The sequence below is a fragment of the Dermacentor andersoni genome, chromosome 7, assembly GCF_023375885.2.
Source record: "Dermacentor andersoni chromosome 7, qqDerAnde1_hic_scaffold, whole genome shotgun sequence".
NCBI classification, from domain to species: Eukaryota; Metazoa; Arthropoda; class Arachnida; order Ixodida; family Ixodidae; genus Dermacentor; species Dermacentor andersoni.
The window spans coordinates 144,584,229-144,656,317 of record NC_092820.1 but is presented as its reverse complement, the minus strand read 5'-3'; the positions used below and the strand labels follow the sequence as shown (position 1 = coordinate 144,656,317).

The window sequence follows — 72,089 nt, the reverse complement described above, 5'->3', positions numbered from 1 at the left end:
GTTACTCTGTTTTTATGATGGCTCACCATAAAATGCACTAAGAGTCATTATACCACCTTAACTCACTTTCGGTGGAGTCTCAAACACCCTGGCGTAAAATTATGCATGTTTTGCACATGTATCGGCAGTCGATCATAATTCCTGAACGAATGGGTTAGAGCGCAAGTTCGCTTCACTTTTGTAAGTGATGCTGAATAAGCAATTATGGAGGAACAAAAGAAGACTAGTAGAGTGCACGACCTCGTGCAGTTGGCCTCGGCAAGGCAACCTCCTCCTTCGCCGCCTCCTCTCCCATCCCTTCCTTTAGAGCTCAGCTGCGCGTAGGCCTCCATGATTGCCGCACCTCTCAAGGCACTGTTTGGTTCGTGGTAGCATTTAGTGCGGCCCGCACCACGATCGGCTCGCGCCGAGCGCCCTACTCTCTCCCATACACTCGGCCCACTCGGCGGCTGTAGAAATGACCGCTTGCCTATCACGTGGGGAGCGTGTCCATTTTCCTTACGTGTTTACCTCTATGACTATGGGCTTCATAACTGCCATTCGGCGCTTCTTCCTACAGTCTTCGTTCCCGTTTTCCTGCGTTACTGGCGTATATAAAGGACGTCCCTACTATCGTGCACTAAGATTTTTAAAAAATATGCAAATGCCACGTAGCTGGACATAATTAAGATAATGTTGTTCGCCGTCGCTTTGAGATACATAGAATATATATTTTTTTGCATTCCGCCTAATTATATATTTATTCTTAATTGTTTATCAACTTCTCAGATATCGTAATTAGAAGATTAAAAGTGTCAATGAGAAAATTGTAGAGCAAGATGAAAAACTCGCGATACAGCTTTCTGTTGCTCAATACGGGCTACAAAAAAACTGTCTTTTTTTTCCCGAGCGTGAATGAAGTCCGCGAATACACACAAAGTGGCTCGAGCGACCAGTTGCGCGGCAATTAAAGTGACCCATGCCGGCGCGAAGTATGTTTGTTGAAGTGTGGTGCATATGTACACGCATATGGGACCTCCTTCTGCATACTAAATACTTGCAACGTGACCCAACTTCTAATAATAAATTCTGATTCTCATTCTGATTTCCCGTACTCGGTCACCGAAGTCGGCCCGATTGTCGGTTTTTCAAACCCTATTCCCACAGGACAGCAGCCCGATGCTTCAATCATCTGACCATGGCCTGCACTGGGACCCAGGTTGCCGGAAAAGTGGTTTATCTTACACATACATACATATACAGATAGATATATCACCCGGAAAGTGCGTGAAGTACACTGAGAATACGAACGCATAAAAAAAATAAAGGCTTACGACAGCTGAGCAAGAGGTTAACAATCTTGAGTTTTCATACTCCCTACTGTCCGGTATGTCCAAAATACCAGTGTACCCGGCAACATTAGAAGCGCGCAGGCACAGACGCCACATACGTTGCCAGCCAGCCTCGACTGTAGCCGATCATCGCCCGCGCAATACTCGGCGACCACCACACCGTTAGTGGAAACAAGCGTGCGGCAGCTCTATATAGTAAGTAACCTCGACTCCCAGAGTGAAGACTTCGATGTCGACGCAATACTTACTCCTCGCCTCTTCCTGCAAGAAAAGATAGGACAAGTCAGTCGTCCGAAACGCACAACGCGACAGGCGGCGCTTCCTGAAGATGGGCGCTATAGGCGGGCCGGAATACGGCGCTAATTAGTAGCTCTAAATGAAGACACGCTTCGCTCGCCCTCGCACAGATCACGTGACCTCCAACACTCGGCCGAGCGGGTTGGGCAGCTGTTGCCGCGCATGCGCAGCTGCGCCCACGACAGCGTGCACGACGATGGCGGCGCGAGTGCGCCTGGAGTGTCCGTATAATGACGTTGTCGTGATTAACAGCTCATGGACCAGCGCTTATCTAATCATCTCCGCCGGGCTTTATGTATTTTCGGCCACGTTTATATACTGTGAGGCACAACAGGTTAAATCCGCTTTGCCAACCTTATGAAATATGAACAGACAGCTTTCGGCAAACTGCACAGGAACACCATAAAAACATTATAAACGTCTCCATCATCATAAAAAAAAATTAACCTGTTTGATTTCGAGTGAAAGTAGCTTACCGCAGAAGCTGCGGCAGCTGCTTGTCGTATGAACGGTGAAATAGCAGTAGAACACGTTGCGGTGCTACTTTGTTCATAGCTTTCAAAAGATGAAGCGCCAACGGAGATAGCACACTAAGCGCCTTGTCCAGTCATTGTTCTTTCTTAGTGCGATGTCTCTGTTGGCGCTTCATCTTTTGAAAGTGAAATAGAAGCTACAAACAAGTTTAAAAACGCATGACATTAAAATTTGTATTAGGTCCTAGTCACCGATCTGGATGTAGTTCGAGCCGCCTGCCCGGTACCAGCTTAGCGTTCCGGACTCGTTGGGAAAGCCCTACTGGACTGGTGCAACCTAAAACTCTTCGTTGAATCCTTTGATGTCAATGCAGCGTTCGATACCGACGGAGCCATGTACGGTTCCCGGACACCTTACCGAAGCATACAGTTTAGCCACGTACAAAACACATACAGGGCGCAAAAAAGAACAATGAAATAGTTATAAAGATCACTGCCCAAGCACTTCGTAGAGATGTACGAAGTGCCAGCGAAGCTGAAACGTGCGGCTCCAGTGTTTATCACTGGGTTAACCCCGACGGTTCATTAAACTACGGCTTGGTAGGCTGCCAGATCCTCGGTACGGAATTGCTACCTGAAGTCGGCTGCAGTTCTTGTACTCGGGCTGCAGCATCGGCACGGCGTAGACGAGCTCGTTCGCGTTCCTGCTCGAGGCGTCGCTGATCGAAAGTTGCCTGCTCCTCAGGAGTACGTACGACGCGTGGCCTACCCATTTCGGAGCCGGAGAGGAACTGCTGCGCGCGTGCTCGGCTGCGACGGAGAGCAACGACGTCACTGCTGGGGCGGCCAATCGCGCGCCTATCTTTTTTCTGTTTGTTTTTTGTGCGCATACACATGGGATTGCGCCGGAGGAGATTTCGGCGTACAGGCGACCGACGGACGGTCGAATCGGCTAGCCATATTGACACGTGTACTTATCTTTATCGGGCAACCACGTTTCGCCGCCTAACAAATGTAATCGCACAGCATGGGACGCGCCTGCATGTATCCGAAGTTTCTGGAAAGTTATCGATGCTTCTATCCGCTGTCTGTTGTCGCCGAGACTTATGTTATCTGATTTCATCACCTGACGCGAATGGTGTAGAACTTTGTGGAAGGCACGCGGGTCCGAACGATTAGTCTGGAACATTCGACGACTGCTCTATAAAAGCCGACCCGCTTGACCCGCAGATCAGATTTTCGACGATCGCCGACCGTGTTCGCGGCTATCGTTGTGCTATAAGTGTAGCCTCTTTTGTGGGCACAGGTTCGCCCAATAAAAGTTAGTTTTGTGTTCCACAGTATTGCTACTGTGTTCTTTGACGTCACGACCACGTGACAATATACAGCTTAATTCGCTGTAAAACTCTTTGACGCGCGTCCGACCATAGGTGCACGAGCGAGAGCAGCAATATGCAGGTGTGTTTTGCCGGAAGCAGCGCTAATCCAGTTCATCGGCAAGTACGTGTCAGCTCAAAAGATAATGATTGGGACGCGACGAAACGGTGGCGCAATCTGTCACCACGCGGCGTCTTTGTCTCAGAGTATTTTCTTTTTTTTGTGCCGTAGCACACATTAGACAAGTACCACCGCCCTAACTGACGTTAGACGACGTTACACAAGGCGCATCCCCGTAAGCGAATTACGTCACACGCGCAGGCAGGCGTGCGGAACTGCAGCATACATCCTCATTCTTCTAGGCCGTCCGCCGAGTGCAAATGTCTTAGTGAACTACAATAATCTGTAAAAGCAAATTGCGTGCACTTTCCGCGGCAATCGGCTCATAAACGGCTGCCCATTCCACCCGAAGTGGGCCAACTGCCGCCATGTCAGCCACTGACGTAACTTCCTCTGCATTGCGGAAGTCTGCGGCGAAGCACCAAACAACCGCATTTGCGGCAAACTTGAATTAAGTTGAATTGAACTTTAGAAGTGGCGGCTTAGCACTTGTTTCATAACTACCTTCTTTCGCGTGAAGTGCTCGCTTGTCAAACCCGCATGCGCACGCTCGTATATTTTTTTTTTTCCCGAACGAAGTAGCGATAGAAAGCGTTACAGTGATTTATGCAGGCAAAAAGAGTAACCCCGTAGTTAAGTTTTAGCGCGAACACGGCAACAGTAACAATATAAAACTTTTTTCACCTTTCAAAAAAAAGAAGAAGGAAGCATAAGTCACTGCTATATTCTTAAAGTGATGGTACATTCTTCGCATGGCCGTCCTCATAAATTGAAGCCACTACACGGGCGCTTGAATACTGACAAGGCGCAGGCAACGAGAGCGGTCAGCTCTTACGTCCTGATTCGCAAAGTGTTGCCGCCCTGTCGTGTGCTTACCAGTTTCGCTGGTTCCTAGCACTGAAATAACGCACAGAAAGGCACATTAGACACAACGGGCTACACTTACATGGCGCAGCCAGTGTATTTGCGATCGTAGAATGGCGGTAGTCAAAAGAACAAGAAGTGTTCATTACGATGCCAAATTGCTATAACGTATGCTGAATATCTTATTCTTGCAAATGACTTCTGCGGAAACGCGCAAGGTGGAGAAAGAATAACGAAAGGAAAAATTGGTCACCCACCCGACAGTAACTGAAGGTACTGAGGAAACCAACAAGGGCTTTTCCGAAAATGCAGAATCGGAGTCGAAGGAATATTCATCCTTCTCGGTTATCGGACCCCTAACCATGGCCTTACCGCGGCGGTAACTTTCCCTCACGAATTAGCCCGCAGGTTAGCTGATCACAGAGCTGGCTAAGAAAAGCGTTGGAACCGCGCTCGATCCCAGAGAAGGACTACTCCTTCTTGGACTGCGAAAGTTAATTTTCTGAGAAGCCCGTGTGTCCTTCCATCCTAAGTTCGGTTATAGTCTGCTGGATGCCTGAGAAGCTTGACATTTAATAAATAATCCTTACAGTAGGTGCTACGCTGTCCATGCGATGTCCAGTGGCAGCCGTGAACGCACGCTGTATTTCGCACTAGGAGTTGCCGAAACGGGCTGTGGCACATTCTGCAGGCCCCACCAACTCCATGCACGGCAGCTTTCATATATCTTTTAATCGACCAGCATACGGTCATTGTACTCTGCCAGTAAAGCACACTTCAGAATTTCCCATATAATTATACAGCGTCAAATTCGCAATCAATATTACCCGTCTGAAACAGAAAAGTTTGGTTATGCCTCGTAGGAAATACCGTCTGTCTCTCCCTATCGCTATTATCCTCGCCTTCGCATGGCTATGACAAAATTCTTGGACTTACCTAGAACGGCAAATGGATCAATACTTACTGCTCACTTCGGTGCTGACGGTGGACTCAACCATCGACTCTTCTGAAAACCGAAAGCAACCGCAGTCAACAAACGTAACATAAAATCGCCCTATTTTACATTTCTTGCTAATTAGGGGATCCACGTTGAAAAGCACAAGCTTATTTCGACGCTTCAACCGAGGACTGGCCTTTATTAAGAATGGTTCTACAGACGCAATGACAGCTGTTTTATTGCGATAGCCATTACAGGGACACTTCGGGCGCGCTTTCGCCGTCGCCGTTATGTTTCGTATAATGTCGAAGTGTGTTAACATCGAAGCCGCGTGCCGTATAGGCTGTTGGTGCCAGTCATAGCGTCCGAGTGTCAGCCAGGACGTTGGCTCGATCTCACGCGCGCAAGGGAGGAAGGCGGGGTGGAAGCGCGCCGTCTACCGTCGCGTGCAAGGCACCGGATGTGCGTTCTTCTGTGGCGGCGTATAGTGAGGCTGAGGGAAACCGCGCGGGACTAATCTTGAAAACGATCTGCGACGTGTACAGAGTCTAGGGGAGACCGAGGGCTGATAGCTTCGTGTGCGCTGTGTCCTCGCAGCTTCGTTCCTGTCGAAGCGAGAGGCAGCACGAAGGTCAATTCGTTCGCTACTGCTGCCGCTCTTCCCGCCAGTGTTTTGACAGCGAGTGTCCGCGGTCATCGAGTGAGATGTGTTCATGTTTGCCTGTGCGCGCGCGACGCGAGCCCTGTTAGTTTATTTAGGAAGCGAATGTTTACAAATTCATACGGCCGCTAAAACAGTTACACTTACTTCTTATAGCTGTATAAATATTTGCGATCGCAATCGATGCTTCGCGTTTCGGGTGAAACTGGAAATTTTTCAGAGACTTCAGGTAAAGTTTTGTTGCAACATTTTGCAATTAGTTTGCAAGGAATAAGTTGAAAACATAATTTAAAAAATAGAAAACAATGAGGATGCACGGCACAATACAGATTTAATAAAGTGAATTGTGAAGATAGACAGTTCTAGTCTGCTTTCCTCGTGAACGAAGGCATCATCGTAAGGCGTGTGCTAATAGGCAGAGAAATAACGTTGCACAATTACGTTCGGAAATCTCCATAGTCGGGAGACATCGAGGAAATGCAATGGACCTTTCTCAATTCAGGTATGCGCATGCGTTTACCCTAGCTTTCGCCTAAAGTCGCGCTGCGCCGTCATCACGGCAGAGCAGAAGTGCAAAGCGAGTGCATGATCCCTCGTATAATCCACGGCAATGTTCTGAGTTCGAGTGAAAGAAGAAAACCTTTGCACCATTTCTGGGCGATAATACTGCTTATGGAAACACTTCAGTTTGTGAGAGTTTCGTCGACGAAAACGACCTTCCGTGAATTAACGCCCCAGTGATATATGTTCAGCGTTTACGACGTGCCTCATGCTGGACCCTTGCTGTACTGTCGAATGCACAAACCGGCGCGAAATGTTCCACGTGATGTGCTGGTATGGCGGGCAAGGTCAAATGACGAAAAAATGAAGAGTACGATACGTTACCAGTGAGCCATCACGCGATTCCTGCCGATCGAGGCAAGTCTGCGTTTTGATAACACTATACACCAGCACGGTACGCATTGGAATAGCACTTTCAGTCCTATTACTGATCGGGCAGTTTTGACGCTGCTGTAATCTACCGGTGTGTACATGGCAGGATTATTGCCATTGGCTGACGAACGCGTTACCGCATGCATTGCGAAAAGAGCTGTACGATTACGTGCATAAGGGCAAACTAAAACGGGAATGTTGCCAAATGGCCCTTTGGAACGACGCACGAGACCAAAACGATACACTCGCGGTATCGGTTATTACCGAACTCGGGAGTCTTTTTTTTTTTTTCAGGCAAATGAATATTCAGGCGCCTGACAGAACAACATACTGCGTCCACCCCCCTTCTGTACCCTTGTGCCATGCTACACGCTACATATTTTGGGAGAAAAACAACGCTTATCCTGCACTGGTCTCGGAAAACGCTTGCAGAACTTTTGCAGGTTGTTCATCATAATCATCTACTTATAGTGCCCGCTCTTCATTGACGGAAAGCACGCACATGCGTATGTTGACGGCCTCATTTGCGTCCAACCGCTCCAAACGACGGGCGAGTTTAACCCAAAGAAAGTTCCTGTCGCGACGCCTTTGACACACATGTCTTCACCACTTGGATCAAAGGCCAAGCTGTTCAAAAATAAATGCTGTAGCATACAAAAAGAATTCACGCAGAAACACCTCTGGGAGTTGTTTCAGTATACGTAAGCATTGTGTCACCTCATCTCCATGCAGCTCGGTGTCATCATCAATGTTATGAAACTTGATCCAACCAATATAAAGCTTATCACCCCTTAACAGTCGTTATCAAGTTTATCGGTCTAGATCAGACCGTTATCAACCTTATCGGTTGTTATCGGCAACATCGGACTCGATCCGACCCTTCTCAACCATTATCGGTCGATATCGAACTTAACACAATTGATCCAATCCTTATCAACCCTTACCTGTGCTTATCGAGCTTATTGGACATGATCTGACCCTTATCAGTTCTTATCGGTCCTTATCAACCTTAGCGGACTTGATGCGACCCATATCTACCATTACCAGTGCTCATTAACATTATCAAAATTGAGCGGACCATTAAAAGCCCTTATCGCTCTTAAGTACCCTATGCATCCGCGGCGAACCACTGTCAACCGTGATGCGACCCATAATCACCCCTTATCATCTTTATCAAGGCATTGACTTTTTATGTGCCTGTGTTGCCCGACATGAAGCGCATGTGTCTTCACAGATCGGTATCATCGCGTTAGTTCGCGGGTTTCTTTTGCCTGGAGCGTGTAGATGTTTGAGCTTATCATTCTTAAGTTGACCCTGCGTTAATTGAAAGACTGACGCCACATCGGAGTGGCGTCAGTCTTTTGCTTGCATCCCCGCTCCGGCGGCGGACACGACAGCTTTCTCGTGCAAGGAAAACATGCACGTCGCATTCGACACATTGCATTCGCGACGGTAAACTGGATCGGCCTTGTTGCTACAGCTGAGAAAATACGCGCGTGCTTGAGGAAGGCGATGAGAAGCCATTTCAGCAACACAAGTGACAAGAAAAACAGAAACACAGGGTCTGCTTGGTGAAACGCTACCACTTCGCGTAGGCGAGGAGGGGGCGAAAGCGTGCGCATCGTTCCCGTGAAAATTGGTCGAAGTCGTGGCCACTAAAAGGGTCGCTTACTTGGAAAATGTCCATTGTAAATAGATGTGCTACCGCTTGCTGCTGCAGGAATGGAATTCGTGGCCCCAAGTTGTGCCTCACGCAACTGATTTTTTTTTTCGTTTTAATTGGGGTGTGGGGGATTAGCGCTTAATTGATTCTTTTTTTTTTTACTTAAGGTGTCGGGGGGACTTAGCGTTGTACAAGCAATAGCTAGGTGTCTCGTAACGTGCAAATGAGAAAATTGTACTATAATGAACCAATGCATAGGAGGCACATGAAAAAAAAAATCAAGTTGATGTAGAGATGAGTTTCCGGTGTGTTATCTTGTTACAACTGGCCCCCGTGCTCCGAGGTTGACCTCTGCACACTCAGGTTGAAGGTGGGGGCACCTCCGAGAGCTCTACGAGCTGGAGCATGGCACTCTGAACGAACTGAGGTAAAAGCTCGATTTCCACCAGCCGTATGTAAAGGGCACGAAGAACGCGAGCGCTCCAAATCGACGATTAGAATGTACCATTACAGTATATTTTAGGCTCATTAAACTTGCTTTTGATTACAACGCTCACACAGTAATTATCCAATAGAATTCGGTTATGTGGTCGTTTCCTCCGGGAACGTCGGACGCGCGACAATGCGGCGTAGGTAACCAAACACTTTCGACAAAGCGGATCATCGAAATAAGGCAAAGGTGCTTACCACCCATGGTTGAACCGCAGTAGTGCTCTAGCTGCGGAGACGGGTGAGAGACAGCGTAAATCAGCAGGCACAGCGCGACGGGGATCTCCCTCACGGCTGGCCAGCGAGAAAGCTGAAAAGTGATCGAAGGCTGGTTTTTGGTTGAGCGAACTGGTATTCTGTTGCTTAGTGCGCACGTCATATACATATATATACATGCAGCAATGGTCTTCCTACGTAGTAAGGGTAGAGACCGTGATTGTTCGATGAATCAACAGCTAATTAAAAAAATGTTACAGTGACGTATGGGTTACGCGCAAGCGTACAGAGGCCGCGAACATGCTGAGTGAGCACCGAGGCTTCGCAGTGTTGTATCGTAGGTGTAGAGTAGCTGGGTCAGGTGGTCAGGCGCACCGAGCCACACTCGGGGGGCCCTCCGTCCCAAAAAGAACAACCACGACTTCAGACGTCTGCGATCACATCCCTCGCTTCTCTGTGTGTGTCCCTTGACAGCACCAGCCTTTTTATTGCCATTATGACGTCACGTATGACGTAACAACAAAACCGAAACTAGAAACGAAACCAACTGCACAACAACACAACATACACCTTCCCTTAAAAGAAAGAAAGAAACAAGGAAACAAAACTTGAACACTTCACAAAGACAGTCTAAGAGGTCACAAAGTCACGCAGCCACGCTGGAGGTCGGCGAATTCTAATTCTGCGTTCCGACTGTGCTGTAGCACTTCTGGGTGTTGATGGGGATTCTAGTTGATGCTCCTCTCCTGTTAGCTCGTTCTCTGCTTGAGCTGTTCGTTCAGTGGTATCGAGAAGGCCAGGGTGCTCAGCTGGCATAGTTTGGGGCTCGGGAACAACAGGAAAACTGGCATACCAATCACCAGCCACAGGAGCAGCTGTTGTCAACTGTGAGCCTCCTTGACGAACCGTGTACGGCACCTTAGACAGCCTCTCGGCATTCCACGTTTTGTTGTCTTCCAAGGTGAAAGCACTATTGCCCTTTTTACTCACTATCTTCAGGGGTTCACTGTAGGACAAATCGCCTTTCCTCGAAACATGAGGGTCTTTCACCCTCACGAAGTCACCCGTACGGAACATTGGCACTTTCGCCCCTCTTTTTCTATCTGTATACTCCTTGCTGCTCATTTGTTTATCTCTCACCCTCTTCCGTAATTGGGCAATTTCTGGTGCCGGCTTGTAACAGAAACCTGGGCCTGGGAATATACCCACTATGTCCAACATGGTACGTGGAGCGCGTCCATGCAGGAGTACAGCTGGTGGAACGCCCGTTGTGGCATGTGGTGTACTGCGATAAACAGCCAGGTACTCCAATACTGCTGTCTCAATAGGCCGATGTTCCAAAACTGCAAGCTGCACGTAATCTTTCAAGACCCTGTTGAAACGTTCCACCTGTCCGTTACTTTGAGGGTGATAAATCGATGAGCAGGAGTGCTTAATTCCGCGCTTTCTGAGAAAATCCTCGAACTGGCCCAGGCGGCACGTCAGGTCGGGCCAACGTTGGAAACATATTGGCACTTCCTGGCCCAATGACGGCCCAAGATTAACAGCGTGGTTCCAATATTGGCAGTGCCATTCTGAATCCTGGCCCAATGATGGCCTAAGGTTAACAGCGTAGCGCGAATATTGGCTGTGCCATTCTGATAGAGATCCAACGTTGGCCCACAAAACACAGTCAGTAAACAATATTGGCTGTGCCATTCTGATAGAGATCCAATGTTGGCCCACATTACACAGTCAGTAAACAATATTGGCACTGCCGTTCAACAAGGCGGGAATTATTGGACCGACTTTGCCAATATGGGTTAATAGTTGGCTTTCTTTGGAGGACATTGGCCCGTAATAAGCCAATTTTCCCATTGTCGGTTTTTAGTGCTCTACGACTTGCTGATATTGAACAACGTGTTTTGAAAACTAATGCACTGATCACAGGCACACTGCGCAGGAACCAGAAATATGCTCTCCCGTGTCAACTCCATGCATGGTACACCGCCATTTTTGTACTTCGCGTTCAGCGAAATGCGCCCCCTAAAGAGAAAAGCCAGTGCACCACGTAGCAAGCAGGGGAAGTCGCATAAGATTAGCCGCTGCTTTATTGATCGTGCATGGGAACATGAGCTTTCCATAAGAAGCAACGGTATTGCGAATTTGTCTGCGCATTGTATATTTTGCATGTACGCTCCGCGGCTTTGGATGATCAGGATTCCGAGGGGAATCGATAATTACAGTGCCACAGAGTTGATGGAACCATTTTATATTGCATCGAGATGGAGCGCATATGTATTAGCGAAACTTTTGCTTGATTGTTTAGCATGCATGGCATGTTGCGGTGACATAATCATCATGCTCCTATTCCAATATATTTGTTTTTTCGTGCATGTTTAGTAAGCTCCTTGTATGAATGCCCGTGACAGAAAAAAAAAAAAAATTATTGCACGTTTTGGCTTTTCCTCTTGTCTTTGCCTGTAGTTGGCACGGCGCATTCCGGATTTTTTTTTTCCGCCTAACTTTTCGTCCTTCAGCCCCCACTCGCCTCTCCTCCACACACCCACGTGAGCCTGTTCAAAGCTATCAGCCAAGCACTCAGGCAGCTATAAACAGCTGTGTCGAATTGGCTGCTCTCGGAATACGGGGAAAAGCAGTGGGGTCACTATTGTCCTCCTTGTCTCCCTCCGTCGCTGCCGCCGAAGGAACGCGGTCGGGCTAGGTCCAGCGGGGGAAAGTGGCGTTTACACCGTTTTCTTCATTCACCCTTTCCTTTCACTCTTTCCTTCTATGCATCGCTAGCACGCCGACTGGGTGCAACACCGCCTGAGTGCTTGCCGTCTTGTCCGTGTTTGTCAGCGCACTCCTATCGTGAAAAATGCTTGCTTGCGGTCGTCATTCCTACTGAGAAGCCTGGATCTTGAAATACACAGCAAAGTGGCCACGAATTTTCGTGAGTGTTAGAATTAATATAGGCGAAACAACAACCAGAAAAAAAGTCGGCGCTCGTGGCCACCGTCTTCGATGTGGGATGAACTCGGATACACATCGCATGGAGCATGGATCTTACAATGGTGAGTGCATTTGTTTTGCGCATGTTATAAGTTTTATAAGGAGCAATATCACCCAAGCAATATCACGTGGTATATATACTACTGAAACAGGCCTGGCTAATGTAGAGTGCCTGTAATTACATAGCTCTTTTTATTTGCAGCCTTTGAATAGTGCCCGGAGTAGAACCACGTGTAAATCTCTGTGAATTTCACCCAAATTCCAGGACTATGATTTTATCAAGCCACGCGCGCGGCCTGATCCTGCTAGTGATACCGAGGAACCACGCTTCTTCTCACTGTTCTAGGTCAAGCATCATTTCCAGACGACAGTATTTCTTTCTTTTCGTATAATAAATGCCTCTTTTACTAGTGTTTCCTGGCGGAACTTCTCGGTTTCCACATTAAAAATTTCGCACGAAGATCGCATTGTGTCTACACAGTCTGAAACTAAGCTTTTTGTGCTGTAGCAGGTCTTGCTGCAATTTTTCAATTATAAAGTGCTACGCTGACTAGGTGTGCGCTGTAAACAAGGCGGACGGATCCTGTGCATTTTATGTCTGTTCTAAATATTACGTTGCACCTTGTACAAGATATGCCATATATGTCGAAATATTAAGAAGTGTTACCTGACAAATCTCTTGCAAGAAAGTTTCTTGATTCACCCCTTCGAACTCTCTGATCAGACTTATAATATTGTTGCAGTATGGCGATTTTTCAAATGAAAACGCTGCCACATACATTTGTCATACCAACATCTCTGATAATGTTTCTTTTTATTTTACAGTGCAAGCATTTCCTCCAAGTAATGGTGAAGTCACTATGGGATATGGTAGCAATATCAACGAAACCACTGCGTTATCGTGGTCCTCGTGGGGCCTGATCAGCCCGCCGAAATCCAAGCACTGACCAACCTGCCTACCGACGTAAGCTCCCTGCCCTGAAACCCCTGGCCAGCCCACCGTCCTCGGCACCTTGCCCAATTCCTATCCTGAGGGCAGTGCCTGTAAATAAACTGTTTGAAGATAACCGAGCGTCACCCATCTAGGTCCACGGAAAATGCCTGTTTGTGAAAATTTATTCGCAAATAAATTCTCATAAACGTCAATTTCAGTATTCTTTTATTATTATTTGCAAGCATATATGACTTCTGCTTCTTGACATCTTTTTGTCGAGCTTTCCTAGCTTCTATTCAGGAAGACGGGGGCAGTGGCTCAAAGCTGGCATTAATAATGGCAACGATATGGCTCAACACTGGTCCTACGCTGGCAGCACGATGGCTGCTGCATTGGCATAACATTGGTCTAATCTTGGTTTTAACGCTGGTCCTACGATGGCTGCTGCATTGGCATAACATTGGTCCAATCTTGGCTTTAACGCTGGTCCTACGCTGGCAGCACAGTGGCTGCTGCATTGGCATAACATTGGTCCAATCTTGGCTTTAACGCTGGGCCAGCATTGGATTGGGTTGCACTTTGCCAATATGCCAACATTGGTCCAACATTGGTACCAATTTCTGCCAGCATTGGGGCATGGTTGGACCAATGCTGGTATGCTGCCTGGGGGGTAGACTTCAGTTGCGGTCCATGATCTGTTAATATCTCATCTGGGTACCCCTCTCTGCTGAACACTGCTGTCAAGAATCCGATTACAGTATTACTTGTCACACTTGAGACAAAGGATACCTCGGGCCACTTGGAATAAAGGTCAATCAACGTTATTGCAAACTTGCAGCTCTCCCTAGCTCTTGTAAAAGGACCGACAATGTCCAGCGCTAGTTTCTGCCAAGCACGCTCAGGTAGCGGAATGGGTTCCAGTGGTGCTACTGCGGGCTTCGCTGACTTATCTGCCGCTTGACAGACACTGCAAGACGAGATTGCCTGCTCTACTTGTTTGTCGAGTCCTGGCCACCAATACTGCTCGCGAAGCCTCTGCTTTGTGCGCACAATTCCTTGGTGACCTTCATGCGCCGACTCCAGGAGCGTTGATGTCAAAGCAGCTGGTATGACCAGGCGCTCATCCCGCAATAGAAGGCTGTCCATAACTGCCAACTCATCCCGTACGTAGAAATAGGGCCGCAACTCAGGCTGAAGACTGCATTTCGCCGGCCACCTAGTTGTTACGTAAGTCATCACCTGCTGTAGCAGCAAGTCGGATTGAACAGCTTCCTGAAGTTGTGCCTTTGTGATGCAGGTGGAAACAAGAGACACAACTTCTTCCTCTTGTTCTTGTACGTTTGACAGAGGCAATCGTGATAGAGCATCCGCCACCTTGTTATCACTTCCACGGTGGTATAGTACATCAAAATTGTAGTACAGTAAACGTGCCGACCATCTTGCAATTCGGGTAGACCGGCGGCCTGTGCCCCGGGATGAGAGGAGAGTAACCAGAGCTTGGTGATCAGTTCGTAGCTCGAACTTCCTTCCCCAGAGAAAAACGTGCCAGTGTTCACATGCCCATACGCATGCGAGTGCCTCCTTTTCTCCCACCGAGTACTTGCGCTCTGCTTGCGACAGCGTTCGAGATGCGAAGGCAACGGTGCGGAGTTCATTTCCGTACCTCTGTTGTAGCACTGCTCCCAGACCGTGGTCGGAAGCATCTGTAGTCACTACCGGAAGTAGCGAGGGGTTAAACATGTGCACGGCCTTGCTTGTTGCGAGTAGTTGCTTCACTGCACGGAAGCTTTGGGCAGCCTTGTCGCCCCAGGAAAAAGAAGCTCCTTGACGAAGTAACTCGCGAATAGGCTCCACGACGTCAGCAAAGTGAGGAACAAACTTGGCATAATAGCTGACAAGTCCAAGGAACGAACGTAGCTCTGTGGTGTTCGTGGGCGCTGGGGCATGAACAATAGCTTCAACTTTCGATTTCAAGGGTGACAAGCCGTTGTGGCTGACGACATGTCCCAAGAATGTCAGTTCTTGCACATTGAACAAGCACTTTTCGTTAAGCCGCAGGCCAGCCGCTGAGATGCACTGAAGAACATCATGAAGATTTGCAGAGTGCTCAGCCGCAGATTTACCGTAGACGATAATATCGTCTATGTAGCAAAGTACACCCTTGCAGCCTCTCAGGATTGAAGTCATCATCTTCTGGAAAGCGGCTGGTGCAGAGGCGAGGCCGAAACACACTCGACGGAACCGAAAAAGACCGTCATGCGTAATGAATGTCGTCAGATCGCGGCTTTCAGGCGTTAATTCCACTTGATGGTAGGCTGATGCCAAGTCGATTTTTGAAAAGTGTGTTGCCCCTGCTAGCTGATGTAGTAGGTCGTCACTATGTGGAAGAGGAAATCCGTCAACGATGATAGCTTTGTTGGCTTCCCGAAGGTCCACACAAAGCCGAATGCTGCTGTTCTTCTTTCGGACCACTACCACCGGAGAAATCCATTCAGAAGCATCCACTTTCTCAATTATGCCTGCTTGCTCAAGCCGCTGTACTTCAGCAGAAACTTGTTCCCGAAGGGCCAGAGGAAGTCGACGTAGCTTAGCGGCCACTGGGGTCACATTCACCTTGCGGTTGATGTGATGAGCAAAGCCTTTTACTAGTCCTGTCTCATCTGAGAACAAGTGGCTGAATTTCTCGCGAAATTCCAGAGGTAGAAGGTCGGAAGCAACACTTTTCATTTGCAGGCATTTCAACTCAGCCCCATGTATATGCAAGTCCAGGCTGCTGATGGCGTCCATTCCAAGAACTGCGGTTCCCTGCTGTACAACATACAGGAGAATAGGGACAGTGCGTTGCTTGTAAGCAACGGTAGCGGAGAAACATCCCTTCACTGTGATCTTCCCGTTAGAGTAATCCAATAAAGCAACAGCAGGTGGTAGCAACGCTTTCCTACTTTGAAAATGCTTCATGTAAATGTCCTCCGTTATTATGGATACCGACGACCCTGTATCTACTAAAAAGTTCACAGGAACGCGTTCAACTTGCAGTTCGATGAAAATGCTGAGGCGCGAAACGCCGGTCGAGACATGTAGCAGCGTCACACGATGCTCGGCGTCCGCTTGCACTTGCGTTACGCGTTGCTCGGCGTCCTCTTGCACTTCCCTCACGCTCTCCTTAAATTCCGAACTGCGGCACATAACCTGAAAGTGACCTGCTTTTCCGCACCCAGAGCATTTCTTATGTTTAGCCTTGCAATTCGGCGAATTTGCCAAATGTCGAGTAGACCCGCAGCGGTAGCAACGACGCTGATTCGTATCCCTTGCAGACGCCGGCTGCGTCTGTTGGAGTTTCCGCGGCGAGGGCATGAACTCTTTACGGCGACCGTCACGCGACTTCGACGCCGAAGCGCCTGAATGTCGTACATACTTCACCTCCTCCGCTGCGCCGAACTCTCGAAGGCTCTTCAATGTTGCTTCGTAATGTTCTGCTATTGTAACTGCCCTGTCCAAGGTCAGCGTTGCGCCTTCGAAAAGGAAACGCTCACGAAGCCTGTCCGATGCGATACCAGAAATGAGTTGGTCGCGGACAGCTATGTCGGAGGATCCCTCGAACTCACAGTTCTTTGCTAGTTCGCGTAAATTAGCAATGTAGACATCAGTAGGCTCACCCGGATTTTGTATCCTCTGTTTGAAGCGGTGCCGTTCGACAAGCACATTCGTCGTGGTTGAGAACAGGCGGTCACAAATGCACAGCGCGTCTTGAAATGCGTCTTCCGCCGCTGTAACTTGACTTGTAGGAGTAGTATGCTGATCTGGGACTGGCACCGTGGGAGTAGTAGCAGACAGAGTAGTAGCAGCGTTCATCGACGCGTTGCGGAAGTTACGTTGCCCCTCGACGCCAAGCGTATGCAGAAGTATGGCTCTCCGCCGAGAAGCAGCAAACTCGGTGGCACCCGACGCTTCCAAGTAGGTAGAAAATAGTTCCTTCCACTGCTTCCATGGTATGGGTGGCTGACCGGGGGTTTCCAGAAATGCAGGCGGAGGCGTAAGTCCCGCGAAAGTCATCGTAAGGCCTAGCTCGTCGCCAATATGTTGTATCGTAGGTGTAGAGTAGCTGGGTCAGGTGGTCAGGCGCACCGAGCCACACTCGGGGGGCCCTCCGTCCCAAAAAGAACAACCACGACTTCAGACGTCTGCGATCACATCCCTCGCTTCTCTGTGTGTGTCCCTTGACAGCACCAGCCTTTTTATTGCCATTATGACGTCACGTATGACGTAACAACAAAACCGAAACTAGAAACGAAACCAACTGCACAACAACACAACACGCAGCACAAACAGAAGTGGCGCGAACCCGGTGTTTCTACTCTTCAACTCCAGACGCCTTCCTCCAGTGGCGCACAGTTCCCTCGCTGCGACAAATTTCGTCTATCTCACAGACCCCCCCCCACTGCGCTTGCGCGTAAAACACACTGCGCGCTTCTCCCACATGCCGATGTATGCTCAACATGGTAGTGCCATGTTAATTGATGCGGAAGTGCTCTGCCATTAGTCGCGTTCGACATTCCCGAGATTGGTGCTCTTTGAGCCGTTCGGGCTGGCAGGGTGAAGTGAACGGCGAGAAAACAGAAAAAAAAAAAACAAGAAATTACAGAATGGCGTTGCGTCGCGCGGTGCCGGCGAGCTCGTTTCAAGGTATGTAAAACAATTGCCGTTCATCGAAAACATGCTCCCTTCTTTCAGCGCTGGAGTGCTGGTACCTTTCCCAGAAGGGTGAGGGTGGAGCGCCACAAGGCCTAGTCTAGATCTGTGGGTGACCACAGCGTACACATCTTTCTCTGCGAGCTCTCCTAAACACAAGTGCGTCCCACGCAGATCGATAGGACGCTTGTTCTCACCTTATGCAGTTGGGACCTGGGCGCTGAAGAGGGCTGGAGACGGTCAGGGCTATGAGCTCAGGAGATGAGAGGACAAAGAAGCGATGATCGTCCGAGTCGAATGACAGCCAGAACTGAGAGATGGTTAAGCTGGTTGACTGCTTCTTGTTGGTCAGCTGGCTTCGTTCTAGATGATTGGTTGATTCGTTCCAATGGTTTGCCTGGTCCGCTGCAATTGGTTGGTGCGCTGCGTGGTTGCCAACGGCTGCGCTGGTTGGCTAGTCCGTAGGAAACGGCACAACCCACTACCGGGACTCGACCGAAGATCGAGCGCTGATAGAGAACAGTCTCAACAAACTTAGTTTACTTCAATGTGCAACAGTTGCCCGGTATCTTGCCTAATTTCAATAGTATACGTTATTGACGAACTTCAGGCCTTTTAAATCAATCAAGCAATCAACCAACCAACCAACCAATCTTCTTCTTCATCATCATCATCATCATATTATTATTATTATTATTATTATTATTATTATTATTGTTCTTGTTGTTTCTTCAACTATAGGTATATATCAAGATAGATATGGTGTGGCATGAAATGCATGCATACAGTCATTTAATTTGAGCCCAATTCGACGATTTTAGTGCCAACGGATTCGTCAAGTTGTGGCGATCCCGTAGACACCCGACTCTTGAAGGTGGGTGGCCTTGTTGCGATTTTATCGGCCTTTTTCGTGCAGGCCACGCCGCTGCGACGCTAACCCTAGCCGCGCGGAGAAGTGCTGCTGCAGCGCCAGCTTTTCTCGCGTGTGTCTCCAGTGATGGAATGTGAAGTGGAAAGGGAGTTTCTGACTCCCGAGGAATTTTCCAAGGATCTCGGATGGCAAGCAGTTGCTGCCAGGCGCTCCGGGGCCAAATCGGCGCCCGTCGAGCGAGTTGTGCCATTTCTACCGGCGCTAAGCCAAATAACGACGTGACCGCCAAGGGTCGCCGAGACCGCGGCAGCGCTAAACCTAAGATTATTCGGGGTGGAAGGATGCCTCCGCTGCCCATAGAAGACGCGAAGATCATCTTAAGGCCGAGCGGACGTTTGGACATCAGCTAGGTGGGGCCGACAGTTGTGGCCGAGGCCATATGGAACGCGGTCGGTTTCGATCCGGCGAAGCGGGACTCGGACACCATGTGCCCGAAATTCCAACAAAATATCATGGTCATCATCACCACCAGCAGAGAGAATGCCACCCACTATACGTCAGGGTCGAGTGCATCGGTGTTGGCGGTCAGCAGCACGAGGTGAACGCGTACGAAGCGACGCCCAACTCTACGCGCAAAGGCGTCATCCAGGGCATCGCACCGAGTGACGGCCCGGAGGAGCTCGACCGCAATATTGTCAACTCGAAGAACCCACTGGCCTTGGGAGCCAAACCAATCAAGAGCACGGGCACCGTGGTTGTGGTCTTCGACGGCTACAAGGTGCAAAACTACGTGTCGTACGGCGGCACACTTGTCAAGTGTACATTATATAGGAAGCAAGTGGAGCTGTGCTGCGCCTGTTGCCGCCTCGGGCATCGAGCGGACGTCTGCCCCTCGCCGGACGAAGCCATGTGCAGGGGATGCGGCGTCGCCAACCCAGACGAACGACGCAAGTGCGACCTCAAATACGTGAGTGAGTGAGTGAGTGAGTGAGTGAGTGAGTGAGTGAGTGAGTGAGTGAGTGAGTGAGTGAGTGAGAGAGTGAGTGAGTGAGTGAGTGAGTGAATAAACTTGGGTTTGGGTCCAGCAAAACACGATTAAACGCGCACCCGGCTAATCCCATGACGGGAGTGACAGATAACCTGCCCGCCCGATCGCGGGCGAGCTGGCCGGCCAGGATTTGGTCCTCAAAGGCGGGACTTCGCAGGAGCGCGTCCTACTCTCCCTTGATCTCTGTACACATATGCTCATACATATCCAGTTTAAAAAATGACCACGACGCCACCATCTCATTCAATTTACGCCATTCATTAAAGTCACGTCATGACACACATGTCAAGTCATTTCATTTACCTCGTGGATATGTTGAGGTATAACATGTTACGAAATGGAACTGTCACGAATGACAATCATGTCATGACATGAATGTGATAAATGAGATGGCACTAATGCATTAAATGGCATGACATGCATTTCTTTAAGTGGATATGTTCTGAATAGGCGTACCATGACACGCATGTTTGACAATAATACGAACAGGAGAAAGAGCCTTGCTCTCTTGCTTGTTCGCTTCTTGTACATCATGGCGCTTATTTGCTACGCGAGATTTACGAAAGAGCCTGTGGTTAGGTTAGCATTAAAGAAAAATATTCATGGGAAAAGTAAGCCACGGTAACGAAGAACCTCTACATATTGAAATAAACTAAATTTCTTGAGACGGTTCTCTACCAGCGCCCACTTTCTGTGTCGAGTCTCTGTAGTGGGTCGAGCCTTTGCCACAGCTAAACCAACCGGCACAGCCAGTGGGATCCAGCCGACAAACCAACCAATCGGAGTGGACCAGGCAAACGATTGCAACGAGCCAACCAATCATCTAGAACGAACCAGCCGATTGGAACGAAGCCAGCTGACCAACACGAACCGATCAAGCAGCTGGCCGTCCCTCAGTTGTGCCTGTTATTCGACTCGGACGGTCATCGCTGCTCTGTCCTCTCAACTCCTGAGCTCATAGCCCTGACCCCTCCAGCCCTCTTCAGGGCCCGCGGCCCAGTCTCATAAGGTGAGAACATGCGTCCCATCAAGCTGTGCGGGACGCGTTTGAGTTGAGGAGAGCTCGCAGAGGAAGATGCATACGCTGTGGTCGCCCACGGATCTAGACCGTAGGCCTCGTAGCCCTCCACCCTCTGGGTGGCGGGCTTCTGGGAAAGATGGCGGCAGTCCAGCGCAGACAGAACCGAGCTTGCAGTTCGATAAGCGGCAAGTGTATCACACACACTTCGATATGAATTCGCCGATTCTGCGCGACGTTCAGTCATAAATGCGTTGAAAAAAAAAAATACTTTCCTTTGTGATTAGTGAACCCCTGCGCGTGCCTTTGTCCGGCGTATATCATCCTCACAAGCGACGCCATGTTTTGCTTTATTTCTTTGTTTTCTCCCCGATGTTCGCGTCACGCTGCCAGCCACCACGGCTCGGAGAGCAGCAGTCCGAGGTTTGCTGAGCGCGACTAATGGCGGAACACTTTCGCATTCGGCGGGCACGACCATACTGAGTGACGTCGGCATAGCGGGGAAGCGCGCAGCGCGTTTTTTTCCAGCTAGCTGTGGATTCTTTCAGCGCGTTAGAATGGCTGAGTATATGTCCACCAGTTGGACGCAGCAAGTCCCATGCTGCCTCGTCCCATGAGGCAAGCAGTGCGGAATAAATTTTTAGGAAGGAAGGGAAGACGGACACATCAGCCTTTCTTCCCATTCGTATTTCCGCGCGCGGCCTCAAGAATTGTATACGGGCTGGACCAACAAAACATCCTCCCATTTCTTTCCAGCTTTCTCGCCGACCAGCTGCGAAGGAGAGGACGCGCTGTCCCTGCTGATTTAAAGCCGCTTCACTCGCTTCTCATCGACAGCACCGGACTGTTGCGGCTCAACCATGGGCGGTAAGTTCGTATAACTTACTAAAACGAGTTTTTTACGCCGCGCAGAATCTAAAGCACGTCTCTTGCACGCGCATCACGTGATCATCGCGCAAATTCGCGACAGGACGACACTTTGCCTACCTAATGGTTAGTATAGGCGCAGAAATGTTAGAAATAGTTTGGGTTATTAAATGGGCCCCGTACCATCTTATATCCAGGTCGAGCAATTTGAAATTGAAATAGGCTATTTCAGAAATACCTCACCACAAAAAGTACTTCATTGCTTTCAGAAGAAGCGGCGTTGTTGGCGATCAAAGATTGCCCATGATCCCCCATCGCGGTGCAACCCGCTCCTTCTCCAGTACCCTGCACTGCGAAAGCTACGGGCGGGGCGGGTCTTGCCCACAACGCTAAACGCCTACTGACCGTCACCGTGGCGCGCAGTTCAAATGTGATTTTTTTATGTTCACGGAGACGCCACTACTTCTGAATGTCGCCTAAAGACGCACCGTACTAGGAGGCTATCGCTCAATTTCCGCTGCAGTTCACGGTGTCTCACCCCCTTTGCAGTGCTTCAGTGTACTAGATAGCCGCGAATCGCACGTCGTAGCAAGTAGCACATATCCTCTCGCACTTATCTCTGCGGCAATCACTATTTCCGAGGGTCGGACGTAACGTCGTCTTTGCGTTCGCTCGTAACACGCTTCGATAGTGATGGCGACAGAATTCGAAGGTGTGCAAATCAGGAAGCAGACGACCTGTTTCTACCGGACGTTCGTGCTCGGGCAGGCTCGCCACCTCGCCAACAGCGACTCGCGTGAAGTTTCTCAATATATATATATATATATATATATATATATATATATATATATATATATATATATATATATATATATATATATATATGTTAGTGCGGATACATACGTTAGTACGAAAGCACTTACGATGCTTTCGTGCGAACGTTTGGACAGGGTTAGCGCGAAATCTTCATACATACCGCCCTGCTTTTGTGTTATATACTTTTACCGGATCCAAAGAACTTGTTCTTTGTTATAAGCACATTGCACATGTTAAGGAACATTCATGTTGAGGAGTATAAAATTAACAGAACAAAATATAAAAGTGGCGTCGTATACGCTTCACATACTGAATGATGCCTAAAGAGTACGGTAGGTGTTATTACTATTGGATCTGGAGGACAATCCCACCGCTGTCCACGAGTTACTGGATCTTGCCGTTGAGTGCGGGAGTCGGCCGACGTCGAGGAGGATTTTGAGAGGAAAACTGAAGGTTTATTTACATTAGTTAGAGTAAGAACACAAATAAATTAACAGTAATAAAGTCACTGATGGCCGGCAGCAAATGGACACTGCGGCCCGTGGCAAGAAGCCCGAAGGAGATGAATGAATGAGGGAATGTTTTTCTCTGCTCAATGTCTCTGGCTTTTAACCCCTTCGGTGTATCGGGGTCAAGTCATTTTCGGCCAATCGTCGAGCCAGCTCAGGTGTCGTCATTTTTGCCTAATGGTAGGCGCCCGTGCAAGAGCAGTCACATTCGGCTCAGGGGGTCGCTCCAAGGGCTCCACTGTTCGAGGGATGACTTGCCACCAGTATTGCCTCCAGGTCTATAACTGCCGTCACCATCGGCAGATGATGTGGCTCCGAGGGCTTCACGGTGACTAACAGCCGGCGTTGCCTTGGTGTTGCATCCTTGTCTGAAAGCGCTCAGCTGGAGGAGACGGGTTGTTTTCGAACGAGCTTTCAGAGCTACAAAGCAGCTTTGCTTGGGACCACGATCAACTACCTGGAACCGTTCCAGGCTCCCGTTGCACTTTCGGGAAGAGTCAAGCAGTGGGACAATAGCTCCATGTGGGGCGCAAGAGGTGGTGGTCGTCAACTTGTCTGACAGGTCCGGGAACGAATTAGACGCGCTATTGCGCCCCTTAATTGGGTGCGACGGCGATTCGATCTGGTCTGGTGAACTTGAAGGCGAAAGTCCGCTGCACATTTTGCTAATACGTGAAATTACACAACCGAGGCTAGACTTTTTGCAAGACACAGCGAGCCGCATTGAGAAGTACATATGTGCCACTTACCCACCGTGGTTGGTCAGTGGCTATGGTGTTAGGCTGCTGAGCACGAGGTCGCGGGATCAAATCCCGGCCACGGCGACCGCATTTCGATGGGGGCGAAATGCGAAAACACCCGTGTACTTAAATTTAGGTGCACGTTGAAGAACCCCAGGTGGTCGAAATTTCCGGAGTCCTCCACTACGGCGTGCCTCATAATCAGAAAGTGGTTTTGGCACGTAAAACCCAATAATTTAATTTAATATGTTCCACTAATGCGCGCAGCGTATCACGCGCTTCTTCCGCGGTGGCGTACTTGCGCGGCCGTCCTCCTCCTCGCGAGGGGCAAGAGCGTGCACGTTCCTCCGTCGCTCGCCGCCGCCGCCGCCGCCGCTCCGACTGTGACGTCAATGCGCAGAGCGCGCGCGCGCTTTTCTGCGCATCGACACCTGGCGGCGACGACAGCACTTACTAAAGCATAAAATTCGGCCGACACAGAAGACTACTTACATGTGGGAGTGCGAAGGCATTATACCGTTTGTAGACCACGGAACGCCATCAATGCGTTCATTTTACACACTGATGACGTGCCGACACCACATATACGCACGAACTAGTCGGCGAGATGGCTGCGACGTGATGGCGTGCAATCAGGCACGCACTATAGGCACACCTTTAGTCAGCCAGAACCGCAGAGTAGCCGTGGCTTCCACGGCGGCCGCATTTCGATGAGGGCGAAATGCGAAAACACCCGTGTACTTAGATTTAGGTGCTCGTTAAGGAACCCCAGGTGGTCGAAATTTCCGGTGTCCTCCACTACGGCGTGCCTCATAATCAGAAAGTGGTTTTGGCACTTTTTTTTTAAATTTAATTTAGTAGCCGTGGCTTCTGGGAAGCGCGCTCTATTCGCACCCCGGAGACCCTGGCTCCATTCCCACCCAGTACGAACTGTACCAATATTTCTTTTCAAAAGCCACTCATTTTCATTGTCTGCTGCGGCACCCGCCTGAGCAATTTGACGTTAATCCGAGCATTTTTTTCTGTTTGATTTTTACTCTTCGCGGCGTCGGCCGTTTTTCGTCACGGCGCAGTTTCGCCAAGGTCAACGTCAGCATAGACGCCTGAGGCTTTCGCCTTTATAAATGTAGCTGTGCAAACCGCATACAAGAAAGCACTTCTTCAACTGTACGACGTTTCGGGCTAGTCTTTCGTCGCAGGGGCAAGTATTAAAAGTCTGCAGCCTTTCAAAGCATTCTTAAAATGGTACTACTGCACGTGTACAAACACATTTCGACGGTAATTCGATACGGCCGTAGATGTCGAAGATTCGCAAACTGCAAACTCATGCAACCTGCGAAGTATAGGCAAGCATAATCTACAACAGTAATCGCATTTAAGCCAGTTTTCCTATCAATCAGATGTGAAATGGAATAAGTACGCATGTGCAATCTTGGAGCATGGCAAAAATTAAATGAGGCGGAGAGGGCATTAAAATAAGCGCATTCGGCAAGGGAGACAGACATGGGTGAACAAATCTACTGAACGGGGAACAAGTACAGAGGCAGGTTCATAGCGTCGAGGCAAACGAAAAAATAAATAAAGGTAGAAGTGAGAAAAAATGCCCTGAATGTAAAACCTAACGGTGTGCAATTTTCACGGGAACGCGAACGTCAAATTATTTCATAACAGCTTCTCACAAATGTAACTAGCTTCCACGTCATGCCAGAAAAAACACTAAGATACGCAAGAAAATCAGGTGAAGTACTGAGCAGGTTTGTAAGTGCACCTGTGTTTTCGCTTACGCCCGTCACTATACAGTGCTGAGTGTATAGATGCGGAAATATTCACGAAGGTACCTCTCGTGATGTGAGCGAAAACCGGATTCGAGTATGGTTGCTCTGATTTTTATCAAATGACTGACCTGGCATCTTGTCACCTTTTGTTATGGGTAGCTGGTAAAGTGTTGTGACATGAGACGTGGTTATTGAATCGCGTTCTAAGCAATGCGTCTGTATGTGCAATACATTGCATGCTACGCAGTGCTCTCTTGAAGAATTTATTCGCGCAATATTTTAGAATTTCCATAGACTATCGCTCACTTATTGAAAAAATGGGTGAAAATGTGATTTTTGTGAAGTATACTTACTGTGGTTGCTTTCGATTTTCAGAACAATCGATGATGGAGTCCACCGCCTCCAGCGCAATGGGCGGTAAGTCATTACCTTTATGCTGTTGCGCACAAAGTCCAGAAAGTTGTCCTAGCCAGCCGAGACAAACGATATCATTCCGTAATAGGGATACTCAAATATTTGAGAAAAGAACGAATAATTTCCTTTGGAAATTTGACATTGCATATGCGAATACAATGGGCGTAGGCTGTTCCATTAGTTGGCACTGGCTGCAGAATGCGTTGCAAACCGGGCTGGCAATCGCATTACTCTCTATGCGTGGGATGTAGCGCCCTTCCACGGCTGCCAACGTTCTGTACACGGACAATGAAGCACCTAATGTGATAATTACGCGTTAAAGAGGAACTTTTTCATCCACTCGACAGTACGTAGCCGAACCTAGACAGGAATTATATACAGGTGTCTACGAATACAAAACTCCGTGGTCGAAGAAAAATTCGAACTTCTCGCGGATCTAACCGAGGACAAACGCCTTTCTGTGCGGCGACTCACCCAACCGAGCTAACTAGGATGCTAGGCGATCACAGAGTTAGCCAGGAAAGGCCGAGTCCTGTGCTCGATCCCCGACAAAGACGAATTTCTCATTTTTTCTTTTTTTTTTTTTTTTGACTGCAAGCCGTTGCTTTTTTTTTTTTTGTGAAACCATTCCGCTTTCGTGAAAAAATTGGAGGACGCTGAAGCTTCGCCTTTAAGCGTGGAAAGCGATAGCATTCAAAGATCCGGGAGTGCTTCTCGCGCTTCCCAGCAACTGCAGCTTATGTAACCGTAATATTCACCGGGAAACGCTAGCGGCGAACGCTATGCACAAACGCGAGCTTCGTGGTTCTTTTTTTTTTGGGGGGGGGGGGGGGGATGCAAGGAACCGAGGGGGCCCCGCCGCTCCTACTAAAACAGGCCTCGAACGGCAGCTGGGAAACTCCATCGCGTTAAAAGGGCTTCGTGTTTAGTTTCCGCGTAACTGAATTGTTTTCTCGTGTATTCAAAATACAGTCCGACGCCATCATGTCTGTAGGCTGTGTGTAAATCGTATTTTACCATTTTTCTGCTTATTTTACCTTCATGAGTTCAATTAGTTCGGCAATTTTCTTGCGCCACATGGAGCGCCTGTGGTTGGGGGCGCGTGGTTCGATATCTTTTTTGCCGAAGCGTCGTCCGACGTTAGACGCCGGGCGCGGGACGTCGACGCTGGATTTTCGGCAGCGCGCTCCTTAATGCTATCTCGTTAAAATGTTGGTGTTTCTTTGCAGATTTGGCTGCTGTCGGGAGGATGAGAAATTTTTCCGTTTTCTTGATTCTTACTCCACGTACTCTGTAGGCTTCAGCAGAAGTGATTTGCAAGATTTAAATATTTAGCGTACATGCTTTAAAGGGTAAAACATCTTAGTGACAAACGCTCGTTGTTTTCTGACCGTTTCTATTTCCCTGACTGCCGCCATACTACGATCACTAGTGAACTGTCACTTCGCCATGTAACCGCAACCCATATGTGCATAATGTGCGTTTTCATGCCTTTCGTTTTTCTTTGTTAGAATCCAGCCAAGTTGGTAAGTACGCCATCGGAAACGGCATCACTTGCGAATCCCTGCGTAGAGAGCTGTCCGATCTGAGAATGGCAACGCCTCGTCAGCATTCGAGCGCATGTACCAGAGCAGCTTCAATTTGTAACAAGGGCATAGCGAACTATAGTCTGAGAACATTACGGTGGCTTACACGTATTCTTCTGTATATCACAACTAGAGCAAACGTTTTCACGCTCACTACTCGTGCTCAAGTTTAGGTACGTGGCCACTTTCTTTTTGTCTACATTCTTCAATATAACATTTTCTTTAGTTGCTTGCCTATACTACGTCTCGCAAGTCTTTTGAAACGAAGAGACTGTGTGTGTGTGTGTGTGTGGGGGGGGGGGGGGGGGGGTTGGCTAGTTGGTAAGACATTTTTTTTGTGAACTTAAACAGCGCTAAGGACGAGACACCGAGGTAAATAAAGACAGGACGAACGCAGGCTAACAACTGGTTTATTGAAATCACACGACGCTGCCTCTTCGAACTATGCGCACGCCCAAGCCAGATCATAACCGCGTGACCATGGGACACTCCCTTTGGAGCGCCGCCAAATGTACGAGGTGTACACAGGCGACATCCTTGCGCAGCGGAATAGAGTTCTAGGTGTAACTGTCTGATTAATGTCGGGTTTAGACATCTTAAAAGTTTTTGTGCGCTAACAAACAGGGACGAAGAAGAGCAGCAACACAAGGACGAGCGCTTTCTAACAAATGGTTTTATTTTTGAAGAACAACCGGCTTAAATACCCACAGATCTGCGCGACCTAGTCAAACATAGCACGCCTGTGGCACATATAATACCCACGGATCTGCGCGATCTAGTCAACAGAGCAGGTCTATAGCGCATATAACAACACATATGATAAAAAGACGTGGATCAAGGTTACCCGGCCAACACAAAAAGAGTAAGGCGCATAAAACCACTTACAATAAAATGCATTAAAGATGTGATGACAGAAGCGAATTTTCTTTATCCAACGATGAAACAGAAGGATGGCTGATTGATTTTTCCTTTTGTTTTCAATCCAGTGTGCTTCCACAATTTCTCTCGCGGTTTGATTCCTATGCCCATGCAATATGTCGCTGCTACTAAGACAAGGTGAGCAATCATGTTCTTGGCAAGGCATTGTCAAGTGCGTACTAGGGCGTCCTTTCAGATTAGACAAGTGTTCCCTTAACCTCGTGTTAATGCATCTCGCAGTCTGCCCTACGTACACATGACCACACTTCATAGGAATGTGATAAACGTTTTTCGCGCAATCAACAAATTCGTTATTGCGCGAATTCATTATTCATTATTACATTAATACAATTCATTATTCATTATTTACATCATCCTGACTTTCGATCTTATTTTTAAACTTAGAACACACACTACCTGTTTTGTTTTTTGCCGAAAATACCACTTTTACTTCGTAACTATCAGCCACCTTTTTAAGTCTGTGTGAAAGTCCGTGCACATACGGAATCACTGAAACCTTGAAAGCTATATCCTTGTGCCTTTGATTCTTTGTGCATTGTTCTTTATCCTGTTTAAGTTTTTTCATTAGTCTAGCGCATGATGCCAGCATCACAGCGAGCGGGTACCCAGCCTTTCTGAACCTATAAACTTGCTCAAAAAAAATGCAATATTTACAGTTTGGTGACATGACTTAACAAAGCTGACCGGGAACACGAAATGACTATCCCATTTTTCAAAGCCTGGAATGCTTTGAGGCATAGTTCATTAGAGGTTTTCCAGCTCGGGGCGAAAGTGACCAACACAAATGTTCCGGTAGGAATTCTAACTTGAGATCAAGAAACTGTAGTTTATTATCTACCGGTACTTCCGAAGCAAATGTTAAGCCCATGCCAAGGAATAGGGTTGCAGGAGCCTTCAATTCTATGGACAAAGGCTTTGCAGACGGCATTAACAAGAACTTCGTGAAGTCATTGCTTTAGGCTTTTTTCCCTTCGCCTCATCACCAAAACACGTGACCTCTGGGACTTGGCCTGGTTTGGTTAAGCTAGGTTAGGTTAGGTTGTGTGTCTGGTTTCCTGTTGCTTTTAGTCGATGCGTTCTTGTTCGGCTGCAGAGCAGGGACACTAAAACATCAGGCGCGTGTTGGGCCGATGCGTTCGGCTTTAATCGTGGTAAGCAATGCTGTCTCGTACTTGCTCCATGTCTAAGGGAGGCCGCGGGGCGGCGTCAGAGTAGGTTGGCTTGCCTAGCCTATCTGCCTGTAGCAAACACCTCGTTTCTTAACAGGAGATTAAGGAGAAAAAAAGGCACGAGAGCTACGAACAGACGTTGAAACACAAGGGCCATTACAGTTGTACTGAGTGCCGCAACGGTGTGACTTCGGCTCGTATTCACAAGCCAATCTTGTATTGAAGACAAATAGAAGAGCTCAGCCACCAAAGTAAAAAATTAGGTTACACGCCCTGTAGTTGAGCAACAGGAATGAGCTGCAGACAGTGTGGTAACAAAATTACTGCGATGGCGCTGCCATCGCTCGCACCGTTTACGGTAAGAGGTGGGTAAGAGTACATGGGTAAGAGTACAAGTTGGGTAAGAGTACAGTTCGGTAAGAGTAAGAGTTGGGTAAGAGTAAACAATCGATAGATGTGCGTGATCCCGCGGTGCTTAACGGGCGCATACTAAACACTCGTCGTTTCACGTCACCCCGTGCTTAGAAGTATTCAAGCTATTGGACTAAGAAGGCTTAGGAGTGAGGATTCGACGGTGAATATCTCGACGAAGTTCAGTTTGCAGATGACGCTGTCACGTTCGGCAACAATGAAAATGCAACAACCGGTGAGAAGACCTAAAGGGAGAAAGTGTAAGAGTAGGATAAACATTAATGTACGGAAAACAAAAGTAATGCTCATGAGCTGGACAAAAGAACAAGAATTCATGCTCGCCAGCCCCTACAGTCTAACAAGGAATATGTTTATCCACGTCAGTTACTCACAGGGGACCCTGATCATCAGCAGGAGATTTACAGAATAGAAATGGGTTCGGCTTAACACAGCCGTTGAAAGAAAAGTGTACAATCAATGCATTCTATCGGAGCTAACATAGAGCGGAAACTATAAACGTCAGCAAGAGAGCTCGAGAAAAATTTAAGGACCGCGCATGGAGCGATCGAGCGAAAAATGTTAGGCGCAACGTTAAGAGAGAGGAATACAGCGGTGTGGGTCAAAGAGCAAATAGGTATAGCCGATATCCTATGCTTCACATTAAGAAAAAAAAATCGAGCTGGGTAGGCCATGCAATGCGTAGGGCAGATACCAGTGGACAATTAAAGTTACAGAATGGGTGCCTAGGAAGTGCACTCGGGGACAGCATAAATTTAGACAGGGCGATGATATTGGGGAACATGCAGGCGGAAGTTAATTGTAATCGGCTAACGCAAAGAAAGGGGTAAGTACAGATACTGTGAGATGCCTTCGTCTTGTAGCTGAGATAAGAAATTGACCGAAGAAAACAACGACGACGACGACGATGATGATGATGATGATGCTGCTGATGATGATGATCATGTCACGTCAATATCCACAGGCAATCAGCGTCGGAACAGCCTTACAGTCGTACATCGCATATGCGTATATGCCATGGTGTTCTGTGAGACCGTGAATAACTTTATAATATTGCTTGTCACAGCTTGTCACAGAAGGCCGGGCCTGGTCCTCGAAATGAATTTCACAAAGAGGCACTTGCATGCAGTGGCGCAGCTAGAGGGCGGCACACTGTGCACGTGAACCCCTGTCACAGAAGTACAGGGGGGCCACGTGACATATCTCGAAACCTGGTGCCACCCTCAAATTTCTGTGTGCCAAGTGGATGTGCTTTGCAAGCTCACCGGCTAAAATTAGTAAATTGCAAAATACATACGTGAGGTAAAGTTATTATATATATATATATAGTAAACATTTGTTAGTGATCTGAAAACGAATTTTGATTCCTTATGCAAGTAATTCCCGCCTCAATCTTCGATAGATTGAGCTGAAGTAAGCGAATTAGGCTGATCTAAGTAAAGAAAGGGCACATCTGGTATAGCAGAACCATGAATCTTTCTTAAAACGTCCTTTTCCGGGTCCATGGGACAGAGAGGCACAACCTACTTGACGACGCCCTTGAAGATGTCCTTGAATTCTTTCAAATGCTGCCCGCTGTAATCGTGGGCTCCTAGCGCGATGACGGTAATCCTCTTTGGGTCCGGCGCTGTCCAACTCGTAAATAACTGCCGGTAGAGGAGGAGGAGAGAGAGAGAGAGGGTGCACATGAGCTACCATATTCCTACAGGTCGCACAAGCAGCGTCCTTTGATAGCTTTATAGAAATGTAGTAAAGGACTCTTGAACAAGGGACACAAGGTACCCGATGTCCGCGGAAGGAAAATCGGCACGCCTCCTTCGCGCCACCAAGCCATCGGCCCTGTATAGAAAAGTAACATCCACGGAACCGTGTTGAATGCTTGGTGCAGCAAACCGCGTCGCTGATCGATTCACACTGCGATTTCTGTAGGCGTCGGAAAACGCCCCAGGTTGCAACCTGCCGGCCATCTCCAGCCAATCACTGTCCCCACGTGAAACCGTTCTTCCGTGTTTGAATCCTCGTTCAACCAGTTTTAATGCCGATATAACAGGGAACGTGACCCATCGAAAGCTTGCCGCGCCTCCGAAGGCATGCACGAAACAATGGTGATGCGGACTTGACGCGTCACCAGCATTAAGACAGAAGGAAAGAAGATGACGAAGGTTAAATAAAACTCCTTAAACTTCGTAAAGTAGCGCCACGCTTTGAAGAATGCCGCCTCCTTTTCACGCGCTCTGGCCTAGGCCGACTCCGCGTTGCTATTGGCCTAATAGCATCACGTGGGCCCTCGCGCCTTGCTTCAGCGCCATTTTTGCTCGAGAAGCGTCTACGGAGTGGCGAGGAGCGCATGTTGGTGCCGTTGCTACGGTCGAGTAGTGTAGGTGGCGCCACGGTCGAGGAGGGAGCGTGAAAGAGAGGACAAACTAGGAGGAGTGAGGGCGGAGGAGGAGAGTGTCGCTACTTTACGAAGTTTGAGGGGTTTTAAGGTTGAACGCCGGACAGCTCCTGCGGGGCGGTGCCGACGGTGACGGCACCATCGAGACCATGTGCAGTGCGGCAACTTTGACGCCACAGTCGCTTTCTTTTTTTTTTTTTTTGCGAGGCAGTTTCGCTCTCAGAAAGAGGTAATAATATGAATGAAGTGTCAAGGCGTTGTCGAGTGGATTTATGTGTGGGTTCAAATAAATTCTACATCCCGTTTGCCTCAGAGAGTCGGCGCAAACAAGGAAATGCTGACACGCACACACATACTCCCACACACATCCACGCACACGCACAGGTATACGCAATGCGCACGCAGACACGCACACACGTGTTCACACGCACGTATGTTCACACGCACGCACGTTCGAACAGTAAGCACACCTACACATTCACACGTATGCACGCATGCCAGAGCAGGTGTAGCCCCTGGCGCATGCCTGCAACCAAGCACTGACATGCAAATACACCAGTATGTTGCACTCACACTGACACACACACGCACGCACACATAAGCATGCGCACGCACGCTCAAGACGCACGCACTCTCGCCGTAGCACAGCCTAGACAAGGACATCGACAGCGTCGCCTTGCGTTCGCCAGCGGGACTTCGCGTTTTAACGCGACAGCGTTAAAACGCGTAGCCGTAGAAAGTTATAGTCGTAGTTATAGCCGTAGAAAGTTATACTGCGGTGTATATCGGTAATTATGCCCATGTAACTTACAGAAGTCGCAGTTTCATGAGTAGCGAAGTACGTTTCCGCTATATTTCTTCTGCGCTCTGCGCACACGCAGAGCCATCTTGCGGCAAACACAGAACCCGTACAAAAATGAGTGTTGATTAACCATTCATATATTGTTGGGGAATTGTTGAAACAACGGACTTCAACAAATTTTCAAGAGCAATTGAGTTCACTCAATCCTTGCACAACAATATTACCGTTGAGTGTTCTCAATAAACAATTTATTGGGTAATTTGTGTTGATTTTTATAGTTGTTATTTTGTTGTGTAGCAGTTGAGTCCAGTATACAATAATTAGAAATCGCATATGAAGACATTCCAAACATGTTTTGCGATGCGTTCCAACCTAATTCCTGTCACTTTGCGGCAGGTAGGTTCTTCTTTCGCCTCGCTTTCATTAATAGAAAATTATGTGTGACCGATGGGGTGGAATCAAACGTCGGCCGTCGAGCCCGGTACTCTAACCAATAAGCCACGAGCGCGCGCATAATCCTCTCATTCGAAAGCTAGTAAGCTCTGAAATGCTTGGCGTGTGCGCCGCGTGCCACTTCCTGGTGCTGTCGCTACAGCTGGCGCTTTGAAGCGCCTATCTCCGGGACCGCCCCACTTTCGTAGCCATTTTCGCTACGTAAAAACTGCAACGTTAGACTAGATTCATGACCGCCCAAGTTCATAACGATTTATTTCTTCGCCGGTGTACAAATGCCATCGTCGTTTTAACATACACTAGATGACATAACCATTGGTACGATCCGAAATGAGCACGTTTCGGGGAGCAGAAGAATGCGAAATTCACTTGCAAACACGGTGACTACGCGCATGTGGAGTTCCCCAAAAGTAGACACGGCGGCAGCGCGGCCGGCGATAAGACAGGTGCCCTACCTTCGAGCATCGGACGCACTGTGGGAACCGTAGGATGCAAGCGCGCACACGCTATAAACATACACGGTGAGGTCTTCGAATTTCCTGCGACGTACCCTCTGTCCGTAAAGCAAATTAGTTTTTTGTCCAATGTCCGTGGTACTTGAGATCAAAGAATGAACGCGCTTTGAGATCGCAGCGCGCAGCCGCTATAACCATTGACTTCAAAGAGCTTCAGATTCAGTATCACAGCTAATCGCTGTATCTGCGGCTGCTCCCGTTACTCGCCTTGCAAGAAGCACGCGATTTATTTGAGCCTCGCCGAACTGTCGTCTTCTCATGTTCCAAGCGTGCAGGTCTCGTATGTTCAGTTAAGAACACCACAGGGAAATGAAAGAAATACAGGTAACGGACTCTTATTGTACCTTACTTGTCACCTCGTCATCTGCAAAGATGCTGCAAACTATTTTAGAAGTTTTATTTTTGTAAAAATAGCAAAACTAGTAGTAATGCTTATTTCTAGGTGGCGCCACAAACGTTAAGGTAGGCTCGGGTGTGTATGTGTGCGCGCAAACGGGCGCAAACGAGCTTCGTTTTGCGCACACTTTTGCAACAGTACACACGGTTGCCGCTAGTTTCGTAGCCGCATTTTTTGGTCGTAGTATTTATTGTTTACGCTATAAATTAGGTAGTTCTTAAAAATTTATGAAGGTTAGTTGATGAAAAATTATTGCTAATCAATTAGTGGTTCTTAAGTGCCGTTATTTTGTGTTTGAAAGGTTTTTATAAACTTCAGTGATTCCGTATGTGCACGGCATTTCACACAGAGTTAAAAAGGTGGCGGGGTAGTTACGAAGTAAAAGTATTTTCGGCAAAAAACAAAATAGGTAGTGTGTGTTTTAAGGTTAAAAATAAGTTCGAAAGTAAGGATGATGCAAAGAAAGAATGTAGTGTTAGAAATCCGCGCAACAACCAATTTGCTGATTGCACGAAAAACGTTGTTTATCACATTCCTATGACGTGTGGTCATGTGTACGTAGGGCAGACCGCGAGATGCATTAATACGAGGTTAAGGGAACACTTTAATCTGAAAGGACGCCCTAGTACGCATTTGGCAATGCATTGCCAAGAACATGATTGCTCACCTTGTCGTAGTAGCACCGACATATTGTATAGGCATAGGAATCGAACCGCGAGAGAAATTGTGGAAGCACACTGGATTGAAAAACAAAAATAAAAATGAATCAGCCATCCTGCTGTTTCATTGTTGGATAAAGAAAATTGGCTTCTGTCATCCCATCTTTAACGCAACTTATTTTAAATGGTTGTTTCATGCGCCTTAGCCTTTTTGTGTTGACCGGGTGGCTTTGGTCCACGTTTTTTTATCACAAATGTTGTTATATGTGCTATAGACGTGCTCTGTTGACTAGATCGCGCAGATCCGTGGCTATTATATGTGCTATAGGCGTGCTCTGTTTGACCAGGTCGCACAGATCTGTGGGTATTTAAATTTAAGCAGGTAGTTCTTCAGAAATAAAACCAGTTCTTAGAAAACGCTCGTCCTTATGTTGCTGCTGTACTTCGTCCCAGTTTGTTTGCGCACAAAAACTTTTAAGATGAATCTGTTCCTACTAGGCCGACTCACAGTTAGGGTGTAGACAGGTTCGTTTTGGCTTGGTACATGATACCTCACAGCGATGCACTTGACATATTAGGACCCTCGCGCGTGAGCGTAGTATACCGTGAATTCAGCAGCCGCTGAGCAGAAGACGCGGCGCGGATGAACACATCTCGGAGGGCATACAGCGTCCCTACTGGCTAAGGAGTCTTACAGCTCCCAGAGTGCCGCAAACGACTTGCGAGATGCAATGTAGATTGACCGAAAGAAAAAAAAGTAGGTTTGACAAGTGCACACGTCACACATGAGATAAGGGAGCAGACAGAAGACAAGGTAAGTATTATGTTCGGCATGTTAGTGCATAGTTTATTGGCGCAGAAGGTCAGTAAAGATATGAAGGAAAAGGTCAGGAAGAGCACCAATTTCTGTCTCTTTTTTTATTTCCTTTACTGACTTTCTTGCGGAACAAACAGACAGACAAGACATGAGCTTACTCGAAACTAAAGTTTATTATTTAGCGCAGAAACGGGTTGCCTCGACGTTTGCCACAAACTTGGGGATGCAACCGAAATAACATAATCCTGATAATAACGATACGGCGGCATCTAGCCAAGCTGGTAGCAGTTTGTAACCCGACTGCTGGGCGAAGTGAATGGTGTAAGACTTTCACTCAGCGTACGCTTAAGCGTTATCTCGAAGATGTGCTCTTGGAATCGCTTCTCGATATTGCGGGATGAAAACATAGCCCGTGGTCACACACCGGCAGCTCGCGATCTTACCCCGATGGAACGGTGGCGTCATCTGTCACGACTACGTCGAAAAAAGAAAAATGCACAGCGCAACACGCAGCGTGATGACAGATGACCCCAGAGATTCAATCAATAAATCAACCAATCAATGAATGAATCAATCAACCAATCAATCAATCAGTAATTGTTTATTTGTTTTCTTTTATAAGAAACTGAGGTTGGCGAGAGGAAAATCAGTCATAACGACTTTTTGACAAACCTCACCAACCCTAAGAAGAAAAACAATGACAAAACATTGTTGGCAGCATCTAAACGATTGGTTAGAGTAGATTAAAAACTTTGTCACATTGTTACGCAAGTTTCAGATGAGTATTAGCAATGTGAAAGTTTGCGCATATACCATAAGTATAATAATCAAATGGGATTAGCATAACAGACGCTAAATAGTTTAACATATAGGCATAATAGCATAACGCAGCTTTCATTTCTCTACGTGAACACCAGAATCAGAATCAACAGACAGTTTTAAGTGCACTCAGGTGGCAAGATATGCGCAAGAAGCTGTAGTACAATTTAGTGCCCAGGTTTATAATATTCGTGATCTTAAAGAAGTCACCAGATGCCGCCGTACGTACAATATGAACATACACAACAATATACGGAACATGTACGTTAGTGAAACAGAAGAATACTAACCGGCTATAGGGGGGGGGGGGGGGGGGAGGTAGCATATTCTACTCCACAGTTAGTCTGCGCAATGCAGAAGGTACCCGTGATAGAACGGCAGTGCATTTAATGAAACATAGACGAACACTAAAGCTCGCAGACCCACGGGCACATCAGCCACCGTGGGTCTGCGAGTTTTAATGTTTTCAAGAAACGTTTAAACCAATGTTTTCATCAATGCTTTCAGCCAGTTTTCAATAAAGTTTATTCTGCTAACGTCCTTCTGTATCTCATTACGTGCGCTGCCGTTCAGTCGATCATGTCCCAACCGACAATTCCGACAATTCCTCCTAAGCAGAAAAAAGTAATTCGTGTTTATGTTGATATAGGAAAATATTGACATTTAGGCAATATATAATTGTTCTTTTTTGTTGCACTGAATAAGATGTTTGGTGTAAAAACAAACTAATTTTGTATTATTGTGCTTCTTTAAAAGCACGCGAATATGTCCTCAAACAAATCGTGTACAAGTACAATTTCATTATATAAGCGTTTGGGACGAATTGCGATAACACAGTCGCATTTGCAACTGCGCGAATCGTTTTCTTTTATATTAGGAAGAGTATCTGGGTGTTGGATGCTGTATTTGTCACCCAGAGTAATGAACAGTAACTTAAATTCGAGCAAATAAAGGCATAATGAATACTCACCTTGGCTTCGAAATGAGCACGGACGAACCAGAATCTCTTGATGAGTCTAGTCTTTCTGCGCAGCCAGTGTTCTATTTCCGACGCGTTGCCTTTCCCGTATTGTGGTTCTCGGAGAACTCAAGTTTCCGACATTATTATTATTTTTTTTTTTGCAGCAGGAGGCCAGGAGTAAGTATTGCATTAACACTGAAGTCTTTACCCAAGATTCAAAGTTAGTAATTGCTGCACACCAATCTTGATCAACGCTTTGGCAAGCCCCGAGTAGCTATCCCCGTATTAGATACATTCGACGCTGACCGGCATCGTGAAGTCCAGCCTGATGCGCGCCTAATGTCACCGGTCAGACCATTGAGATGGACATGCAGGACAGTAGAGAAAGCCTGAAAGTCACTGATGCACCACAACACGCGCAAGATGAATAACCTCTCGAAGAGCTTGCCAACTGGCTCAAAGTGGCTCTACTGGGCCTCTTTGTTTCGAATCAAATCAACTTTTTCCAGCAACAGCTGCTGCATATACTTCTGGGCTAAAAGCTGCAATCAGCAGCTCGACGAAAGCCCAGGAGCCACGGTACATGACAGCTGCAAGAAGAAAAAGCATACTCGTTTTCTTCAAACATTTACTAACGAGCCCAAGTTAGCACGTTAATGAAGAAAAGCATTGTGTTTGAAACAATAACCACGCTGAGTTCACACTCATAAAGAAATGAGAGAGAGAGAGAGAGAGAGAGGGAATTTTAATGAGCACCAGCAGTTCAGTCGGCTGGGCCTAGGCCTCCCACGATCATAAGGAAATGAGCACAATATCTTTTCGACGAAACTTAACGCAGTGACGTTCAAAGTATCCAAATAAAAAGTGGCAAATCGTCACTTTGATTCAGTAGTTTAAAAGAAAAAGAAACAATGTCTAATGGTAACTGACAAAATAATCTGGTTACAACGAAGATTACAGCCGAAGAGAACCTACAAATGTAAAATGCTCGAGCACCATAAAAATTTTGCGTCTAATGCTGCCAGAAAAAAATCGGTTGTTACGACGAAGTGCGTCAAACGGGGGCATGCAATAATAGCACGCACATTTTACATAATCATAATTGAAAAATATAATCTGTAGCTGAGCGAAATAGATTCCGATTCTTCTTTTGGGGGGGGGGGGGAGGGGGCATACCCACTGTCTTGAAATTTATTAAGTGTAACTGCCAGATTATGTTTCAGACAACGCGTTTTGTATTGAGTTCGAAAACGTGGAAGAAACCACGCTTAAGGATTTCGACTTACAAAATCACTCACACGTGGTTGCAGGAATGCTTTCGGGGACTATCCATCCCTTACGGTCCCGGACTGTGCTCTCATTGACTGGCAGCACAGCGTCGAGCAGTTCCGGTCTGTCAGGGACGAATAATCGAATATGCCCACTGGTGACGTAGAATTGACGTTGCATTGAGTGCTGTCAGGAAGCATTTGGTTTGTGAAGCGCCTTATAAAACACATGCGCACAAACACAAACAGACCATCGAGTTAATATATCAAACTTTTAAACGCACATTCCGCATAACGACCATGCATTGAAATCGGTAACCGCAAAGGCGCCGCCATTTTCTACGCTGTGCGTGCAGCGCACAGCTAGGTTGGCTAGAATGGGGAGGTGTGCAGAATGGCCACTCGAGGCGGGCCCCAAAAACGCGTTCCTCACGTGACGGCGCTGCCGACGGTCACGTGACGGCGCTGCCAGCACGGGCGCCGTTTAGGGCGCCGCGATAATCCGTGACCTGTACGATGGTACCATAAAAATGGCCGACGGGGCAGAGTAAAACATGTCAAAAAATGCACGTGTCGATGTCAAATTTCTCAGGAAGCTTCCTTTAGACAAGGTAAATTAATGGCTTTGAAAACAAAACTTGTTACCTTTTGGATCGGGTGGGAATCGAACCCCGGCCTCCGGGTGCGAGGCGACCGAGAAAGATTCTTCGACGCCACCAGCAGCTCCCCCGATTCCGGTCAGCCGGAATCGGGGGAGCTGATTCCGGGCAGCTGATTTCGATATGCCTATAGTGCGTGCGTCAATCATTGCACGCGTCACGTCGCAGCCATCTGGCTGGCGACACGTGTGGCTTAGTGCGTGCGTCATTGGTCACGTGACGACGCCAGCAAATGGGGAGGAGGTGGCGCGATGTGATGACTCTATACAATCAGCGTGTTCACGACGTTCCCAAGTCAATAGAAACGGTATAATGCTTTCGCATTCATACGCGTAAGCATGCACTCTCTACCGAATGCTTACGCTATGCTAAAGCTTCCGGGTGGATGTTGGGTATACGGTGTCCCATTGCTGATCGTCTTGGCAATAAACGCCTCGCAGGGGCTCCAGCGACAAGAAAATGTACGTGGTCATCGGCCTCTGTCTACTGCTGGCGGCTGTAGTCGGCGTTATCTTGCTCACCACGTCTGGGTCGTCATCCACCGGTGAGCATATCTGAACAATGGCTCTCGATAATCAAGCTGGCATAGTGCTATGCAAGTTCCATCACGTTCTAACGGTTTGTCGCGGTCGTCGTACGCTGTGTCGCTCTCCGTGTTGTACCATTTGTCTCCTAGACAAAAAAAAAAAGAAAAGCCGTTCATCGCAACGCCAACTCCTACGAGCAAAGGCATCCAGCTAATTTAGAACCAGTCTTGAAAGGCCAAAAGAGGCTTCAAGTATCGTAGCAGCAATATTTCAGACTTCCCGCACGTCGTGCCGTGCCTCCCGTGACAGCTTGCGATCGCGCCGTGTGTCCGACCTGCTGCTCTACACTCGAAATACCAATACGTGAAAACTGTACTTCTCGCGGTTTGATTTGTCGCGCGATTAACCGGTTGCAACAAGCTTCCATTAGGACGTAATACGTGTCATTCCAACTATCATGCACCAGCATAAAGAAGAACATGGACCATTTTACGCAAACAAAGCCGAGTGCGTTTCATTCAGTTATATAGTTATAACTAACCCATGAATTCCTGTCTTAAAGGTGCCCATTACAGACCAACTGCAACTGGATTCTGTACCGCGTAAAAATCCCAGTTTCGAAAAATTTAGACATTCAATAGTCTCTGTGGAAAATCGTACGCATCAAATGCGAATAGGTTCCTCGGAAAAGGCTCGCAAAAGCCGATGTTCTTTATGCCGAAAATGTAAAAAAAAAAAAAATCGCCGCCATAACAACTCGACGGAAGTGACGTATCTTATACTGTAGAGAACCAGCACCGTGGTCGTCTGCTTCTAGCTTGCTTGTACAGCGTTCCAGTGTATATCAGCGGACAGGTCCCGCACGTCTGCTAGCCGAAGAATTAGTATACACTCTGCAAGCTGCTTCGTGCGCTCTGCCCACGCCGTTGTACGCCCGTGAGGTTCTTTTAATGCGAAGTTCTCTGAGTCAAGCCGGTTTTGTGTATGCGATCGTCTGCGTTTGACGAGCAGAGGCCTCGATGCGTTCTGTCACCGCTCGGAGAAGAGCGCATTCGGATGACCAAGCTATAAAAGGCGCCAGTATATACTCCGGCGTAGCGAAACGATTCGCGCCCGGCACAGTTACGCTGCGTAGACGAAATTTGGACACTATACAGTCTGGCGTGGCAATATAACATGTCATATATATTTCGCATCGGAACTGCTGGAGCAGAGTTCATCACGAGCTAGCTTGGCTGACCATGCAGCATGTTGGCATATATACAGTTAGGAATTCACTGAGGCAAACGCGTTGGAGTTTGCGCCTTGGACAAACAACAAAGCGATCGCTTACCGCGCGCTTGTACGGCGGTCACAACTGATCGTCGCACTTTTGTGGGCCATCTGTAACTCGCTCACGGTTAAATTTTAGTGATCTTGTCGTGTCCGCAGCATAACGTATCCGACTTCACCGGCCGCGCTGCCTGGCACGCTGTTAACAGCGGACTCATCGACCGATCAGGACTACTACCACCATCTATAGTAAAAGCATGACAAGCAGTTAAGGCTCGGGCCTCCTAGCCCGGCCGCAGCAATGGTGCAAAGCGCGCATTAAGTCATGGCCGGACAGGCAGGACATTCTATCGGCAAGTTTCTCGCGGTATTTCGGCCATTTCGCTGTAGTGGCATCGCAATGCTCCATGGTTTGCCACCGCATCTACGCACCCACGGCCGCCAGGTCACATTCTCCTTCGTGACAAATGCGGCATGCGTTTCCTGCTGACAGCGTTTCTGGTGCCGTGTGTCAGAAAGGCTGTCGGTCGTCTACGAGGCGTCCGATGTAGAGACGCTAGAAATTTCTCTATGCACCACCGGAAATGATCGCTCGAGAATCTCGCCCATGAACGCACTTTGCTTTTAGGGCACCACCGCGGCTTGTAGTACTTCTATAGTCATCACGAGAAAGCGTTTGGCAAGCAGATCTTGCGTGGTTTCTCTAAAAGACTGTGCTCGTGAAATGTATACCCCGTGCAGCTTCATGTACAGTATACGTGCTTTGTGCGCGCCGGCTGTACCACGTCGCTCTTCTCTGCTGTGGCGCGATGGACGCTTCGGCTCTGAAAGCTGACACGGAAAAGATGTGTTCGGCCTTCCTTTACGCAGCGTTTCGTGCTAGGGGGTATTCTGTAAGAGTCCACTTAGTGGATACGTCCATTTCGTCTGCCGCTGCAATGCTGATTGACTGTGTCCTTCTGACGCGTACCTCAGCCCAGCCAATCAGCACTTCAGCAGCAGGAGAAATGAACATGTCCACTAGATGGACTCTTACAGAATCTCTGATCCCCTCCCCCCCTTCGCAGCCATCGCTCGTGTTCAGGTACGTGTGCGAGCACCCGACACCTCAGATCACGAGCGCAACGAGAAAGCATGCCGAGAGAGAAACCATGTTAACTTGCAAATGTTGCGCCCAGGCGCAACTGAGAGAGTAGTCGTGTGCGGTTTCGAAACTTTTCGGCATATCCGCATCACTGCCGCTCATCGCCAGATGCCCACGTCGTCTGCTTGGGCGCTGTTTAAAGCCTGATAATAAGAAAATTAAAATATTGTTACATAGGAAGACACAGACAAAAAGCTATATACCAGTATATTTACAAGGAAATACGCCGCACTTGGCCAAGGGGCAACAGCCCGCGCTAGCCTCTAATCGTCCGCGTCGTCTTCACACTGCTCGCCGCTTCGTCACCGCAAATACTGTTCCGTAGCAATATTACCAGCCCTGCGGTTTTGTCGAGGTTACACTGATCGCATATTGTAAGCGTTTATACGCAATTTAGCCCTAGTGAAATTCCGTTGCAGTTGGCCTATAAGAGGTTGCAGACGAGTATGAGCAAAATCAAACTGGGATGTTTTCAGCAAGATACTATTTTAGTGTTAGTTCTTTTCGACTAGAAAATATCCCCTGAATCATGACAAACGCCGCGTGAACACACTCGCAGTCACCCCATAAAAAGCGCCATCTGTCTCTTTGCCTGTGTATCACAAGTAATCAAAGGACATCCGTACTGAAAATATGGCCAACCCTTCCTTTACCGGAAAATTGAGGTAAGCGAAGCTTCTCCTGCGTGCACCTGACCTTCGTCACGGTTAAGTAAGCTACAAATAACGGTTTCGGATTGCTTCGGCCTCGCACTCCCTCAGATCAGTATGATCTTCTCGTTGCTATCGGATTGCCGGGGCTCGGGCGGCTTTAACGGCTGGATCGGCGCGCCGACGGCGAGCCCTTTGACGCGCGAGTTCTGGCCATCGCTCGTCGAACGCTGCCCGTTCCTCGGGGGAACGCACAACGCGTGGCCGTTTGCTCCGTTTGGCAAGACTGAACTGAACAGAAACGAAGCTGGCGCGGCGCGCGCGAAACTCTTTCATGCAGTTTCCCCGGCGACAGCGAAACGACTCTGATTGGTTTGCGCGTAGCGTGAGCGCGCGCCTATGCAGCTGGAATCCTTGCTAACGACTCACGCTCAGGCGCCGGCGCAGCTGTCAACTCATCAAACGGCCCTTTTCCGCAGCTGCGCAGCTCTGGGAGCAACTGGACTTTTGCATGAGCACGACAACTCCACTTGTGAGCCAATACAAGTTTCGCTTGAAAGAAGAAAAATAAACCGTGTGCCCCATAGCTACAATATGAAATAATCCGGTATGAAACGTAGGGTTACCATGTAAAAACCCGTTTTTCCTGCATGTCAGATGATGTTATTTAACATCGGGGGGTTTTCAGAAGGGATGGTTATGGCGCCGAACAGCTTATTCCAGTTTCCATGTCGTCACCTTGCAGACACAGCCGATGAAGGTGGCGACTCTGGTCATGACGATTCTGGGCCCTCTTCTTATTCGTCGAGCTCTCCATCCTCGCCACCACGGACTGCCAAGCCGACTACTGTGGCGACCACTAGTAAGTCCATACATCGTTTTCAAGTGCACGTGGAATCCGTGATCCGTCACACATGCCTCGAAAGGCGCCTGCAATCACGTGGGTGGTGAAGCTGTGCCGAATGAGCACCTCGCGGGATGAGCACGCTCGTGTGTTGGCCGGCATTCGCGCCCCGTGAACTGAAAAAAGATGAAGCGCTTTAATGTCTCAATATATTTAGTAGCGCTATTTTCGTAGCTGCTTCAACGCGCCCGTAATTGAATGTCATTTGACAACGAGAAAAGGAGAGCTGTTGTTCGAGAAATAAGTGCGCGTGTACAAGTTCAATATGCCTTCAATCGTAGTGAAACGCGAATTACAACAGCGCTAGCTGATGTCAGAGTCTAGAATGGGTAAAACAATTTGTCGTATAAATACACAGAGGAGAAAAAATGCATGAATATTTTTTTCTTTCTATAAGTCAGCAGTTGTCCAATGTTGTTCAAAGGAATTCAAATTGTGGTTGAGCACGTTGGCTTGTACTTGAAGAAGCCGTCGCAGTGCAAAAATTTGAGGGCAGTCGGTGAGATTCGTGCGACAGTAACACATAGGATTTCTACTGTTTTGCCCCTTTTGAGTGGAATCGTAAGACGTGCTGGACTCATCGGCGCACAACCTGGACATTCTTCCGTCGACGCTCCTGTACAGGACCACTCGCACCGCTCATAGAAGTCGCGTTACCTTTATACGAAACACTAACACAGCCGCTGACGCGACTGTCTGAACGCACGACATTAGTCTGGACTTTTCAGGGAGCAAAGTGCATCTACTGATGACCGAGCGCCAGATGTGCCGCCGCGCCCTCTTATTTTTCATCGGATCTGCACCAGGTGGAAAGCCACTCCCCATAGTCCAAGTGTCCCTGTATTTGTTCCCAAAGAAAAGCAGTGTTGTGCCTATCTTTTCCTTTCTGCGCTCGCGCCGCTAGTCGCTGAGCGCAATCACGTGGACTAAAACGACGGCAAATGTTCCGCCGCGCTGCAGAGAAGCCAACTTCACGGACGCTGCATCACGTTTCTGTTTTTTTTTTTTTTTTTTTGCCTTCAGTAGCATCAACATCGCAATTCGCCGCATCCGTAACACGCGTGACATGACATGAATGTAATGTCATTCATGACATATCATGACATTGTAAGATGCACGCCTGATGGAATACCATGACATCATGACATCACGTGACATCATGAATGGAATGAAATGCAGACGTGTGAGATGTATGACATGTGGACATGAAATGAAACACGTAACATCAATAGCGTAGCACACATGCCATGGCATTCATATCATGATAGTGATGTGCATGCATGACATGGCACGAGAAGAGTGACGTGCATCCACGAGATGACATGCAGGACACGAATGGCATGCATGCATCACATCACACTCATGACATGTCATGACCTGAACATGAATGACACGTATGGAATGTGTGCATGATATGACAAGCATAAGTAACTTTTACAGGCTCAGTACATTGTCTGCGTTGCCCCGAGTATAGCCTTCTGAGAGTGTTTTTCTTTTTCCTTTCTCGAAAAGTGCACCAGGCGATGTCACAGTGATAACCTCATCTTTTTGAAGCGAGATAGAAATCTCTTTTCGTAGGCACTGTGCCCTTAAAAGGCGGGCGCGTTGATTGTGCGACTTTTTTTCCGGGGCGGCACCATTCACCTTGCGCTAGGATTGAGGGAAATTTGACGACACATGCGAGGGAGCTAGACACAGGATTTTATGACGTCTCATTGCCAATGAAGGGCACGCTACAAATTTTCCGGCATGCCGTTGGCTTCCATTCAGTTGGATTAGGGTTCTAATGGAATTAAGCAAGTTGTCAGCACGATTTAGATGCGTGTGCATGCAGGCGCTTCGATGTCAACAAACACTTACTGTATGCGGCGCAGACTGCTTATCCACCACTCTAGCTGGTCACGGAGGTGCGCTCGTGTTCAGACACGAAAAAAAACAAACTGTTCCCAGTGAACAGTTGAAACAATTGTTCGAGCATCCAATAATTTGGATGCATTTCGAATTTGCGCTTTAAGCACGCGCACTGCTTTGCTATGTGTGCAACAACATTCGCGAGGAATGCCTTCGCGCCGCTCCGCGCGGCGGCGCCACCATCTAATTGCACGTAGGCATAGAGGAAGGAAACTCAGGAGAGGCCCTGACTTCACTCTTTGTGAAGCTAAAGTGAAGCCGGAAGTTGGCGTTGCTCATGGCGTTGCTCCACCTATCGGGCCAGCTCTCCTCTCTTGTTTACATTTCTCGCGAAACCACGCCGCGCTGCGCACCACCGCGGTGCTCGGACGCGCGCGCTCCGCAGCAATACTAAACAATCGCTAGCACGTTAGCATGATTCCGCCAAAGAGGGCAATATTTCCCGCGGATATTCCATCGTCCGTTGCCATTGCCGTGGTGCGGTACATTGCGTACAGCGTTGCATGCGCGTTCATTTCACGAACTTTAGTTCCTCCTGTCCCACCTGGCCACAGCAAAATCCGGAAGAGCACGGTCCAGCTAACGCAGCGCAACAAAACACGGAGACCAACGCGAACCTGCCCGCACAGTGCCTTTGCCACGGTACGAAACCTACGGAGCAACACGTGTGAGCGCACAGAACCAAAACAAAGCCGCCATTGTGGCCCGAAAGGCGTGGCCGCCACGGCAAAGAAATAAAAAAAATCAGCAAGAAATAGGAGAACCTACTACGTCATTTCCTCCACACTTTTCTCCAAGTGCGCGGAGGGGGTAGGGCCTCTCCTCAGTTTTCTTCCTCCATGCACGTAGGGCACCTCGATACCAAGCAAGGCTTTCATGGTGGGGAGACGGTCTTCGCAGGCACCATATTGGTTCTCATCTCAGTCGCACCCCCTTTCAGCGCATACGAAAACACTTCGATACCAAGCCAGGTCTTCAGGGTATGGACACAATCTTCGCAGGCGCCATACTGGTTCTCATCTCAGTCACACCCCCTTTGAGCGTATACAAAAGCGCTTCCACCCCAAGCCAGGCTTTCAGGGTGGGAACACGCTCTTCGGAGGCACCATATTGGTTCTCGTCTCAATCGCACCCCCTTTGAGCGTACTTCATTTGATCTTTGTTTGCGAAATCGCCAGAACTATATACGTGAGCAAAAGGAATGAAAAAACAACTTTTGTATTATGTCACACATGAACCCTTATTGAAAACGCGGGGAATGCGGGAGATGGAAATTCAAGACGATGTGCAAAACGTGAACAAGGTGAAAGCAGGAGCCAACGTTTCGACAAGTGGACTTTTCTTATAGGCGACGTATGCTTTCCTCGCCACAGTATATATAGGTGAGGTTCTTCTAAAGAGGAGAGGGTGTAAGGCGGGAGGGTGCGGCAACGAGGGAAGGTGTGTTAGCGTGTCGAATTGAGAGTAAAGGAATGCTGTGCACAAGGCCCTCCTTCCCCCCCCCCCCCCCCCCCCCGGACTGTCAAAGCAGGCATGTTAGCCGGCGTGTCAAGGGCGTCTGACACTCCGGCTGAAAAAAAAGAAAGAGGGAAGGAAACGGGGAAAAAAAAGCTCCAAGAAATCAAAGTAAGTGCTGTTGCCTATAGCTTGAAATTTAGCATAGCGAATAGATTCTAATGCTCCATTTGAAACGTTTATGCCTATTGGTTGCAATGTCTTGTCTATTGGTTGCAATGTCTTTTTCCCCTTTCCTTTCCTCTTTCTTTTTATTCAGCCGGCGTGTCAGATGCCCTTGACACGCCGGCTAACACGCGTGCGTTGACAGACCGGGGGGGGTGGGGGGGGGGGGTGGCCCTGGCCTTGTCCTTGTCCTTGTGCACAGCATTCCTTTACTCTCAATTCGACACGCTAACACACCTTCTCTCGTTGCCGCACCCTCCCGTCTTATACCCTGTCCCCTTTAGAAGAACCCCATCTATATATACTGTGGCGAGGATAGCATACGTCGCTGTGAAGAAGACAAGTCCACTTGTCGAAACGTTGGCTCCTGCTTCCACCTTGTTCACGTTTTGCTCATCGTCATGAACCCCTATTGCATCGTTTTGGTGAGGGTAATAGACGGCATGCTGATGCAAAGGTCACCCATCCGGTATATCTTGTCAGCCTCTATCATTTGATGTGTAAGCTGTCCTCGGTGTTTTTGCTCGTGTATATAATTCTGGCGGTTTCGCAAACAAATATCACTTGAAGTCAGCGCCTGTGTTGTCTTCTTCCTTCAGTCCTCGTCTTTTGCGCTCTGCAAACATGTCGATGCTCTCCGCTAGCCTCGTGGCCGTCCATCACCCGCGAGAGCTCTCTAAGCAGCAAACAGCGTGCGTTGCGAGCGTTCGTCACAGAGCCGAGCGTGTCCGGTATTAGAGAGCCAGCGGGCCAGCGTAGGCGCCACTGCGCATGTTGTACCGTGCCTTCGCACTGGCGTTTACGCTGGCCCGCTGAGCTATAACTCCCTATATCAGTAACCGCAGGCGAGCTGGGCGTTTTGACGGATGGGCGGAGGCGTAAAATAAGGCTCCTCCATACTAATACCGCTGTGATGATGATGATGTGTAAACGCAAGCGACCGGATCACCCTGCATGCTGCAGCCACCTGGTGGCGCAGAGCTTGACCAACCAACCACAGAGCTACTATTGCTGCAACCAAGTGTAAAACCTTTTTAGACATTTAAAAAAGATAACGCGTTCGCGATTATGTTCTTGCAGAAAATTCGTGCACCAGCACCAAAGTAGAATGCGCTTGGTTACTACAATATTGTCTGGTTGAGCTCTGTTTCACTAGGTGGCTCCACCGTGCCGGGCGATCACGTGTGGGCCTCCGCTCATCCGCAAGAACGCCCAGTCCGTTTGCGCTCGCGTTGACCCGAATACCGCACACGCTAAAACTCTATTGTAGTCGTAATCCTCTAGCGTGAAGGCCGCAAATACGTAGATGCTGGCGCTGATGGAATACGACAGCGCAGTGCGCTGCAGCCATTCCATTCAAATGTTGCCTTGCAGGGAGGACACGATGCTGCAGCTTTACATGTCCCCGATCGCTAAATTTGCAGCACACAACGTAACAAGTGCTCGTGAAATGAAAGGTCGAAACCAACACTGACCGCGCAGCTCGGGTCAACACGGAGAACACAGAACACAACCAGACGACACTTTCTGTGTGCCGGAAGTACTTGAGCGTAGTGATAAATTGTAGTGTTTCCTCTTTCTGTTTCTTTATTTATAGAAACAAATTAACCAACATTCCAACTATTACGAACAAAGAAAAATTATCCATGACGTGACCTTGGTAGCCATTTGGATAGCTCATCCAACTGACGTCAATTGGGCTAACGACGTCTATAGGGCGGGAGCGGCTGAAAACTGAAAGGAGAAGCGCCGCTTCGATCAATGGCGACGCACATGTTTAAAACCTCGTAATCAATTACACGCTTAACGCGGAGTGCTTGAACGCGTCACTTAATGCATTATCAGAAGGGCGGACCCTAACGACGCAGTACCTTTGTAGAAGACAGCCAAATTCGTATCAGGTTATAGCGTCCCTGACGTTGACAGAAAAGAAACTTTCGGTTTTTGGACGCGTAATGAGGGCAGTGAGCAAGTATGTCAAGTGTCACGTGTTTAAGCGTATACAAGTTACGACTGGACTTTTGAACAAACAAGTTGATAGTCGCGCTACGTGTGTCTCCTCTTTGCCTATCGTTCATGTCTTAGCGCATATACGTCATCGGCTCTAGCAGCAGCCGCGGCTGCCCGCCGCACACTGTAAAAATCCCGGAGGAGATTTGCTAGTCAAACGCGCTCCCTCCAAGGTGCGCGCGCCGTCGCTTAAGCGTTGTGCTGAAGCCTACAATAATAAAAAAAGAGAATTACCAGCAATGTCCATTAGCCGAAATTGATTCAAGAGCACGTGCTAATCATTTATAAACATTTCAACCAAGCTGGAATTCCTTTGTAGTAGGTCTCTGACATAAGGCCAACCATGAACGCAGGAGTGGAGAATGGCTGCACCAACTCGTTTCAGCCGTTCTGAATGCTTACTGCGAGGAGTCTACGTGCGCCCGCTCTTGTTACCTGCGCAGCCCGCATAGGCTGCCTGCAACGGCCATGTCTTTGTAACATAACATAGTGCATGGTGCGCACGCATTAGATGCCAGCAAAAAAGAAACAAGCGCAATGTACTAGCGATATGTACGATACGTACTAGCGTGGACATTTGTCCGAGAGCAAGGTTACACGTGCCGCTGCATTTTAAACAAAATTAGCCTGTCAGAGGGTTAATATTAATTTAACGTTGAGAACAGAGGGGAATCAAATCGGCGCCGATGTATTCGTGCCTTCTTTGTTGCCTTCAATTTCAGTCTCTTCCTGCCCCATTACTTACCAGGCATGTAGTATGTCAATCGATTCCGACGTTATTCTTTAATGTTTCCAGAAATATTCTGCTTCACGGTGGTACTGACGATTGCGTTGCCGCGTCGTCTTTACAGAGCCCGCGCTGATGCCTGAGCCTACTACAACTCCCAAACCTACGACGACCCCCAAACCTACGACGACCCCCAAGCCTACGACGACCCCCAAGCCTACGACGACCCCCAAGCCTACGACGACCCCCAAGCCTACGACGACCCCCAAGCCTACGACGACCCCCAAGCCTGCGACGACCCCCAAGCCTACGACGACTCCCAAGCCTACGACGACACCCAAGCCTACGACGACACCCAAGCCTACGACGACCACGCTGGGGCCAATAGGTAAGCGACAGACAGCCACTGCAATAATACGCGGAGTGCGCTTACGCTTGCGAGCAGGTTGTCTAAACAGGAGTGACTCGTATGCTTATTTCGTGAAACGCCAAAGAAAGTGACAAACTGTCAATAGAAGACTGAACAATCATAGAAAAAATGGCGTTGTAGCTACCAAACATAGGCTAAATGTTTGCTACAGCATTCACTACACGGTAACATATGCAGGTTATGACGGTATATAGTGGTGGTAACCTTACTACCGAAATATAGGCAGTAATCGTTACCAATGTGCTTGCTCACTTACCAAGTACAAACCCTAGTAACCGCTACTAACATGACTGTACTATAGTTACCAGCCAAATAGATGGAGTTATTTTATTTATAAGCACCATTTCGGTGGTCATATTAGGTCAATGCCATTATAAAAGCCCACAAAGGCAAACAAATGAAAAACGAGAAGTGTATTCTTTTGTCGCATTCATTTGTCATGGTATCTAATGGTCAAACTTACCAGGGAGGTACAACTTTGGGCAACTATGCGCGGAAAGTCATGAACGAGTGATTAACAAGAGCGGCCCACATACAGAACAACACATTTACTACGCGACATGTATGCATAGTTCAAGAAAGATTTTAGGAGTACTTATAGCAGTGCCCGGGGGGAGCACCTGTGAATGTAGGGCCTAAATTTTATAGCTAATTGTTTGTATGGATATGCGCGACAACATACCACGTAATTGTTAATCAAACACAATGAAAAAGAAAACCCATATATTGCGTTAAACTGTCACTACTTGGCATATTCGACAGCCACCAAGACGAGGTGGTAGGTCTTCGCTAACATAGCCACAATGCACCTGCATAGATTATTTGTGTCAGTATATTTCCAGTAAAAAATTATTAAATGTCCGACGGAAATAGTGACAGCCACGGTTACTAACTTTTTACTACCGTTTTTCTGAGAGCGTAGCTATGGGCCAATTGTTGGGCTGCTACGCAGGAGGTCGCGGGATCGAATCCTGGCCGCGACGGCCGCATTTCAATGGGGCCGTAATGCGAAAAGCACCCGTGTACTTAGTGCGCGTTAAAGAACCCCAGCTGGTACGAATTTCCTGAGTTCCCCACAACGGCGTGCCTCAAGACCAGATAGTAGTTTTCGCACGTAAGGCCCCATAATTTTTATGGGTCAGTTGCGATTTTCCTATTTACATGCACGCAGAACGCAGGCGTGCTCCCGACATAGGCCACCATATGACCGATTCGAATGAAATTTCGTGAGTCAAATAGGGCAAGTCATACACAACTGGCAGTTTAAGCTGACCAGCTTTTCTGTTCGTGCTATATATATATATATATATATATATATGGTGTCCCTGTATATATACAGGGTGTCCAACATAACTTGAGCCAAGAATTTGAACATGAAAGGCGCGTCGGAAGCGAATTGAGCCAAACGCATACTGTTTGCAATAGCCTATAGAATTTCGGAGAATTTTTGTTGATTTCCCCATAACCCACTAATTAAGTTTATTTACCCACATATTTAGTTATTGGCTGAGGACCCCAAGTATGACACGCAGACTTGTAGAGCACCATCATAAACCACCGATCGAGTTGTTTCCTTTGCGATACGTCTCACATGGTCATTTTTGCCGGGTGGCAAATGAAAGCCCACGAAATATGAAAAAAAAAAAAGCCACGTGACGGAGTGCTCGCGCAGTGGTATTGTGCTGCTCTCAAGCGTGCGTTCGGTGAACAAGGCCGGCTGCATCGTGACTGGCGACGAACAAGCGGCAGGGCGTTCTCTATCTCACCGGCAGCGCTGGGCCAGCAGCATGCATTTCGCTGTTGTCCGGCGGGAGCCGACCTTGTACAGTTCAGAGATGCAGCATGTCTGTCCCCGCATCATAATAAATCGGAAGGGGTTTTCACTGGAGCATAGTCGCGACGATGTACACAGATATTATTGGGTCTAAATGGTTACGAGCTTTTATAAGCCTATATTGCATGAACACCTAATAAATATATACACATATCATATCATATCATATCATATCATATCATATCATACCGCCTATTATTATACCTCTGATATAAGGCTGCGCCCGCCGCAGCGCACTGCAAGATAACGGAACTGGGGCTTCCATAAAAGCCGCAGCCACCATCTGCACTCGTCGTCGTCCGTTTAGGAGCTGTTTAAAGGCTACTAACACGAAAACTATACAATTGCGAGCACTGTGGCGCTCCCAAGATCTCTAGGTGGTATATACTGCCCATTTATAAGAAATTTAGCGACAGTGAAATTTCGTTGCAGTTAGCCTTTAGACATTGTTAATGGTAGGAGTGTGTGAAGCAATGATCCAAATAATAGTTACGGCTACGTGGAGTGCTGTTCTGTCAAACAGTTTATTACGTGTATTTAAAGAGTAAAAAAAAAATATATACATCCCATTACGGGACACCGTTCCACGTGCGGTATTTTGCAATCATGCAGAGTTCACTTATTGACTTATTCACCTATAGCTGCAGCCTAACTGGAGCTCAAGGGGTCCTGAACAACTTTCGTTGTCGACGTCGCGAAATGCGCTTGACGTTAAAATAGACTGTTTAGGAAATACTTTGCACGAAAAAGTACTTCAATGCGTTCAGCAGAAGCGGTGTTATTGGCAATCAAAGGTCGCCTTGATGCCATCCGCGGTGCTTCCGGTCCTTCCTCGGTGCCTTTCACTGCGAAAGACTACGGTGGAGCGAATGGTACCAACGCCTCCTAGATAGCTCAAGACCTGTGCACTTCGATCCTTGACGTCATCCTAGCTTCCCCGACCATAGTATGCCATAGAATCTAATGGCGACGCTCTCGAATAAGTTGCGGTGCTATTGACGTCACCGCTTTCGTCTTGCCGTGCTCGGCAGTGGAAATTTCGGCCCAAGCAGCACGACGTGATTAGAGCAGTGTGCACAGGCGTGCTATCTAGGAGACGTTGGTGGTTCCCACAACGCTCCGTCTGGTGAACGTCACCGTAACCCGCAGTTCAAATTTGATTTTTGGATGTTCACACAGACGCCACTGCTTCTGATTTTGGCGCCTAGGACACGCCGAACTCGGAGGCTATGCGTCAGCTTAAAGTTTAAGTTCGCGTGTTCAGTTTAGTTCGCGTTTAGTAGTGTACTATATATATATATATATATTATATACGTGCGGCTATTCTGGCCCCGAGTGACGTGAGTAGCTCATATCGTTCCGCACTTCTATCCACGTCTATCAAACACTTTTTCGATGGTTGAACAAACTTCATCCTCATGTTCGCTCCTGCGAGTAGGTCGACAGCGCCAACGTCGGCTGAGCGATGGATGCCGCAGTGCGGACTCGCGTTGAAAATATTCCTTACTTAACGAGCTACGACTAAGATGACGGCACACGTCGAGGATGTGCAACTCGGGAAGCAGACGACTGTGTTGAGTCATGTCGCCCTTCAGATACCGATCAGAGCACGCTGTTATCCTCGGCGAGCCGCAGCGAGCTTTATCCTGCACCAGCTTGACCGCGACGGATAGTAGCCACATCCAAATTGCGCATGTTTGCGCAGCGGCTTATGAACACGAAGCGAAGTCTGCCGAGACATATCAAGCCAGGAGCGACGACGAGTCAGCACGCGCTGGCAAGCGCACAGCTACAGTTGCAATAGAAGGCTTTCTATAGAACAGCTATTCCGACCTGTAGTTTCGCGTGTTTCGAGGCTAGATGAATGTCGAGTCGACCCTGATAAGCAGCGTGCCAAAAGTTCCATCCCTTCCCTGGCGGGTGGGGCCGCGTGTCTGAGCCTGTTTAATGAACTACGTCGATAATAAAATATACGCAGTAACAGCGAGAATAAGTGCAGCGATCTAGATACCTTTCTTGATTGATGTCAGCTGTCGATGGCAGCCGCGTTACACCTGCTACGTGACGAAATGTGGCAGTCGCGAAAAGAATGAGCAGAAGGCGTCTGTTGAAGACAGTCTTCGTCAAAAAAAGAAATGTGACTTCGCACGGCGGTTTCGAGCTACACGCGCCGCGCTCGACTGCAAAATTTGGCTGAGACGTTCACAGCAGCGTATGCTACCCCAGGTTGCGTTTTTTTTTTTTTTTTCACCAATCCTTAGGAGAGGTTCAGGACCCCTTTAAGAGTATGAGGCTGCACAAAAAAAAAAAAACCAAAAGCTATTGCGCAACACAACCCATGTCGCAGAATCAAGAAGCTGAAAACAATCATGCGAGTCAGTCGTAGCCTGACTACCAAACAACACGAGCCATGCTTCATGTCGATCGGCTACCATGCCGTACGTATATGTGCAATATTTAACGACAAGGCTTTGCAGTAGACTCATTCATATGTTCACAGTGACTGCCGCGAGTACATATGATGCCCGCTCTATCTGGCGTATACGCGTACAATGTGATGTTACTTTTGCAATTCGATTTCAGTGAAGAAAATCCTCTGCACCGTGGGAAGGGGCGCCGTCCTGTCGGTCATGTACCCAGGGGAGGCTCCCTGCGAATACCTCTTCTACTGTGACGTGATCATCGTGAATGACAAGATACACGGAGCTGAAGTACAGACCAGCTGGATCACCTTCCAGCAGAGGGCCGTTAACTACACGCGGATTCTGCCCGGCATTTCCTTCGACTACCGGTGAGTCGATATATAGTTGGCGAGCAATGCCACAACATATGCCATGGCTGCACAGTATACCTGCTGCACGTCATAGTGCTGCTGCAGATTCCACGGAACTCGCAGGGAGCTCGATATTTATACGGCACCTTCCGCTACAGTCTTTCTGATGACCCCAGCGTTGCCTTGAAACGTTAGACCGCATTATTCAACCCTTATAGATGAACTTGTGCGAACAAGGAAACGGACCGAAGACGTATCTTTGTTGGTTTCGGAAGAAGATGTAAAAAAATTGGCGGATGCTTAAGCTTCGCCTTCAAGAGTGGAACGCCCTGCCATATGCAAAGGTCCCAGACTGTGTCTCACGCTTCCCGAGAACAGCATCTTATCTAACCATTACGTTTACCGGGAAGCGCTGGCGGCGAACGCTATGCAAGAAGGCGAGCTTTCTGGCAGAAACGCGGTCTCTTGCGTGGGCCGATTCGGGAGGTGGTGCATGAGCCGCGCCAAGAAACAGCACATCGTTTTCAGGTTTCTGTTATTGTTTGGAACTTTTAATATTTTCAGTCTGAGAAGATTTAGCTTGAAACGCATGCGCTGTCGGTGTTTTGTTTCATGACATTTGTTTTTGGTCTGTCATTCTCCAATTCCAAGGAATAACTTTGTCAAGAATGTTAGAGAAGATATGAGGAACCATTTAGCGATAGAAGGTTGGCGCAGGTGTACAACCCGCATATACCAGATGCCGTGTAGCAACGTGCGGCATTGGATTTTCTATAACACGGGGCCCTTAATTAGCGCTATCGCGTTAGAATCACCACGCAGCATGCACGCTGACACACGCACAGGCACACGCACACACACACACACACACACACACACACACACACACACACACACACACACACACGCGCGCGCGCGCGCGCACAAAAAAAGAGAAAATCTATAGGTCGTTTTTGAATCCCCTCTACAAGGCAACGAAACGCACTTGGCCCTAAAGAGAATGTGACGTTGGTTTCACCATAGGAATCGGGTTTTACCCAGCTGCCGTTAACCACTTTTTTTTTAAATCCCTGGTTAATGTTACGTGAAACACACTATGTATCTTATATCAGAATAGGCATAGGGCGGCAAGGAATGCATGCGTACATAGCATGATTGACAATCATGACATCAATTGCATGACATATGTAAAAGGCATGGCATGTATGTCATGGCATTATTGCTGTCAATCACATGATGTCGTCGTGATCGTTTCCTTTAACTCATTCAATGACAATATATATCTGGATGTGAATGAAATGCATGCATAACCTGACACGCATGACAACACATGACAAATGTTATCACAAATTCTATGAATGACATGATGCTGTGGTGGTCGTTTCTTTAGCCCGATATGCATATGGGTATGAATGACGTTATATAACCATCATCACATGAGTGGCATCCGTGTTACTACCTGAATGCCATACATATTACATGACATTCATGATAAGACATGAGCATATCATTCGTCTCATGTCATGCACGCACGCCTGGCCGCACTTATTCTGATCCATATCGGGTTAAAATAAATTACCACGACGCCATCAGTTAGTCAGTCAGTGAACATATTCAGTTATCACCTCCAGACATTTATCTCTTTCATGACAATCCCTTCATGACATGCATGTCATGTCACTCATGTCATGCATGCCATGTCCTTTCATTAATGTCGTAGATATTAGGATATTTAGGTTGTTAGAAAGTGGAACTGACATGAATGTCATAAATGAGATGCCTGTAAAGGATTGAATAACATGACAATAATTTCATTAACTGGGTTTATTCTGGATATGCGTGACATTCACGGATGACATTATCGACATGTCATGCCATGTATGTCATCAAATGATTAGCATGTGGATACCATGGTCTGTATGTCAAGTCATGACATGATTCCCATGAATGTCACGACATGCAGGCACGCATTCACAGTACGACGTTATCATGTGACAAAAACCTACGCCGGCCTAGTGAAGACCACCTCGTTAACCTATTTGAGCCGATGACTACATGCTCGTGTTGGTGATGCCGAGATGGTCGCTGTATCATAACTGCAGCTTCACGATCCGACTCTCACTAGAACCAAGTGGCACGCGTCGCACGATCCCGGCATCTCAGCAGCAGAGCACCGGGTGGTGTTTCCATCCGCTGAAACAGCGATCGAAAATTTCGGCAGGATATTGCACGCCTGTAACACGTGAAGGAGAAAGTCTGCCGCACACTTGTTAATGCATTAGGTTATACGAGCAGAGAGGTCAGGCTTCTAGCGCTCGAGACGTAACAAGCCACGACGTGCAGTTACACGCGTGGTTGATCCCCTCAAAGACACATGGGAGCACTTAATGCACTACGTAATGGTGCAACATGTTTGCCGCCAATAAGTGTTACACATATGTAACACAAGACGAACACAGTTACGTTGCATCATCTCAGCAGGGGAAAGCAGCACTCGAGGTCGAACGCCTTGCTCCCGCCGCTTCGCACGTCGCACCTCGTTCATCGCTTAGCGTGCATCCTCGGCGGTCGGGTACTTCCAAGGCCTACCGCGCAATCCGTTATGCCCAGGGCCAGCCTCCTCCATCGCCATCTATCTCGCTTCGCAGTCAACTGTCGCCACAACCGCCGGCGCGTGACGTCAGCGACGCAACACGTGTTTTTCTCTCTGTGCGCGCCGCTCGTTCTGATTTCCCCCCGCCACTCGCTTGGAGAAGGTCACGTGGTTTTAAAGCGAAGGCTTTACTGGCCGCGAGCTTGCGATTTCGCCGAGGCGGTGTTCCGAGGAAGCACGTGACGTCACACCGCGTTCCTCGTCGTTGCGCTCGCCTCCACTCGATTCGCGAGCTGCGTCGCATGCCTGATAACATGTCGGAGGATTGAAAAGAGCTCGCGTGAGCCGCAACCACACTTGAGGCGGCAGTGTGGACGGCGACAATTCTGATAAGCAGGAGGAGGCCTGGAATCGACATCGGAACGAGATGAATAGGAGACGAATCGCCCAGGAAACAGACGAACAGCGCGCCGAACGACTGGCTAAATGCCGCAATATAGCTAGACAACCAGACTACTCGACCAGGCGCCGTGTATTTTTCCAAGGCCATCGCGCAACGAGCCACTTAAAACTTTGGCAAGTGTCCCACGAGCGTTGATTTCCAAGCGCCGACGCACCACCTCCTCGTATCACCAGAAGCTCACACCGGACTTTCACGGCCCATCTGCTTTTTACAGGCCACTTAATAAAGACCTTTAGCGTGTCCGGTATTCCGGTAAGTGCGGGCGGTTTGCCGGTTTAGCGGGGGCGTAAACGTGAGGGGTCAGATTGGTGGCGCCAGCTGGTGGTGCAAAGCTCAACCACACGCAGAGCTAATTACTATATTCTGCTTAGCTACTGGTGAAATATTCGACAGTGGCGTAATCGTGTTCACAATTACGCCGCTGCCAAAAATGTGCACCACTAGCGAAGCAGGATATAGTGGGTTACTGCAGTTTTAGCTCTGTGTTTGTCTGGTTGAACTCTACGCTACCAGGCGGCTGCAGCGATCTAGCTACGCCCCCGCAAATCCGGCAACCCGCCCAAACCGCTCCCGTTTACCGGAATAGCGGACAGGCTAAAAGTCGCTATTCAAAGAAGCTAGGCCTGCTCTTTCCTGCCTCGTGCGCGTAGTGTCCGAGGACGGCAAAGCTGCATCGAATTCCACAGTGGCAGTGTCAACACGGCTAGGCCAAGGAGAGCAGCCGCACGATGCCGCTCGTTGGAATGGATGTAAAAGGACACGTGTACTTTGATAGCGAAGCTATGGCTGCGCTACAGTTTTGCCGTCAAGTCACCCGCGTGTGTCTTACAAGTGATAGCACGTGCTGCCGTCAATGAACATTTAGTTCCTGCGTTTCTTACCCATCTCGCACGTTCGTGGGCTGGCTCGCATCAGTACCGGACAAGCCAAACCTCTCTATTCTCCATTGTGGCATGCTACCGTAGCATGTACAACAGAGACTTTTAGCCTGTCCGCTATTCCGGCAAACGGGAGCGGTTTGGGCGGATTGCCGGATTTGCGGGGGCGTAAAAGTAAGCGGCCAGAGCGGTTCATCCACCTGGTGGCGTAAAGTTTAACCAGACAAACACGGAGCTAAAACTGCAGTAACCCACTATATCCTACTTCGCTGCTGGTGCAAATTTTTGGCAGCGGCGTAATTGTGCACACGATTACGCCACTGTCGAAAATTTAATCCAGAAGCTAAGCAGAATATAGCAATTAGCTTTGTGTTTGTGTGGTTGATGTTTGTGCCACCAGCTGGCGCCACCACTTTGGCCGCTCACGTTTACGACCCCGCTAAACCAGCAAACCGCCCGCGCTTGCCGGAATACCGGACGCACAAAAATTGTCTAATATCGCTCAACCAAATCGGCTTTGGACGATGTCTGGTAACGCTGCCTTTCGTGCGAGCTTAACGTTTGTCTCGTTCGTCTGCATACCCGCCGTGGTTGCTCAGTGGCTATGGTGTTAGGCTGCTGAGCACGAGGTCGCGGGATCGAATCCCGGCCACGGCGGCCGCATTTCGATGGGGGCGAAATGCGAAAACACCCGTGTACTTAGATTTAGGTGCACGTTAAACAACCCCGGGTGGTCAAAATTTCCGGAGTCCTCTACTACGGCGTGCCTCATAATCAGAAAGTGGTTTTGGCACGTAAAACCCCATAATTTAATTTTTTTTTTCGTCTGCAGGTACGTCACTGAATCGAAATTGAAGTCGGCCAATGATCATCTCAACGAGTTGCAGAGCAGCGGTAACATTAAGAGCTACGGCATTCTGAACCACCTCACGGAAGCCGATGAAACGAACAAGGTGCATTCACAAAAAGCCGCTTTAAAGGTGAGCGGGAAACTCGCCGAGTGGGCGCCGACATCGCACCACCCACCTCAAGCCAATGTGGTACTGGGCTTTGGCTTTGGCCAGTACGCAGTTGCTAAGCTTGCCATAGCCGGAAGTCTCAGCAGTTCGCAGCGATAAAGTATTCTTCCGAAACCATGTATTCTTTAATTTCGCGGTAATATGTTTATTATAAAAATAAATTGAAAGTTAGAATTCCTGGTTTGTTTCTTTTTTAATTTCCCGCCTAAATCTCAACGCTTGCGTGAGTGGCGTCACGCACGTTAATGTGTATTCTCGTAGTTTAACTGTGGTTGCGCAGCAAACGTTTCTTATTTTTTTTTTTTTTAGCTTTCAAATACAGCGTAGTCTGCTTTTACCGTTAACGAGTTATCCAAGCCCGAGCAGACAGCGCCGAAGTTAATCACGTCACGATGTGCTGGTGTGGGAATAAACAGAAAGGTGGCTTTTTCACCCATCTCTCGCTTCCGCGCGTTTTCTTTGACATCCCGAGCCGCTTCTCACAGAATGAGTGGCCTATGTTTATTTTGTTTCTTTTTTTTGTATTGCAGAGGCATAGTTTACTACTCCTACTAAAACTCTTTCTCATTAGAGCGCCTTTGTACTCTGGCCATGCCGATTGACCAAATACACGTACAACCGCGCTTTGGTTGTCATTATGCGTGTACGGTCCAGGGGCTTGTGCACCATCATGTGACGTCAGGATAACAATAGACAGTTTTAGTTACACGTACGTAGGGGCTTTGCGTACGTAGAGCTTCTACGTGTGAGCAGTGCGCATGCGTAGAACGTAGCGGGCGCGCGCGCGTCTCACGGACGTACGTGAGATTCAATTCTTTGCGTGCGTTTCTTGAGCACGCAGACGGCTCGCATCGAAACACGGCGACAGGATTGAATTGCCCACCGCCGTGTTCACATTTCCCGATATATGGAGTTACGGGGTCCCTCTTGGCGTGCGTCGCGTACGTGTAGCTAAAAGCGTTTCAGATGACGTGCACGTAAGGTACGTAGGCTTTTCACGTTTGCGTACGTGAAGCCTCTACGTACGTGTAACTAAAACTGTCTAATTTTCAACGAGGGCAGTGTATTATCAAACAATATACGACATAAATTTGGGTACAGCTTGTAATACAGTGTATTACATATGTAAAGAAAAGAAAAACGACAGTAATCGTAGCTGAAATGCATGAAAGCAACGCGACAAAAGGAAAATATACAATTGAGAACCTCAAGTCGGGAATCGCGCAAAATGAGCATCCAGTTTTTTTCCAGATCGATGGAACATGATACTGCACCATCGGGTAGTGAACTTAAGAAAGCTTTATCGCCAGCGATAAAAAACGAAGGGGGGCTGGGTGCTTATAAGAGCTGATGCTCGGCCATGGAGCCCTCGATTTCGTCATCATCATCAGCTAATTTTTATGTACGCTGCAGAACGAGAGCCACTCCCGGCGATCTCCAATTACCCCTCTCTCGCACTAGCCGATTCCAACTAGCACATTTCTATCGTCCTCGACTGCGCTTGGCACGCATTCTGCAACCGGCTACCAGCCCTACGCGTGATATAGTCTGCCCAGCTCCATTTTAGAGAGCAGCTTAATTGGCCCGTTCCGGCGGCGAGTGTCGGCGGCTTTGTTGGCAGCGGCGTAAACTTGTTTAACGTTACGCCTGACATCTTTCGTTCCATCGCTTTTAGCGCGTTCCTTAACTTGTTCTCGAGCTTCGTTGTCAACATCCAAGTTTTTGTCCCCTATGTTAGCACCGATAAAATGCAACGATTTTACACTTTTCTTTTCAACACTAGTGGTAAGCTTCCATTTCTGATTTGGAAATGCCTGCCGTATGTACTCCAAGCCATTTTTATTCTTCTGTAAAATTTGTTGTTATGCTAAGGGCCCTCTGTGAGTAATTGATCTAGACAAACGTACTCCTGCACAGGCTATAGAGGATTACTGGCGATCATGAATTTTGGTTCCCTTGCCCGGCTTTTAAACATTACCTTTGTCCTCTGCATATTAATGTTCAACCGACCTGTTACACGGTTTCGGTTAAGGTCCTCAATCACCGTAATTCACCCCAAGTGTTGTTCAACAGCACAGTGTCATCTGCAAACCGAACGTTGTTGAGATATTTGCCGTTGATCTTCACTCCTAAGCTTTCCTAGTTTAACAGCTTGAACACTTTCGGTAAACGAAGGGTCATTAAAATTAAAATGAAGGGGCATTAAACGGTAGGGGGAGGGGGAAGGTAACCAGCTTGTGCAGAGTTGAGCGGTCAGTAATGCCAGTAATAACTGTTGCGGGGCCACACGTAGCAAGGTAATGTCGTGCAAAGAAGGTTCGCGACGTCAGAGGCGTCACGGAAACGCCGAGCACCGCACAAAACACTCGGTCCCGCTGCTGCGCAGAGAGCTAAGGGTTTCCGGCGAACTCTGGCGCTCATCGGACAGGCACTTGGTGTCACTGGTGTGAACTGTACGAATACTGGAGCTCATCTTGGCGTTGATTTTATTTTCAAACACAAGTGAAGTATGAATGCAAAGTCGGAGGTCCTGAAGTAAAAACTGTTGGGGGGGGGGGGGGGGATGGGGAGGAGGACCTCTTAGCAGGCAACAAATGGGAGTTAGTACAATTGTGGCAAAGTTCACCGTGTTTTGTCCTGTTCCCACAGGAACTCTCGAAAAGGACTGCACAGGACCCAGACCGCATTACCGTCCTTGCATTTGGATCCATCGACTACAGCGGAGCGAATTACATGAATGGCTTCAAGAAAGAGTTCGAGAAAGTTGTCAAGTGGGTCAATGGATTTCTTCCACGCAATGCGGAACTAGACTTTTTTTTAAACATATAACACCAGGTGCTCGTATATCAGGTGTTTATTTTTAGTGGCACGAGCACCGAGCGACTCTTGTTTCAGCACTGCCTGTTCACCTCCTGAGACGACCGTGGACGAAATTCAAGATAAACCAGAAAAAAAATGAGAAATAAATAGAATAACGCAGTACAGCGAAAAATTCGTGGATTTGGTCATATACATGATTTCGGAGCATAGGTTTAGTTAAAAGTTGAGTTACTGAAGTCTCTGAAAAAATTAGAATTATTTAGAAATCACTGATTACCGCACACCAAAACACGGTATTTTAGACTTCAGAGACCCGCCGCGTGAGAACGACTTGCGCGAAAGTCCGGGAAACCCGGAAGTAGAAAGCGGTATCAATGACGTCACTAATACCGTCACACACAAGAAGGTGGCATTACATTTAACTGGCTACTTGATGGAAAACGGTTGCCTCCGAGCTCGGTTGGTGCGTTGCGTTCGCCTAAAGTTGACCTAAAGAACACCAGCGCCGAGGTGCGAGAGCCACTAAGAGACACCTAAGGCAAAGATTAGGGTCGCCTGCAACATTGTTTTCTTTGCTACCTAACAGAATTAAAAACAAAATTAAAGTAAACACCTGTGGCCGAGAGAGAGAGAGAGGTGGACGTTATTTTCATGAGAAATGTGGAATTAGCTAAATAACGAAATTAAATACATGTGTTGCATTGATCATTTTCGACACACATTGCAATTAACGAATTGCAGACGGCGAGCGAAGCAAATTGACTTGCAAGAAACTTTGTGGACACCGCTGGTTTCGAGATATACGGCATCAAATGTGCCGCAAAAATGTCCGCATGTTCGGTTTATTTGCTTTTCTTAACGAAGCGCCGTTCCATACAATGATGCAACGCATCAAACGTTACGTCAAGCTCTGTAACTAATCCAAATTACCCATTGAAAAGGCGGATAAATAATTTTATTGTATTGTTTCAGCTCTTCGCTTTCAGTGCGAACCGCTTTATGCCTGCGAAACACAGGAAAAAGAAAGCTCTAGCGTTCGGCAATGGATTTCGTCGCACACACACGAAGGATGATTTTCTCGAAACCGGTGCCGTACTCAGATGTCGCTCCATGTGTATATGGGTTAAAACTCGCCGAATACAATTCGCAAATTGCAGTATGTGTTGTAAGTGTTCCATCTGGAACGTAAGAAGTGAAATTTGCTTAAATATTTGTTGCTAATTTTCATTTCTCGTGTCATTTCTCGTGTAAGTGCCGCTTCGTTCAATCCAACTCGAAGACTATAGGCTTGTGTTGTCCGCCACATGCGGTTGTTCAAAATTCTCTATGTTCTAAATAAAATCCGGTCATACGTGTCTGTGGTAGTCAACAGTGCGGTCATCCAGACGCTTAATTGTTTGTCGTAATTAACATCAAACGAGTCTATGATTGTTCGGCACCGCGGTATCACTCGCACTTCTATCGACGGTGTACATACGTGCAACTCTTATCATAAAGGGTGCGAGCGAAGGCAGCGCCACCGCAGTTTCGTAGTTTCGTGTGGGCTACCAGCCGCATAAGCTATTGTTCCAACTATTTTTGTACGCATTCCTTGAATTGTTTAAATAAAGCTCACTTTTTAATTTATTTATTTATTTATTTATTTATTGATCGAATCTTTGTGACGTTACGCTCTGCAGTTCGTCCGTGTTACTCACCAATGGGGCGCATAACGTAATTTTTGTTACGATGGTACCTCAGCTCTTATAATCCTTTACAGTACGAGGTTCGTTTGCGAATACGATACCAGAGAATCTACACCGTTGCCGAGATCAGAACAAGCTTTTAATGGGGCTTGTATTTCTACCTTCGTTGAACGTTAGCTAGTCCAGGCGAGCCAATTTATTCTGACGCCTCCCCCGCCTTCCTTAGACAAGGGGGGATGAAGGAGACAGCATTGCTTAATATGACTGAAACCAAAGTATCGTCCGAATTCGAGGCAGATTTTAGTATTTAGGAAAGCCGAACAAGCGCGCAAGGAGTAAATACTACAGGGAACCAAGCACACAACCTAACCAAACCTAACCTGACCTAACGTATCATCGCCAAACCAGGCCGATTCTCGGAGGACACCTCTTTGGAGGACAAGGCGAACTAAAAAGCTAACTCAGCGGCCTCAGGGAGAGTTTGCTTGGTAAATGCTAGGGACGTGACGTCATTCCCTCTCCTAGTTTTTTTTTTTTTATTGCCTTCCTCCAAGTCCTTTGCGGCTTACCTGAGCGTCAGCGCTTGGGAAGCACGTCCTCAATGGTTAACGGGCCTTTCAACTAATTTTTTTTCTTTTAGTGACACCTCCGTCACGATCGGTTCCTTCCATTCGCTCTCTGCTATGGTGTCCCCCATATATACTCTATGCTCGATCGGTGGCTAGGAATTACAGCTTGCCCATCTCTGCGTGCGGGCTTACCCTCCTATGAGCTTTTAGTTTACATTTTTAATGGCCTGGCTCTAAACTTACCGCGTGACGCTGCCTCCTCGTGTTGCTCCTTCCTCTGCGTTTGTGCTCGCCCTTTGATTACGTAGAGGATGCAATAGCGATGAACGTTGGCGTGTTTCCTCTGCAGCGAGTTGGACGTTGACATTGTGATCGCCATATCCTCTGTGAATACGATGAAAAACAGTGACTCCTGCTTCGCCGCACCGCCAACTGTCTACATCAGTCCGAATGCAAGGTTCCCAAGCCTGGTGAGTTGTCGCCGCGCAAACGAACACATCCACGTGCGATACGAAGTTGAATACCGAGCGTCGACTGCTTCAGTGACAAAGCCGTGGCGAGGGCGTTTTCTGCGTGTCGGCGACGAGACTGCGGCTACTCAAGTAGTGCGGTCTTAAAAGTGTAGCGTGGTAGCTTTTCATTTATTTTTTTGTGTAACGACAAAGCTTTCAGCGAAATGACTGCTCCTTCATGTATTGCAACGAGTTGCGCACGTAAGGATGTGGATTTATGCGTTACTCGCTCTCTTTTTTGGGCTTCCAATAGGCGAGGTACACAAACAACTCCATTTGTTTCGAGGGCGTCAAGTGATGCGTTGTGGCCACACGACCGTGTCGCCGAGATCGTCCGGTGATAAATAGTTTCACATGGTGGACGCGTTCCATGTAATAATGGTGTCTTGTATTGCGACACGTGGGTACGAGTATAGAGTTTCCTACAAAAACTTTTGCAGGAAACTCTAATGTCTGTTCTGCCTTTTGTCATTCATCCAGGTTGCGCTGCCCAACCCCTAGCAATACGTTATATCAACGCAACCTGTAATTGATAAAAAAAAGCAGCAATATTTAATTGCATAGGTGGCCTCCGTCACGCGTCCTCCTTTTATGAGCAGCCCGTTTCAAAGTCTAGCTTGCCCGCAGTTTTCCCACTTCACGAACGTAGCACTGTAACAGCGTCCGTTGACGCGAAGTTTAGTAACCGTGTGTCTAGCGATCAAGCCTTAGCGACGACTCGTTCGTAGTCGTCTATGTGACTGCCGTTGTCCCTCGGCGTGCTATGTGAAGCCGGTAGCACGCACGCGAGCCAACTTTCTTGCCGTAGAGCAAGGAATTTTTTTGCAAGCAAGAAATTACGCTTTGCTCAAGGTTAAGCAGTATGCCCCCTTCCAGCCGGCAACAGACAATCCTTAACAATAAGTAAAAAAAAAAAAGACAGCTTCTAGAAAATACGAAAAATTCGCACGTCGCCTTTACGCGTCTGGCGCACGGAAGCTGCCCGGCGCAACCCTCACGTCAAACTCTGCCACCAGGGGAGAGCAGGGCACTGCGTGTTCCTCTGACGAGAGCTTCTTCCTTCTCGTGTTTGCACCCCCCCCCCCCTCCCCGTGTCAAAGCGCATCTTCCTCCGTAGTGCATGTGTATATTTATATGTTTATATACATAGGCAATGTCATCTTATGAGGAAGCAAACTTACGCACATTTCTCTCGAAACACGCGCATGCGCGCAGGAGTCCGCGCAAGTACGAGAAAGCAGCTCTTGAGTGTCCCTACATACATGGCTCCCTGCCACTATTAAACACGTCTGGAAATGTTCGTTCGCGGAGTGAACAGACGCGGTGCACGCACCCTGTAAAGCCGTAACGTTACCAGGTGGCGCTTCCGTCTTAGAAGATGACGGAAGCGCCACCTGAAAGCGTTACGAGGAAGAGAAAAATTCCTGTTCCCCTACCGCTGCAGACACCCGCCTTTTCCCGATTTATTCTGTACGTAATAAACGTGCATACTTCATTCAAACGTTGCATTTTGAGTAATGTGCTCCAGTATATCACACGCATCCGCCGTTCGTTCACGGTTTAGCCAGTGGTCTCGTCGTAAAAGTTGTACGCTCTCTTTATGCAGCCTTTTTGTACAAGCTTGCGCCTCTGCCTATGGTTTCGTGCAGGCGAGCCACTGGGAATTGATAAGCAACAAAATGTCGTACAAGAACAATGCGATGGTGGGCCTCTCTTTCGAGATGGGAACGATGTTGTACGTGCTCAAAGCCAATGTCACCAAAATTAACGATGCCACCTACGCACCCTGCACACATTGGGGCATGACTTCAAGAGCTGCGGTGAGTAATTCGTTCTCCGGTATTTGGTCAATCGTGCAAGCGAGCATGACTTTAGAAACGATAAATGCACAATGGTGAGGAATAATTATTCATTCCTAAATAACCTCCTCCCAATGTGAAATGGGTGCTCGTATACAGGTGGCTTTGTAATGTCACAGAAGATGCGAAACCGTAAGGCCGACAGTTGCGCAACCTTGAAACGTTTCCTGCATCAGCTCGCCAAGGCGTCACTGATATTATAGCGTTTGCCGAAATCGATAAGAATATGCAGAGTTCACGCAAAGGACTCTAGATGCCCAAAGGTGCATTTGCACACAGAAAGCGCCATGCCCTTCTCGCGTTATTTTCACTCCTTGTCGTCCTTTTGCATCTTTCGTACGCCCGTAGGTTCGGGTACCAAAACTTTGGGTACACAATATATAATACTCTCTAAGGTTAAGTGGTGCTTCTAAGCCGTGTTTTATCTGACCTACGCTGGTCACAAGCATTATTGTTTAGTTCTTATTTTCGTCACGATATGATTTATGCTTATAGAAAATTGAGCTGAACGAAAGAAAGAAATGTTAGGAAAAAGAAAACAGTCAAGGCAGATAGAACGGAGAGCACAGACGTTTATTCGTTCCCAGCGTATGTGAGGGCACGCACATTGTTTAGATAAGTTTGATGAGAAGCATCCGAGAATCGTTGATGCAATGCGGAGGCTTCTGCATGCTTTATGAATACCTCTAAGCTCGGCCTCCTGCTTATAGAATTTGTCGAGTTATCAGATACCTCAATAAGTGCATTGCCATTGCCAAAGTTGCTGCAAACAAATTCTTGAACGTTACGCACTGTCAAGGTAAGTAAAATGTGTATTTTTTTCGTTAAAGAATGTACTAGTATGTCTCGAAAATTGTGCCCGAAAATACCGATATAAATGCTTCCATGTTTTCTGTCTAATTATTAAAGAAAGTATCAGACGAACTTTAGAACTATATCAGTTTGAAACCAGAAAAATAGTGCATCGAGCTGATTTAAAAACTGTAAAGGCCATAAAATGAGCAAGTAGAGGACAAACATTTCAATGAAACTTTGTTAACCTCCCTGCCTTTGTCTCAGTTGCATCTCTGTCTCGCTGTTATTCAAGAACCTTGTTTACATTTTTGTACATATTAAACGACCAGGAAACAACCTCAATGACGCAGTCCTTTGTTACAATGTATTGCGCAGGAGCAGCTGTCACTGATCGTGTATTGCGAGTAATTGCACCGCAATAAAGTCGCAACAGAGAGCACATATAAAAAGGAGTTCTGCAAGATATACGAGGGCGAGTCAAATGAAAGTGAGCCGATGCGAATATGTGACAAACGGGGTACTTTATTTAAATGTAGTCTCCATGAGCATTTAGACATCTGTCCAACTGGGTACCGATTCGCGTGATTCCCATCTCATAAAACTCCTTGGGTTGCTGCTTCAAAAAGTCTGTAACTGACTCTTTCACGTCATCGCCTGACACTAATCTGGTTCCATTGAGCTGTTTCTTTTTTTTCTTTTTTTTTACCATGCTCCAAAATGTGGAAGTCGCAAGGCGAGTGGTCTGGGCAGTATGACGGATATTGCAGCGTTTCCCACTTGAACTTTGCCAGTTTTTTGTTAACGACACCAACGACGTGGGCACGGGCATTGTCGTGGAGTAAGGTGACCCCTTTCCACAATTTTCCACAGAGTTTGCTCTAGATTGTAACACGCAGCCGATCCGACGTTTCACAATATCGGAAATGATTGATAGTTACTCCAGGTCGAGCAAGTTCGATCAGTAATGGCCCCTGACGATCGAAAGAAAAAGTGAACACCTTTCCACCAAATGACGGCTTTTGTTTTCCTTTCCTTGGGGTGGTGAATTCAAATGTTTCCACCGTAAGCTCTGCCGTCGTGTTTCAGGCTCGTAGCAGCGGCGCCATGATTCATCCCCAGTCACACTTGCAGACAAGAAGTCTTCACTCTCATTGTGATACCGGATCAGATGAGTCAAGACTGCGCCGAACCTCTCCGTCTTCTGGCGGTGCTTAAAAATCTTGGGCATCCATTCCGCACACAAGAGCCGATAACCGAGGTATCCATGAATTATGGTGTTACCCGAACCGTGACTGATGTTCACACGCCCTGCCAATTCACAGATGCTTATCCTCCGTTCTTGTCTAATCAGTTTTTGCAATTCTGTTGGCGGGGATGGCACGATGGCTTTGGCGCGGTCTTGGATCGTCTTTGCTACTTTCACGTCCTTCTTTGAACCGTTTACTCCAACGCTTCACAGTGTCCAATGAAAGGCAAGTTTCAACGTACACTTTACGGGGGGGGGGGGGGGTATGAAGCCCGGAAAGCGCCTCCCCCCCTCCCCCGGCTACGCCCCTGCTCTACAGATACATGTCTACAGAAGTGTATACCGCTTTCTGTAGCTGATGTAGAGAGTTGAAAATTTGACTGTTGCGTTTTTGAGCGCAAGAGTCTCACTGTACATGTTACATCACGTATCATCCCGCCTGGACGCTATGGCAGCGCAAAATACACCACAGACTTCTGCCACCTTACAAAATAATAGCCCAGTCTGTTCCTTTCGAGTAGCTGCATATTAACAATTTTCACCGTCTGCGATTAACCCATACTCTTCAAAACTTCGCCGACACACGGTACATAACATGGAACATTTCATGGAACATAACATTTCGTCCTCCTCGGGCCACACCGGGAAACCCATGCGTGTAAGAGTTGTGTAGATACCGCTTTCACGTGGTGGAATAAGCAATATGCTGCGGTTGGCTTCAACTGACTTCCGCACAATAAATTATGTGCGCACATCAGACATAACCACCCGATCGGGCCAAGTATGAAGTCCACACCGCTCTCGGTTTACTTCATGCTCCTTTCAAGAATTGCGTATTACTGCTGCAGGGGCGTAGCCAGGAGGGGGGGGGGGGGGGGCTTATGGGGCTTCAGCCTCCCCTCTGCCCCGAAATTTTTTTCATTCTGTGATGCGCAGCCCACAACCCCCGGCTCCGGAAGTCATGCTGGATTTTGTCTAGAATGTCTTTTTCACGCTCGCAAAGATATTTCAGCGCGAACATTGCAAAATCAGGCTGGATTTCGCGGCAACGCCCATGCACCGGGGGTCGCATATCGAAACGCAGGGCTCAATGTTTCAGGGGCGTATTGATTTTTGTTTCAACGGATTTAATGGCCTTTACTTTTTTCAAATCGGCGCCATGCACTACTTCTCTCCTTTCAAACTTTCGAACACTCCTTTTATTCGGTGCTCAATGTTTCAAGGGCGTTTTGATTTTTGTTTCAAGGGATTTCCATGCTTTTTTTTTTTTTCAAATCAGTGCCATGCACTACCTCGCTGCTTTCAAACTAATATAGTTCTAAAGTTCATTTGATACTTTCTTTATTAATTAAGTAGACAGGAACCATGGAAGCATTGATATCAGTTATTTCGGGTACAAATTTTGAGACATGCTCGTATGTTATCTCATGAAAAAAAATTTTGTCTTGACTGTGCGTAGCGTTCAAGAATTCGCTTGCAGCTTCTTTGGCAATGGCAATGTAGTTACTATTAATGTATTTGATCCCTCGACAAACTCGATAAGGAGGCGCTCTGTTCCATTATCTGGCCGGCTAGGCTTGTTTCTTGCATTGTAGGTTGCGCTGCACCAGTTCTAGAATGCAATAACGACTCGCCCAATCCTCAACCCTAGTGATAGTGATGAGGAGGTAGAGCTGCAAAGTGAGAACCACTCCGGAGCGAAGTTTTTGGCTACGCGACTATACTGCTGTATCCCGCTTTAAAAGCACTGCATAAAGATACGTACTGCATGACATTTTATAACCCGCGCTCATCGGCCATAGCCGATTCTCTCAAAACTGCCGTCCTGTTTCAGATTTGTGGCCTATCGCGGGCCCCTATCTCCATAGAGGGCACCTTGTACAC

The 72,089-nt window shown here is 47.9% G+C and overlaps 1 protein-coding gene across 1 annotated transcript; it reads left to right on the top strand.

Annotated features, from left to right (window-relative positions):
- The first annotated feature begins 19,288 nt into the window (after positions 1–19,288).
- LOC126534489 (uncharacterized) lies at positions 19,289–63,548 on the top strand. Its single transcript, XM_050181760.3, has 7 exons — positions 19,289–19,824; positions 40,345–40,448; positions 44,243–44,359; positions 50,854–51,117; positions 55,577–55,784; positions 60,533–60,680; positions 63,369–63,548. Exons 1-7 carry the CDS (start codon positions 19,289–19,291, stop codon positions 63,546–63,548), a joined length of 1,557 nt encoding a protein of 518 aa, XP_050037717.3.
- The last annotated feature ends 8,541 nt before the right edge of the window (positions 63,549–72,089 follow it).

Bases quoted from the DNA above. Each gene is read 5' to 3' on its own strand.
- LOC126534489 (XM_050181760.3), top strand. From the start codon at position 19,289: ATGGAACGCGGTCGGTTTCGATCCGGCGAAGCGGGACTCGGACACCAT. The intron at 19,825-40,344 runs GTGAGTGAGTGA...AACGCCTCGCAG, and splicing joins GACCTCAAATACGTGAGTGA to GGGCTCCAGCGACAAGAAAA. The intron at 55,785-60,532 runs GTGAGTCGATAT...TTTCGTCTGCAG, and splicing joins GGCATTTCCTTCGACTACCG to GTACGTCACTGAATCGAAAT.